Source organism: Nicotiana tabacum, chromosome 18 (genome assembly GCF_000715075.1).
Source record: "Nicotiana tabacum cultivar K326 chromosome 18, ASM71507v2, whole genome shotgun sequence".
Lineage (NCBI taxonomy): Eukaryota > Viridiplantae > Streptophyta > Magnoliopsida > Solanales > Solanaceae > Nicotiana > Nicotiana tabacum.
Genome location: NC_134097.1, coordinates 7918342 through 7990430, shown reverse-complemented (window position 1 = coordinate 7990430; position 72089 = coordinate 7918342). Strand labels below are relative to the sequence as shown.

The 72089-nt window shown below is 40.9% G+C and overlaps 1 protein-coding gene across 1 annotated transcript; it reads right to left on the bottom strand.

The window, feature by feature from the left end:
• Positions 1 to 39452: 39452 nt before the first annotated feature.
• Positions 39453 to 45170, bottom strand: LOC107788477 (uncharacterized). Its single transcript, XM_016610159.2, has 7 exons — positions 44805 to 45170; positions 44524 to 44565; positions 41725 to 41807; positions 41522 to 41623; positions 41207 to 41421; positions 40376 to 40470; positions 39453 to 40298 (listed from the first exon to the last, which is right to left on the bottom strand). The coding sequence occupies exons 1-7, from the start codon at positions 44944 to 44946 to the stop codon at positions 40045 to 40047; spliced, it is 933 nt and encodes a 310-aa protein (XP_016465645.1). The 5' UTR covers positions 44947 to 45170; the 3' UTR covers positions 39453 to 40044.
• Positions 45171 to 72089: the final 26919 nt, after the last annotated feature.

Below are 72089 nucleotides of genomic sequence, written 5' to 3'. Positions count from 1 at the left end.
AAATTCTATATCTCGGGCTAGGGACCTCAGAATTTGATTCCGGGCATACGCTCAAGTCCCAAATCACGATACGGACCTACCGGAACTATCAAAACACTAATCCGAGTTCGTTTGCTCAAAATATTGACCAAAGTCATCTCAATTGAGTTTTAAAGCTCTAATTCACATTTTAATCCATTTTTCACATAAAAACTTTCCAGAAAATTTTACGGATTGCGCACGCATGTCGAGGAATTATAAATAGTACTTTTCAAGGTCTTAGAACATAGAATTTAATTATTAAATTTAAAGATGACATTTTGGGTCATCACATTCTCCACCTCTAAAACAAACGTTCGTCCTCAAACGAGTTTAGAATTATACTTGAAGTGCTGATTAAGTGTGGATATCTGCTCCATATGTTTTTCTCGGCCTCCCAAGTTGCTTCCTCAGCTGGTTGGCCCCTCCACTGGACTTTTATTGCATAAATCCTCTTGGACCTCAACTGTCGAACCTATTTTTCAACAATGGCAACTGGCTCCTCTTCATACCCCAAGCTATTGTCTAGCTGAACTGTACTGAAGTCTAACACATGTGATAGGTCGGCATGATACTTCTGGAACATAGATACATGGAAAACCGGATGAACTCCCGATAGGCTGGGAGGTAATGCAAGCTCATAAGCAACCTCCCCAACTCGTCTCAACACCTCAAATGGGCCTATAAACCTTGGGCTCAACTTGCCCTTCTTCCCGAATCTCATAATTCCCTTCATCGGTGAAACTTTCAAAAGAATTTTTTCACCCACCATAAATGATAAATCACGCGCTTTCTGATCCGCATAACTCTTATGTCTGCACTGTGCTGTACGAAGTCGCTCCTGAATCAACTTTACTTTTTCCAAGGCATCTTTCACTAAATCAGTACCATATAACTTAATTTCACCGGGCTCAAACCACTCGATGGGGAACGACATCGCCAACCATATAAAGCCTCAAATGGAGCCATCTCGATGCTGGATTGGTAACTGTTATTATAAGCGAACTCGGCCAAAGGAAAGAAACGATCCCACTAACCTCTAAAGTCAATCACACATGCCCTGAGCATATCCTCCAAAATCTGAATTGTCTGCTCTGACTTCTCATCGGTCTGTGGATGAAAGGCTGTGCTGAGCTCTACACGGGTCCCCAACTCATTCTGTACTGCTCTCCAGAAATATGAAGTAAACTGAGGGCCTTTATCTGATATGATAGAAATTGGCACACCGTGCAACCGAACTATCTCCTGGATATATATCCGGGCCAACCTATCTGAAGTATACTTAGTCACAAAAGGAATAAAATGTGCCAACTTGGTCAGCTTGTCAACAATGACCCAAACTGCATCAAACTCTTGCAAGGTCCGCGGCAACCCAACTACAAAGTCCATAGTGATGCGTTCCCATTTCCAGTAGGCCACCTGGCCTCTGGTGCTTATATTTAACTTGCTGGCAATTTAGACACCTAGCTACATACTCAACTATGTCCTTTTTCATTCGCCTCAACCAATAATGTTGCCTCAAATTATGATACATCTTTGTAGCACCTGGATGAATAGAATATCGAGAACTGTGTGCCTCATCTAGGATCTTTTTCCTCAGTCCATCCACATTAGGAACACATAGAAGATCCTGGAGTCGCAGAACACCATCCGCTCCAATAGTAACTTCCTTGGCACCACCCCGTAGTACCGTTTCTCGAAGAACCATTAAGTGAGGATCATCATACTGACGAGCCTTGATATGCTCAAATAGATAAGACTGAGCTACAACACATGCTAGAACTCAGCTGGGCTCTGAAATGTCCAGCCGCACAAGTCTGTTAGCCAAGGACTGAATATCCAAAGCTAATGGCCTCTCCTCTGCTGAAATGAAAGCCAAACTACCCATACTCTCCGCCTTTCTACTCAAGGCATCTGCAACCACATTTTCTTTACCCGGTTGGTATAGGATAGTAATATCATAATCTTTCAGTAATTCCAGCCATCTGTGCTGCCTCAAATTTAGGTCCCTCTGCTTGAACAAATGCTGCAAACTGCGATGATCAGTGTAAACTTCACAAGACACCCCATAAAGATAATTCCTCCAAATCTTAAGACCGTGAACAATCGCAGCTAACTCCAAATCATGTACCGGATAATTCTGCTCGTGGGGCTTCAGCTGACGTGAAGCATATGCAATAACTCGCCCTTCCTGCATTAATACACAACCCAAACCAATGTGTGAAGCGTCGCAATACACTGCATACATTCCCGAACCGGAAGGCAATACTAACACTGGTGCTGTAGTCAATCCTGTCTTGAGCTTCTGAAAGCTTACTTCACAATCATCGGACCATCGGAACGGAGCACCCTTCTGGGTTAATTTGGTCAAAGGTACTGCAATAGATGAAAAACCTTCCACGAACCGATGATAATAACCTGCTAAACCCAGAAAATTCTTGATCTCAGTCGCCGAAGTGGGACGATGCCAATTTTGAACTGCCTCAATATTTTTGGGATCAACCTTAATACCATCACCCGATACAATATGCCCCAAAAATGCTATAAACTCTAGCCAAAACTCACATTTAGATAACTTAGCATATAGCTTTTGTTCCCGCAATGTCTGAAGCACTACTCTCATATGCTGCTCATGCTCCTCCTTACTGCGTGAGTAGATCAAAATGTCATCAATAAAGACAATGACAAACGAATTAATATATGGCATGAATACCATGTTCATAAGATCCGTAAACGCTTTCGGGGAGTTAGTTAAACCGAAGGACATCACCAGAAATTCATAATGACCATATCCAGTCCGAAAAGCAGTTTTCAGAATATCCGAATCCCGAATCTTCAATTGATGGTACCATGACCTCAAGTCGATCTTAGAGAATACCCTAGCACCCTGCAACTGGTCAAATATATCATCAATACGCGGCAACGGGTACTCGTTCTTAATAGTGACTTTGTTCAGTTGATGATAATCAATACACATCCACATTGTTCCATCCTTCGTCTTCACAAATAATACCGGTGCACCCCAAGGCGATACACTCGGTCTGACGAACCCTTTGGCTAGTAACTCCTCAAGTTATTCTTTCAATTCTTTCGGAGCCATGCGATATGGTGGGATAGATATAGGCTGGGCATCTGAAGCCAAGTCAATACAGAAATTAATATCATGATCAGGTGGCATACCTGGAAGATCTGACGGAAATACATCGGAGAACTCCCGAACTACAGGCACTGAATCAATAGCCGGAGTCTCTACAGTAGTATCCCGAACATAGGCTAGATAAGCCAAACAACCTTTCTCAGCCATGTGTTGAGCCTTTGTAAAAGAAATAGATCGATTAAATGAACTAACATGCGAACCCTTCCACTCCAGCTTAGGCAATGCTGGAATAGCCAAGGTAACAATCTTGGCATGCGATCTAGAATAGCATGATATGGAGATAACCAGTCCATGCCCAGAATAATTTCAAAATCAGTCATCTCAAGCAATAGGAGATCTACTTTAGTTTCATAACCACAAAATATAATAATACAGGACCGGTAGATCCGGTTCACAACAACAGAATCACCCACAGGAGTGGACACATAAACAGGAGTATTCAAGGACTCACGAGAAATACCCAGGAATGGAGCAAATAGAGATGACACATATGAATACGTAGATCCTGGATCAAATAATACTGAGGCATCTTTGCCACAAACAAAAATAATACCTGTAATCACGGAATCTGAGGCCTCTGCATCTGGTCTAGCCGAAAAAGCATAGAACCGAGCTGGAGCGCCAACTGGTTGGTCTCCGCCTGGCTGACCTCCACCTCAAGGATGACCCCTACCCACCTGTCCTCCACCTCTTGGTGTTCGGGCTACTGGTGGATCAACTGATGCGGTAATCATAGGCTGCTGACCCTGCTGCACTGGTCTACCCCCCAGTCTGGGGCAGAATCTATTCATGTGACTGGGATCCCCGCACTCGTAACAACTCTTTGGTGCGATAAACTGCTGACTAGAAGTCTGGCCCTGGTGACCTGAATACCCACTAGAAGAACCCTGAATAGCTGGTGGGCGATAAGAACTCTCTGGTATAGCACTGAGATAGGGTTGCACTGGAGCACCTCGAGGAGGCGGTGGTGCTGGATATGGGGGCCTGCTGGACTGCCTTCTCACGAACTGACCTCTACCCCCAGAAGGAGCACCTCCGAACTCTCTAGAATACCTAAACCGCTTATCTCTAGTAACCTGCTCTTGGCTACGCTGACGTACACCCTCAATCCTCCGGGCTATCTCCACGACTAGCTCATAAGAAGTACCCATCTCAACCTCTCGGGCCATAGTGGCCTGAATGCCAGTATGTAAACCCGCAACAAAGCTCTCTACTCTCTCCGCCTCACTAGGGAGTATCATAAGTGCATGGCGAGATAACTCAGAAAACCTCGCCTCATAATCGGTCACTGACATCTGACCCTGCTGGAGCTGCTCAAACTGAAACCTCAACTCTTCCCTCTGGGAGGGTGGAATATACCTGTCCAGGAAGATACGGGTGAATATGTCCCAAGTCATGGGAGGTGAATCTGCTGGTCTGCTAAGAATATAAGACTGCCACCATCTACGAGCTCTGCCCTCTAGCTGAAAAGTAGCAAAGTCTACCCCATGAGACTCTAATATCCTCATGTTGTACAGTCTATCCTTGCACCGATCAATGAAATCCTGGGGATCCTCATGTTTCTCACCCCCAAAGATAGGAGGACGTAGTCTAGTCCATCTGTCCAATAGTTTCTGAGGATCGTCGACTACAGCTGGCCTGGGCTCAGGTGTAGCTGCTGCCACTGGCTGGGCTCCACCCACGGGTAGTGAACCCTGGGTATGATATACAATACCTGCGTGTCCATGAGCTTGCGCGGTAGGGGTCTGTGCTCCCCCGCCTGCCTGAGATATGGCTGGGTCTGCCGGAAATAAACCGGCCTGAGTCATATTATCCATGAACCGCAACATACGACCCATGACATCCTGAAATCTCGGTGCAGATGTGAAATCCACCGGAGCTGGCTCTGCCACAGGCACCTCACCCTGCTCCTCAATAATGGGATTCTCTGCTGGACCCACTGGTGGCATAACTGGAACAGTCCTGGGACGTCCTCGCCCTCTTCCAGAGGCTGGAGCCCTCCCTCGATCTCTGTCTTGACCTCTAGCAACTAGGGGAGTAGCTCTTCCTTGGTCCGGAACCTCATTAGAGCACGTTCTCACCATTTGTGAGAGAATAATAGAATGATATTTAATACTACATTAATTTCACGATGGAATATGAATAAAGGTAGCTTCCTAACACCCCATAGCCTCTCAAAGATAAGTACAGACGTCTCTGTACCGATCCGCAAGACACTATTAGGTCTGCTCATAACCTGTGAGACCTACGTGAACCTAGTGCTCTGATACCATGTTGTCACGACCCAATTTCACCTATATGTCATGATGGCGCCCAACACTATAGCTAGGCAAGCCAACTAATAAATTAAACATATATCGATAAAATTTAAATCCAAGAAAAATAATAAGACACCAAATTCTATCAATATGTGTGCCAAGATCTAGTGTCACAAGTGTATGAACATCTAGTAGATTATACAAAAATCCAAATACTGTCTGAAATAAAAATAGACAGAATTAAAAATACAAGAAGAGGCACTGGTAGCTGCAGGATGGCTCAGAAAGGCAGCTCACCAATACGCCCATGGATAACAAAGATGTGCTATGATAGGTCCTCCACTAGTATCTGTCTCAGATCTTGCACAAAAAGTGCAGCAAGTGTAGCATGAGTACGTAAACAACGTGTACCCAGTAAGTATCAAGCCTAATCTCGAAGTGGTAGAGACGAGATGACCTACTTTGACACTCACTAAGGGTCAATAATAATAAATGGAATAAATTATAATTATTCAACTTAGCATGATTCACAGAGTTAACAATAATTTTATTCATTTAGCAGAAAAAATAAAAATCCTTCAAATGCAACAATTTCCAATCTATTAATTAAATCCTTCAATTTCAATAAAAAATTCAATTTATCAAATAGCTATACAAGTTGCAATTCAATTTCAATAAATTTTTAATTTATCAAATAGCTCTACAAGCTGCGATAAACTGTCCAAGTATCGTGAAATTTTCTTTTTTATTATCAAGCACGATTTCTGCCGAGGTCGTACGACCCAATCCAGAGTTTCGTGTACACTTCCTAGGGACGTGCAGCATGATCCATAGATGCATCTATCCTACCGAGGCGTTCGTCCCGCTCCACAAGAAATGAAGACATTTTCTTATGTACCTCCGGAATGAGAGTATATTTGTTATAAGATAAATTCAGGAGGAAGAATAATTTCTCTTAACAATTAATTAATTTAAACAGAAAAATCAAGTATATGAGATTTCCATCCTTTAATATTTTTATCTAACAATTCACAATATATATATATATATATATATATATATATATTAATTAAACAAAAAATATAATTTATACAAGTAATTCATGCTTTGAGTCCTAAACTACCCGGACTTTAGCATTAATAGTAGCCACGCACGGACTCTCGTCACCTCGTGTGTACGTAGCCTCCACAATAAGCAACAATTATTTAATTTTAATCACATATGAGGTAATTTCCCCCTCACAAGATTAGACAAGAGATTTACCTCGTCTTGCTCCAATTTAATCCACTAGAAGGCCTTTTCCATGATTATCCAACTCTGTTTGGCTCGAATCTAGCCAAAATAATTCGATACAATCACTAAAAATTATAGGAATCAATTCTATAAGAAAATACTACATTTTTAATAAAAATTCCGAAATTAATTAAAAATTTGTCCGTGGGACCCACATCTCAGAATCTGGCAAAAGTTACGAAATATGACAACCCATTCAATTACGAGTCCAACCATACCAGTTTCACTCAAATCCGACTCCGAATCGATACCGAAATCTCAAAAATTTGTTTCTTTGAGATTACTAAAAATTTCCCGAATTTTAATTTCAAAACACTAATTAAATGATGAGAACAATAATATATTTGTGTTTATAGACCAAATCCAAGTTAGAATCACTTATCCCAATGTCTTTTCCTTGAAAATCTATCAAAAATCGCCTTTGCTCAAGCTTCAATTTGTTAAAAATGGCGAATGGGACGAATGCCCTCTTTTATAATTCTGCCCAGGCAGTCCTCGATCATGGCCTCGATCCTTGGCCTCGATCGTGGCTTCGATCATGGGTCTCGATCTTGGGCCTCGTTCTTGGGCTCAATCTCGGGCACGATCTTGGCCCAGAATTTCCAGCATAAAGAAAAATTTGCAGAAGCTATTTTAAGTCCTCGGGACCTCAACCAAATATACCAACAAGTCCTAAAACATCGTACGAACTTATTTGAAACCTCAAATAACATAAAGCGACACTAAAACCACGAACTATGCTCTCATTCAAGCTTAATGAAACTTAAAATTTCCAACTTCTACATTCGATGTCGAAACCTATCAAATCAACTCCGATTGACCTCAAATTTTGCACACAAGTCATAAATGACATAACAGAGCTATGAAAATTTTCGAAACTGGATTCCGACTCCAGTATTATAATGACCCAATCGGTTATTTTAACTTTTAGAAACTTGTTCCCTAAAATAAAACTTCCCGAACATGCTTTTATTAATTTATGACTCGCAGGGATGGTTGGTTTGGGATTTGGAAGTGTGTGGATTGAAATCGGAACACTTGGTTCCTTAAGTTAGCCTTAAAAGGCCAAGTTTGATTTTGGTCAACATTTTGAGAAAATGACCCCAGAATCGGTATTTGACGGTTCCAATAGGTTCGTATGATGATTTTGTACTTGGGCATATGTCCGAATCGGGTTTTGGATAACCCAGGAGAGTTTTGACGCTTAATAGTAAAAATCAACTATTCGAAGGTTTAAAATTCTTTAAATTTGGTTTGGGGGTAGGTTTTGAGTAATTGAAGTCCGTTTGGAATTTCGAGTTTTGGAATAGTTCTGTATAGTGATTTAAGGCTTACACGCAAACTTTCGTGTCATTCCGAGTAGTTTAAGTATATTTTGGCGCATTGGAAGTAAATTGGAGAACTTAAAATTCTTAAGTTTGAATCAATTTGGTTTAGGGTATGATTCTTAGATTTGATGTTGTTTTACACGTTCCGAGAGTTCGAGCAAGTCCGTTTTATGATTTCAAACCTGTTGGTATGTTCGGGCTGGATCCCGGGGGTCCCGAGTGTCAATCGGACGAGGCTCGGACCAAGTTGGAAGTTGGGAGCCAAAACTGAAGCTCCCAGCTACTGTCAGAATCGCAGGTGCGACATTCGCAGATGCGACAGAAGCTTGCAGGCGCGGAACTCGCAGATGCGAGATTTCTTCGCAGAAGCAGAAAAGGGAAGGGGAGGCCATTGCCGCAGATACGAAATTTTGTCACACCTGCGATCGCGCATGTGCGTAGCAGTGTGCACAGATGCGGGTTTGGCCAAGCCTAGTGAGACTCGCACCTGCGAGGATTTTCCGCAGGTGCGGAAGCCGCTAGTACAGTACACTGTCCGCAGGTGTGCAAATCACTGTTGGGCAGAATGTGTTAAAAATCGGGGCTCAGTCATTTTGAGCCCATTTTCTTCCATTCTTGGGCGAATTTGGAGCTTTTTTAGAGGAGATTTCAACTAGCAATTGAAAGGTAAGTGAATTTCACACTCCTTGAGTTAAATACATAGATTATAGGTAGATTATAACTAGTAAATCTTAGAAATCAAGAGTTTAGGTGAAAAACCTATATTTTTATAAAAATAAGATTTTAACCACGATAATAGATATGGAATGGGGTAGAAATTATATATTTGAATTCTTGAGATTATGGGTAACGTTTTCATCCGAAAATTTCCAGAATCCGAGCACATGGGCCCGGGGTAAATTTTAGGAATTTTACCATTTTGGATAGGGTAATTTATTTAATAGATGAATTTCGAATTATTGAACATATATTAATTATTTTATATAACTTTTGGATAGTTTCGGATTTTTCGGCATTGAATCGAGAATTTTATGCGACGCGATAATCGGAAAGTGGACTTTGAGACGAGGTAAGTCTCTTGTCTAATCTTGTGAGGGGGAAATCACCCCATAGGGATTAAATTGAATATTATTGCTAATTTGCGGGGGCTACGTACGCACGAGGTGACGAGAGTCCATGCGTAGCTACTATAAATGTTAAAGTTCGGGTAGTTTAGGACTCAAAGCATGAATTACTTGTATAAATTATATTTCCTTGTTTAATTAATATTATTTAATATATTTATATATATGTTGTGAATTGTTAGATAAAAATAATAATGGATGGAAAATTCATATGTTTGATTTTCTGTTTAAATTAATTAATTGTTAAAAGAAATTGTTCTTCCTCCCGAATTTATCTTATAATAAATATACTCTCCTTCGAGAGGTACATAAGAAAATGTCCTCCTTTCTTGTGGAGCGGGCCAAACGTCTCGGCAGGATAGATGCATCTATGGATCGCGCCGCACGTCCCTCGGCAGTGTACACGACACTCTGGATCGGGTCATACGTCCTCGGCAGAAATCGTGCTTAATAATAATAATAATAATAATTACACGATACTTTAATAGTTTATTTCAGCTTGCGAAGCTAATTGATAAATTGGAAAATCCTTGGAATTTAATGAATTATTATTCTTGCTTGTTAAAGAATTAATTGTTATTCCTGTAAATGATATTTAATTGATAAATTGGAAATTATTTGAATTAAAGGAATTTAATTAATATATTGAGAATTGTTGCATTTGAAAGAATTTGATTATTTCCGCTGATTGAATAAATTATTTTAAATTCTGTAAATCATGCTGATTTAAATATCCTAGTTGTATTTCAATTATTATATTATTGACCCATAGTGAGTGTCAAAGTCGGCCATCTCGTCTCTACCACTTCGAGATTAGGCTTGATACTTACTGGGTATACGTTGTTTACGTACTCATACTGCACTTGCTGCACTTTTTGTGCAGGACCTGAGGCAAGTACTAGTGGGGGACCTATTGTCTTACACCCACGTTATCCAGGGGCATAGTGGTGAGTTGCACTTTCTGAGCCGTTCTGCAGCTACTAGTGTCTCTTCTTGTATTTTTTATTTTGTCTATTTTATTTTAGACAGTATTTGAGGTTTTGTATAATCTACTAGATGCTCATACACTTGTGACATCAGGTCTTGGCACACACATTAGTAGAATTTGGGTTTCATTATTTTTTTTGGTTTTAAATTTTGTCAATGTATGCTTAATTTATTAAGTTGGCTTGTCTACCCGTAGTGTTGGGCGCCATCACGACCTATAGGTGAAATTGGGTCGTGACAAGTATCAAAAAGTCAACTCCCCGGTCAAACTTCCAAACTTAATTCTTGTTTTTAGCCATTTCAATCCTAATTTAACTACGGACTTCCAAATAAAATTCCGAATACGCTCCTAAGTCCAAAATTACCATACAGAGTTGTTGGAATCATCAAAATTCTATTCCGGGGTCGTTTGCACATAATTCGACATCCGGTCACTATTTGAACTTAAACTTTTAATTTTTCATCAAAATTCCATATCTCGGGCTAGACACATCGGAATTTGATTTCGGGCATACGCCCAAATCCCAAATCACGATACGGACCTGCCGGAACCGTCAAAACACTGATCCGAGTTCGTTTGCTCAAAATGTTGACCAAAGTCAACTCAATTGAGTTTTAAAGCTCTAATTCACATTTTAATCCATTTTTCACATAAAAACTTTTCAGAAAATTTTACGAATTGCGCACGCAAGTCGAAGAATGATAAATAGTACTTTTTGAGGTCTTAGAACATAGAATTTAATTATTAAATTTAAAGATGACATTTTGGGTTATCAAAGCTGTCGAGCCATGCTTACCCATATTTCTTTTTTGGGTTTTCTTATTGTTTATCATGTTATCAAGGCTGATAATAAGCAGCTAAGAAGTACTTAATCTTATTTACTTTACCCATTCTTTTATCATTTGCTATCTTATGTGTTCCAAGAACTAGATCACAGAAAATTCTTTTCATATGGGTCATGGAATATTCAAGAAAAAATACGAAACGGAAGGTCTGATATGGAGCCTCCAAATCTCCAATATATAATCCAAGGAAACTAGCAGTTACGATACATGTGGTAGAATGAAAAGCATAGCCAAATCATGTAGTCCGAGCTGAGCTGGCCAAGGCTTATCGAGATCATGAGTAATGTCATGGGCGGCTTTCCAGCCATGCCCCATGATCCCTTGGACGCGCCCCGTGGCGTCCTGGCCAGCCTCCCAACGCCCGTCGCCACGGTCGGCCCCGTGGTCTCGGCAGCTCCAAGTGACAAGCGCGCATGTGCCTCTGTCGCCCCACCGATAGCCATCGCCAGCGCCCAGCCACAGGCAAAAGCCAACAGCGCCGCGCGCGCAGACCCTGATGCTAAAGACAAAGTTGCTGCCAACGGACTTGCTGCTGCTTTGTAGAAGACTAAGTCCTTTTCATTGTAAATATAGAGTAGTTTTGCTGCATTTTCTTTAAGTGTGATTTTCCAGCTTTCATAGGTCTAGTCATGTAACTTTGGTTTATTTTTTTTAAGCATTATTAAGGGGGACCAAGCAATCAAAACTTTCAAGCAAGCAAACAATTCTCTGTACTGGTGTCTCTCCCTCCCCCCCGACACCGTTTTGTTTTTCTGTAATAGCTTTCATTCAATGCAATCAAGCTTTCTTTCATTCTCAATTCTCTTTTTTGCTCTCTTTCAATTGCTCATGACATTGGTTTTCCCGTACGGCACTGACAATCTAGTCTAGCGTACGGAGGGGACCTCAGTCGGCGGACAGCAACCGTACTGACATCGGTTGCCTAGCATTACGTCGCCCTTCCAAGGAACTTCAGGAAGGCGCCGCGTAACAGTTGGTATCAGAGCCTAGGCTCGACATCGGACGAGGGATCACATTGCAATTACCACCATTTCTGACCATGGTGAATTATGGGGATCGCATCGCGATCCTTGAGGGAACGGTTGATGCATTACGGCCCATCGTGAAAATGGTGCCCGATCTAAAAACCAGCCTAGTGCAAAGGTTGGACGACCTGGACCGCAGACTCATCCAGGCCGAAGTTGACATAGAAAACATCAGCCGCGACTCTGAAGGAGACCGGCAAACAGCAGCCACAGAGGCAGTTGAAATTTTTGGTAAATTTGAGATCCTCCAGCAGGAGCGTGCCGAGGATTTAGCCAACAGGGAACAAGAGGCAGACAGGGTGACTTCCATGCAACAAACCATTGACAACTTGACAGGCCAGCTCAATGTTGTCAATGCTGCTTTTCAAGGCCTACTTCGAGGAGGCGGAAACCAATTTGGGGGTGGTGTGAACCTCGCCCCCATGGCCCAAAAGCTGAAAATTCCTGAGCCAAAGCCATACAGTGGAGCTCGGAATGCCAAAGAAGTGGAAAATTTCATTTTCGACATCGAGCAATACTTCGATGCCGTGGGAAGCCTGGAAGAAGCTAAGAAGGTAGCAACTGCTGCCATGTATCTTCAGGGTGATGCCAAACTCTGGTGGCGGGTGAAGTACAAAGCCATCAAGGCAGGTGAAGATGCCCTCGACACATGGGCGGAACTGAAGGCAGCCATACGCCTACAGTTCTTCCCCGAAAATGTTGAGTACAATGCCAGGAGAAAGTTGCGGGAGCTCCGCCAGACCAAATCAGTGCGAGATTACGTGCGGGAATTCTCCGCGCTCATGCTGAACATCCGTGACATGGGGGACAAAGACAAACTCTTCACCTTCCTGGAAGGGTTGAAACCTTATGCCCGGATGGAGTTGCAGAGACAAAGGGTAGACACGTTGCCTAAGGCAATCCAAGCAGCAGAGTGCCTTGGGGATTACCAAGTAGAAGCCCGGAAGGATAGGCCTCAACAGCCTGTCCGAGGAGGATACAAAGGGGGCCAACCAAACACTAGCGGCCCTAGCAGAAGTGGAGGAGACCGGAGTGCACCCAAATCCAAGACTCCCTCTTCCGGCAGTACTAGTGCTGCATCTAACAACAATGATCGGGAGAGGAAGCCCCCCTCAGGATGTCGCCATTGCGGCGGACCACATTGGAATAATGAATGTCCACATGCACAGATGAATGCCCATCAAGATTTTGAGGATGGGACGGATGACGACGCCGATGATGCGGACCAGACCGAGCCAGTAGGTGCATTCAATGCAATTGTTGGCTCCATTTCTGAGCCCTTAGCGGGTACCAGTGCCGGTATCCGCAAGAAGAAGGACCCCTGTCCAAGTGCCAGGAAAGGAAATAAGAAAGCGAATTTGAGGACTCCTCCTCATCAAGAGAGGACCCTAATGTTCGTTGACATGAAGGTAAATGGCAAGCCCATTCGGGCAATGATAGACACGGGTGCCACCCACAACTACTTAGCCTCGACTCAGGTGGAGCATCTTGGACTAGTTGTAGGAAAGGGCAAAGGTCGTGTGAAGGCTATCAACTCACCACCTCAACCAGTGGGTGGAATAGCCAAAGAAGTACCAGTGAAGCTTGGCCCTTATGAAGGAAAGTTCAACCTGCGCGTAGTGATCATAGATGACTTTGAGTTAATCGTGGGGTTGGAATTCCTGAGACAGACCAATACCATGCCCGCACCATATGCAGACATGCTACTGATGATGGGGGCAAATGGGGCCAAGCCCTGCATTATTCCGTGCATTCCCATGAAGATGGCAGCCGAGAACATCTCGGCCTTGCAGTTGAAGAAGGGGGTAAAAAGACATGAACCCACGTTCCTGGCTACCCTCTGCATGGAAGATATAGAACGCTCCTCGGGTCCCATTCCTGCACCCGTGAAGGAGTTACTTCTGGAATTTGAAGACATCATGCCACAAGACATGCCAAAGCGTCTTCCGCCTAGGTGAACTGTGGACCATGAGATTGAGTTGGTGCCGGGTGCGAAGCCACCTGCCCGGGCGCCATACAGAATGTCACAACCCGAACTCGCCGAGCTTCGGAGACAATTGACGGAAATGCTAGACACAGGATCATTGTGCCCTCTAAGTCCCCATACGGGTCCCCTGTGCTATTCCAAAAGAAACATGATGGTAGTTTGCGACTCTGCGTGGATTACCGGGCTCTAAACAAAATCACCGTGAAAAACAAGTACCCTATTCCTCTAATGGCAGACTTGTTTGATAGACTGGGTGGTGCGACGGTATTCACCAAAATAGACCTGAGGACAGGTTATTGGCAAGTTCGGATTGCCGATGGTGATGAGCACAAGACGACCTGTGTGACAAGATATGGGTCGTATGACTTCCTGGTTATGCCCTTTGGCTTGACTAACGCGCCCGCCACATTTTGCACCTTGATGAACCAAGTCTTCCGAGAATACATTGATGAATTCGTCGTGGTTTATTTGGATGATATTGTGGTATATAGCCAGACACTAGAAGAACACCTGGAGCATTTGCGGAAGGTCCTAGCCCGATTGCGGGAGCACGAACTATATGTGAAGCTATCCAAGTGCTCCTTTGCTCAGAAACAAATTGACTTCCTCGGACATGTCATCGAGGAAGGGAGGATCAAGATGGACCAGCAGAAGATTCAGGCCATTACAGAATGGCCGCCTCCTAAGGATATACATGCCTTGAGGTCGTTCCTTGGCCTATGCAACTTCTATCGGCGGTTTGTGAAAAGTTACTCCCTCATTGCAGTGCCGCTGACAGAACTTCTCAAGAAGGCCACCCCGTGGGATTGGGGCCCCAAGCGGGCAAAGGCCTTCGACGCATTGAAGATGGCTATATCCAGTAGCCCAGTCTTGGCCCTCCCTGACTTGGCCAAGCCATTCAAAGTGCAAACGGATGCCTCCGACTATGCACTTGGTGGAGTATTGCTACAAGAAGGGCATCCCGTAGCGTACGAGAGCCGAAAACTGAAGGATGCAGAGCGACGCTATGCCGCCCATGAGAAAGAATTATTGGCTGTCGTTCATTGCTTACGCCTTTGGAGGCATTATCTACTGGGAGCCCCATTCGTGGTCAAGACAGACAACACAGCCGTTAGCCATTTCATGACCCAGCCAAAGCTGAATGGACGACAGGCTAGGTGGCAGGAACTCCTAGCGGAATTTCACTTCAAACTGGAGTACCGAAGTGGAAAGACCAATCATGTTGCTGATGCACTCAGTCGGAGAGCTGATCTAGCATCGATGTGTGTACTCGCCGCCCTAAAGGGAAGCGAAGTAACCACCACCATAAAAGACCAGATACAGGATCTACTCATCAAGGATCCTGCTGCACAGTATTTGGTTGATTTGGTAGGACAGGGCAAGACTCGCCAGTTCTACACCGAAGATGGGTTCCTGAAGGTGAAAGGGAACCGACCTTATGTTCCTAAAGGAGGAGATCTGCGACGGACTCTTCTTGCAGAATGCCACGATACTTTGTGGGCCGGTCATCCCGGCGAGGAACGCACCATGGCATTGCTTCGCCGTGCATATTATTGGCCTCAAATGGTCGATGACGTCGCTCAGTATGTGAAGACTTGTCTAGTATGCCAGAAAGATAAGTCAGACCGCTTGACGCAGGCAGGGCTCTTGGAACCACTAGCTGTACCAAAAAGACCTTGGGAAAGCGTTTCCCTGGACTTCATCACCGGATTGCCCAAGGTCGGAGATCTCACAACTATCTTGGTTGTGGTGGATCAGTTTTCCAAGTATGCTACCTTTATAGCAGCCCCACAATATATATCAGCAGAAGATACAACTCGACTATTCTTCTCTCATGTCGTCAAGTATTGGGGCTTACCTAAAGACATTGTTAGTGATCGCGACTCACGCTTCACTAGCAATTTTTGGACCCAACTCTTTAAGTGCCTCGGGTCAAAATTGAGTCATAGCTCAAGTTTTCATCCGCAATCTGATGGCCAGACGGAGCGATTCAATGGCATGCTAGAGGAATATCTCCGGCACTTTGTGACCGGATCGCAGAAGAATTGGGTGAAGCTTCTGGATGCTGCTCAACTGTGTTTTAATTCACAAAAGAGCTCAAGTACCAACAAAAGCGCTTTTGAAATTGTTACCGGACAGCAACCGCTACTCCCACACACAGTGAACGCACCAAACATGTCAAAATCTCCTCGGGCTGCCAGCTTCTCAAAAGAATGGAAGCAAAATTTGGAGATAGTGCGGAGCTATCTTGTCAAAGCCCAAAAGCGGATGAAGAGGCATGCTGATCAGAATCGCCGCTTTGTGGAATACCAGGTGGGAGACAAAGTGATGGTCAAAATCCCAAAACGGTACTTGTTTGCAGGGGTCCATGACCCTCGCCTATTGCAAAAATATATTGGACCCTTGTCCATTGAAAGGCGCATTGGGAAAGTTGCATACCGGGTGGATACCCCAGCTTGGTGGAAAATCCATCCTGTTTTCCATGTCAGTCTTCTGAAACCTTTTCGGGAAGATATGGAGGATCCTTCACGAAGCCAACTCACAATACCAAGTATTCGAGGCCCCAATTCAACCGGGAAAAGGCGTGCTGAAGCTATTCTTGATGATCGAGTGATTCACGCCTCAAGAAAAGATCACCAGGAGTTCTTGGTGAAATGGCAGGGATGTGATGCAGAGGAGAATACTTGGGAGAGGGGAACAAACCTCAGAGCCTACAAGAGCCTGATTGATGATTACCTTGCAAGGAAGGCGCCGAGGACGTCGCCAACTCAGGTGGGGGAGAATGTCATGGGCGGCTTTCTAGCCATGCCCCATGATCCCCTGGACGCGCCCCGTGGCATCCTGGCTAGCCTCCCAATGCCCGTCGCCATGGTCGGCCCCGTGGTCTCGGCAGCTCCAAGTGACAAGCGCGCATGTGCCTCTGTCGCCCCACCGATAGCCATCGCCAGCGCCCAGCCACAGGCAAAAGCCAACAGCGCCGCGCGCGCAGACAATGCCGCGCGCGCAGACCCTGATGCTAAAGACAAAGTTGCTGCCAACGGACTTGCTGCTGCTTTGTAGAAGACTAAGTCCTTTTCATTGTAAATATAGAGTAGTTTTGCTGCATTTTCTTTAAGTGTGATTTTCCAGCTTTCATAGGTCTAGTCATGTAACTTTGGTTTATTTTTTTTAAGCATTATTAAGGGGGACCAAGCAATCAAAACTTTCAACCAAGCAAACAATTCTCTGTACTGGTGTCTCCCCCCCCGACACCGTCTTATTTTCTGTAATAGCTTTCATTCAATGCAATCAAGCTTTCTTTCATTCTCAATTCTCTTTTCTGCTCTCTTTCAATTGCTCATGACATTGGTTTTCCCGTACGGCACTGACAATCTAGTCTAGCGTACGGAGGGGACCTCAGTCGGCGGACAGCAACCGTACTGACATCGGTTGCCTAGCCTTACGTCGCCCTTCCAAGGAACTTCAGGAAGGCGCCGCGTAACAGTTCTTTTGAAACTTATGTTTCTACGACCGGTAATGTTGGTCTTCGAATTTCTAGCTTTCGTGTGTAACTTCTTTTTCTTTTTTTTTTCAATCACACGTGTAGATAAAACACAGGATGAAGGAGAAAATAATAGGCTGCATTTAGATCGTATTTTCAAATAACTTATTATTTTTAGAAAAGGCAACATAATTCACTAATAGAACATTCTTTTGTAATCTTTTCCTTCTCACTTTCTTAGATAGTAGCCGAAGCGACAGAACAAAACATACACGAAAAGAAAGATCAGAAAGAACAAAAATAGCCATCATAAAGTTGATTAATTATCTTTTGCAAGTCGATAGATATAAAACTTTATATTGAAAGAAAATAAAATAGTGAACCTATTTTTACTAAGTATAAAATTTCATCGTGAAAAAACTACCATGAGAACAGAAAAAACTAGATAGAGATGGGAGTACTTGATATTTAAAAAATATTATATCTTGATTTTTGTAATCAACTTAATTTTGTAAAAAATAAATTATTAAATATTTATACTCACTCGATCTATAATGTCGGATAGAATCTTATATTATAGTAACATATTTTTACCTTATAAAATAAATGTAATGTAATTACAAATAATGTTACCTTAAATTTCTTTGTGATGATTGAGATTGACAGGGAATAACGTGTAAGGTACATTTATAGGGACTAATATCAACTACTAATATCAGGAAGAATACTTTAATACTTTAACGTCAAATAGCCTTTCACCACACATGTACTTTGTCAAGTTCGTCATTTCTTATGTTTGTTAGTATCTTGTATGTGTCTAGACAAAGTCAAAATTCAACTTCCATTGCATACACGCTGGTCTTGAATAAAAATTTACATTTATCATGCTACTGAAAAACTTAGATATGTCAAATAGCTTATGTAATGGTACAAGGATGATATTTAGAGGCTTTGACAATAACATCAGACATGTAGAAATCTTGATGGGTTAATGTGCTTCCAAGCATGTGTTTATCCTAGAATTCAACTTTCGCCTCTAGAAAATGAAGGATATCCTTTTAAATATGTTCAGTCATTTTGAATTTATGTGTATGCTAATGTATTACTATATTTTTCGGTATTTAAATTTGTTGTTATTTTGATATAAATAATTGACTAATTAAATTATTACGAACCTTTATTAACGTGCAACACACGTTTGTAGAAACTAGTAATAACTAAATATTGCAATTTAGAAATCATGGTGTTTAATTAAAGTCTTAAAACAGTCAATTAAAAAATAGGTAAAAAATAAAACTAAAAAAGTAAGTTATTGTCTTAGGATTTTCTTGTGCAGAACTTAAAACTAGAGTTCATTTTTCATCAAGTGGTTAAACAAATCCAAAAAGATTATAAAAGAGGATTCAAGGTCAAATATCGTGTCTCTTATCTAGTTAAGTACTTGAATAATTTGTAAGAAGATTGTTTTTTCCTTTTTTTTTTTTTTTGTAATAACCAAGAAATCATGAAAAGTCAAGATGGTGCACGATTTAAAATTGTTTGGTAAAATAGCTATTTTCTACTTTGTTCACTTAAATATCTAAGCTCTTTTTTGCGCCAAAAATCGAACTCGTCACTTGTGCCTACACCACGATTGTGCCCTAGCTAATCAAAGCCCACGTATAATTTAGTGCAAGTCACATGTTTAGCTGGTCGGCCAAAAACAAATTATATTCGCTAGGTAAATATACAAAATATATATGTTGATTATGTATATTATAGATCCTGAATCAACTTTACCTTTTCCAAGGCATCCTTCACCAAACAACAACAATAATAACCTAGTAAAATCCCACTAATTGAGTCTGGGGAGGGTAGTGTGTACGCATACCTTACCTCTACCTCGAAGGAGTAGAGAGGCTGTTTTCGAAAGATCCTCGGCTCAAAAAAATAATAAAACAATAAAACAAAAATAACTGGGGAGCGGCTAGAGAATGTAATTTTCCCTATAGTTTGTCTGACGTAATTTGTAACAGCAAAGTTTGGCCAAACTACAATCTACTTTATACATAAGATAAATAACTTGCAGTAGAACTATTTGATTCAAGTATAACTTGCAGCAGATATAGGTAAAAATGTAGGTCGCTGATATTTATGCGACATACTTGAACTTCCGAAACAACCGAGTTATGACAGCCTAGAGTTGGGATTAACCGGTAAGACACATTACTGAATAGCTTAATAGGTAGTTATATAAAAAGGAAACAACAAAGTAATCTTGCTTTAACCTTTAACCAAAGTCATGGGGGCTAGATTAGCAATCTTGTAAATTAATTTTTCTTCTACTAATGTTTCATAGGCTATAAACTTACATGTGTTGAAAATCATGTCCAAAAATAAAGGACAGGGGAATTTAAGTTCAATATACTAACCGTGTAAAAATATTTAAACAATCAACTTTGTTTACCCAAAAAATGAGTAACAATTAAATTTGTATGCGGTTTAAAGGATATGTGATTTAATTCAATACGAATGATTAAGATTAATAGGTAAATAGATTAAAGATAAAATAAATGATCAAACCAATCGCGATGTGATGATCAAGCTTGATATTATGCTGAACAGTAAAATTCGTCCTCGATCGGACCTTCAGTACAAGCTCGGTCGCGAGTAAAGAATAGGACAAATGAAGAACACTTTGAACAATAGCTAGAAGACAAAAATAAACTTTTATTGCTTTGATTTGCATGCCACAATGTGTTCAAATGAAAGAAACATTACCCTTTATATAGTAGGGAAATTTCAGTCCTAGTACAAATCTAAATAAGTTAAAAATCTTTTTTTCCCGGTAAATGTCGATCCGCAGTTGATATTGGATGGGATTCGTACTGTAATATCCGATTGAGGCCGAACATTACAGCCCCCTACTCGTCATGTATACATGTTCTCCGCGTTTCCCGAGGTCCAGAAGCTATACTTGGTCTGGGTCCGTTATTTCACCGTGACCGATCTCAGATACATCGTTCATCCCTCACGGGTTACGATACGAGGGGTTCTTAGGCCTCGATTATAATCACATCGAATCGTGCTTCCCTTTGTTTCTTCATCGGGGAATCAGGAAAAACTCTGTCCCCGATTCTGCCCGTATACAGATAGTCCCCTCGTTCCCCGGAGAGAAGGTTTATCGAAGCGACGGAATACGATAAATTTACCCCGGTTTCTTCTTCCGTACGCTACAACCGAGTTGACGAGTTAGTGAAACATCCCATCAGTCGCGTCGTTCTGACTTCGGACACGTGTCAGCTGCCATTTGACCTTCCCAAAATGCGAAACGCCATGCATTGATTACCCTTTCTCTATAAAAAGCTTCGATGCCCTTTTCATGTTTTTACTTTCCGATTCAAGAGCTCCTTGATTTATCCTCGAATTCTCCAACTATTTCTAACCCTTTCAAACCTTCATACATTATTTTCCAGATCTTCATATTTTTATCTTTAAATCTTCATACTCCTTCAAATCTTCAAATATGACCTTCATATCTTCATCCTTATCTTCATATCTTCATCCTCACCTTCAAACCTTCATCCTCACCTTCAAATCTTCATATTTTCAAGAATCCGATGGTGAAAACTTCCAAATCTGTGCCTTAATAGACTGTCCCTTCAACTTTTAATCCGGTCACGGATGCCGAGGTAGCCCAGAATCTCCTTTGAAGAGCTTATCCTCGAGGGTTGCTCCATTGAAAATGACTTCAAAGTCAAAAAATCCTCCAGTCAACAGGACCGAGGCGAGGGGGTATGGAGGTACATATGCTCCGTTACCGAGGACACGCTCCCTACAGTTCGGGAGGACTGCAACTGATAGGGCAAGGAAATGGTTGTCCCCGGGCCCAATGAGGACATTACGACTCACGTGGAGGGGTATTTAAGTGTATACACTTACCCCTTCACGCTTGCCCCGGTGGACCCTATAATCCTCGACTTTTGCAAAAGGTACAAGGTCTGCTTTGGACAGATTCACTCGTCTTTTTGGAGGATCGTAATCCTCCTTCACCATTTCATCAACAACACCGAAGCACCTTAATTTACCCTCGACCACCTGCTTTGTCTTTACAGTCATCGAGTTTTTTGAGGAGGGTTGATCAAGATCGTTTGTCGAGTAAGCAAAGCTCTGTTCTCGAGCATCGATGAAGATCGGGATCAAGGCTGGCAGGGGGAGATTTTGTCCTTTTTTCTAGTTGCATGTTCCTATCATTGTGCAGCAGTCACCCAAGTTCCCAATGCAGTCCCCCGCTTCAAAGAGTGGATCGAGGGGATCTGCAAAACAATGTTGTATTTTGAGCGCGAATGGCGCAAGCTTTCAAAGGGCGAGTGGGAGGCTTGTTCCCATGGTGAGTGCTCTTCCTGAACAAGTTTACTTTCATACTCAACTTTTATTTCTACTAAGTCTTTTCTCTTTTACAGGTTTCCCCAAGACCACTAAGCTTTGGCCATTTGATGAGGACGAGGCTCCGTCCTCATTTGCTGAACCCTCCACTTCGTGATAGCCCAGAGCTGCTGCATGGGAGGAGAAAAAGAGGAAATCCTCTGGCTTTTCGGATGCCGAGGTCAAGAAGAAGAGGGTAATTGTCCGGGTCCAGGAAAGCAACAAGAAGAGTACCCAAGCCAGGTTACCAGACCCCGACTCCCTCTTTTGGCTCAGGGATTACCCTCAAGACGATAAACTAGAGTTCGTTGCTCATGGGTCGACCATTGACAGAGAGGAACATGTAGAAACTGAGGAAGGTGGCCGAGAGGCCGATCCTTCTTTAGCTCGGGAGCCAGAAGGAAAATCAGAGGCTACTGCCTCTTAAGAAACTATCCCCGCTACGAAGGAAATAACTGGTGTGATTGACATCGCGGAGTCGCCGTCTCACACAGAGTCTATGTTCGACGAGACTCAGGCCGACAAAGAGAAATCAAATGAGATGGCACGGGGAGTAGACGAGGCCCTCAACATGTTTTTCGACGGCGTTGACATGGGCGCGTTGGAGGATTATTCTGAGCTTGGTCACCAGAAATCCCAAAAAAGGTTGTGTCGTCGGGAGCATGAGAGCCGAGCTCGAGCCTGAAGCTGGTGAGGTAGTTCCCTGCTCTGAGTGTGGACCTCGACCATAAAAGAACGATCGTGCTTACTATCCCGGCGGACACCCGGGTGCTGTCCGCTCCTGTCACGACCCGAAATTTCCCACCGTCGGGACCGTGATGGCGCCTAACATTTTACTTGCTAGGCAAGCCAACGTTAGAGAATCATTAAACCAAATCCTTATTTTCATTCAGTAAATAACAATAATTAGCTAAGATGAAATATAATAAGTGCGAAATATCATAAAACTGTATTAATTACTACCACCCGGATCTGGAGTCACAATTCACGAGCATTCTAGAATTTAGTACAAGTAATAGTCTGAAAGAAATACAACTGTCTGAATGAAAGAAATAATAGAACATAAAAGATAGACAAGGACTTTAAGGTCTGTGAACGCCGACAGATCTACCTTGAGTCTCCGGACAACGGACCAATAGCAAAATCTTGATCAACCCGAGCCGGTATCAAAATCTGCACAGAAAGTGCAGAGTGCAGTATTAGTAAAACTGACTCCATGTACTGATAAGTGTCGAGCCTAACCTCGATGAAGTAGTGACGAGGCTAAGGCAAGGCACCTACAAATCAACCTGTATAATTTAACATTGTATATGCAAATAACATAAATGAAGAACTAAATAGGAAATGTCGGGAGGGGAACATACTGAGGGGAATACAAGATAAAGAACTACAATAGAATGATCACCGGAGTAGTCAATATACCATGAATCAACATGAATAGTGAATACAGCAAGGAAAAATAATGCACGGCATCACCCTTCGTGCTTTTACTCTCAATCTCACCATAAAATTTATAGAAACAGCATGACATCACCCTTCATGCATTAACTCTCATATCATGGCACGTCATCACCCTTAGTGCTTTTACACTCACAATATGGCACGGAATCACTCTTCGTACTTTTACACTCACAATATGGCACGACATCACCCTTCGTGCATTAACTCTCATATCATGGCACGACATCACCCTTCGTGCATTAACACTCTCCCTTACCATAACGCAATGCATAAATAATAACATGGAAATAGAATAACAAGTACAAACCTTACTTCAACATTTAGTTCCACAATATAAATCTCAACTTTTAAATAAATACTCGATTACCAACAAAAAATCCGTAAACATGATAATGACGAACAATTTAACAACACTAGTATAAACATATAGTAATTAGGCATAGGATGAGACAATATAAGAAAACGGAAGAAACATGGAAAAATAGGTAGATTGGCGGCGCATAAGTACTCGTCACCTCACATATACGCCGCTCACATGAATTTCACTTAGCAAATAATCTAAGGTTTTTAATTCTCTCAAGTCAGGGTTAGACACAGCACTTACCTCGCTCCGAAGGCCACTTAATTCTCAATCACAGCTTTTTCTTTGGAATTCACCTCCAAACCACTCGTATCTATTCAAAAATGACTCAATAATATCACATATTTCTAAAGAAATAAATTATATTGCATAAAATTAAATTTCCCAAATTTTCTTCCAAAAAGTCGAAAAAATCGACCCCGGGCCCTCTTGGTCAAAACTCGAGGTTCAGACCAAAATCTATTTACCCATTCACCCCCGAGCCCGAGTATGTAATTAGTTCCGGAATTCGACCTCAAATCGAGGTCTAAATCACCAAATTTATAAAATTCCCAATTCCACCAAAATCCCTAATTTCTACCCTAAAAGAACAAGATTAAAAATTAGGAATTCAATAAATGATGATGGAAATTGAAGAAAACAAGTTAGAAAGTGCAAACTTATGATTGGGTGTCGAAATCCTTCTTCAAAAATCGCCCTAGGTCGAGTTCTATGGAAGAAAATATGAAATTTTGACAAATCTCGTTTTGAGGTCTGTTTTAAAACACTGGACATGCCTTCATCGCGTTTGCGAGAGGCCTGTCGTGATCGCGATGCACAGCGACTTAAGGCCTTCGCGTTCGCGTAAGGCAGCTCCCCCCAAGCCTTCGCGTTTGCGACCCAGTAGACGTGTTCGCGTAGAAGAACATGACCCCCTCCCCCAGATCCCTTATCCTATCGTGTTCGCGAAGGGTACCACCCCCAGTCCTTCGCGTTCGCGACCAGTCCTTCGCGTTCGCGTAGAAGAAATTACCTCCCAGCCTAGTTTACACTTCACGATCGCGAGAGTTGCTTCGCGATCGCGAAGCACAAAATACCTGTGCACCAGCAACAACAAAACATCAGAAATTCTAAGTCCGAAACATCCCGTAGCCTATCCGAAACTCACCCGAGCCCTCGAGACTCCAACCCAAACATGCATACAAGTCTAAAAACATCATACGGACCTGATCGCGCGATTTAATCGCCAAAATAACACCTAGAACTACGAATTTAGCACCAAATCAAATGAAACTCTCAAGAACACTTTAAAATTTCTATCTTTTCAACTGGACGTACGAATTTTGTAAATCGCCAAAATAACACCTAGAACAGACAAGTCTTACATATCATAATGAACCTGTACCGGGCTCCGGAACCAAAATACGAACCCGGTACTCACAATGCCAAACATCAATCAATTCTTAAAAATAATTAATTTTCAGACTTTTAATTTTCATCAAAAATTCATAACTCAAGCTAGGGACCTTCGAATTCGATTCCGGGCATATGCCCAGGTCCCATAATTCGATACGGACCAGTTTACCAAACATATTGACCGAAGTCAACTAAAATTAACTTTTCAGGTAAAAATTCTTATTTTCATTAATTTTCAACATAAAAAGTTTCCGAAACACATGCCCGAACTGCGCACGCAAATCGAGAAGGATAAAAATGAGATTTGTAAGGCTTAAGAGCGCAGATTCGAGTTCTAAAACATAAGATGACCTTTTGGGTCATCACAGCTCCGGTGGGTGTGGCCAGCTATCTTCGCTGCCTGGTGACCAAAGAAGACCAGATGAAGATGAACGAAGTAGGTACATCGAGCCTCTTCAACGAGGCACAATAGGCACCGAATCGTGTAAGTTTCCTATTCCTTGAGCCCTTTTGCTAATTTTGCTTAGCTTCAGCACACTCTTACGATCTTATCATTTTGTTTTTCAGGCTTCGGTGCTCCACCATGAAAGCTTTCTTTGGTCTCGAATGGAAGTCAGCCAGCTTGAGTTCGAGTTCGAGTTTAAGCAGCAATTCTGGCAGAATGACATGTATAGGGTTCTCAGTGAACAAAAAGATGAGGCTCTCAAGGATCTCCCAATTCTCTGAGCCGAGCTGGAAAAAGCACAGAAGGAGGCCTTGTCCGTGAAATGGGAGCATGCCGAGCTGGTCGAGAAGGTAAGGATTTTTTAGGTTAAAAGCGAGAGATTATGCGTAGTGACTAATGACGCAACCTCGCAGGTCCAAGAGAAGATAGACTTTATTGACCAGTTCCGGGCCAAGATGAACGAGGTCAAAACTACGGCCGAGGCGCTGAGGAGTAGAATGGACCTACTGGCATCGGAAAATTTGGCTACAAAAGAGGAGTTAGCATCAGTCAAGGACCAGCTCCGGGTGGCAAAGGACAAGGCCGACAAGTGGTCACGACTAAATGACGAACTCCGGGCACAACTAGATTCAACTGTCTCGGAACGGGACGGCCTTGGCCGGGAATATACTGCGCTAAAGTCCAAATTGGAGGAAACCTCGATTAATTCCTCCGAGGTTGAAAAAATGTTGGCACAGTATAAAACTTATGTGGAAATAGCCGAGGCCCGTTTAATAATAAAGGTCGATTATGTAAAGTGGTTGTCTCGGAGGGAGACCCTCGAGGAAATTCACGCTCTAGGATTTGATCTGTCGGCCGAGATTGAAGAGTCCAAGAGGCTTGAGGCCGAGGCAAAAGAACTTTATGAGCCCGAAGTTCCCGAAGGTTCTAGTACCGAGTTGAGATCCGGTGAAGATTAGGCGGAGATGCCTTAGCTCTTTTTTTTTGTTTCCTTTTTGTACATTTTCTTTTTTGTTTATTTTGAGGCCCTTTTATCGTGCCTTTGTATGTACTTTTTGAAATTTATGTATAAAAAATTTCCTTTGGCAACACCGTGTCTTTTACTTTTCAACATCTATTTGTAATTTTTTATTTGTGGAACGTCCTTAATGCCTTAGCATAGAATTAGACGTAATCTGGACAATCCGTTCTCTGGAAGCCCGAATAAGGCCCAGTTTAGATAGTAACTTCGGATTGTTCGTGGCTTCAAAATTTCGATAAAAATCGAAGGCCTTTAAAACACTTGAGTGTTTTAGTCATATGCGACAGTGTTTTGGCGAGGGTAGCCCTTTAATAGGTTTTACAGCGAAGGTCCAAATATACCCTTGTACTTTCAAAAATGGTCTAAGAATACCCTTCGTTATACTATTGGGTTATCTATACCTCTACAGTCAAACTTTAGGTTCGAATATACCCCTCATTTAAACGGAGGGACACATGTCATCGTCATGTTGGCTAATTCTAAATATCTCCTAATTAATTAAAAAGACACATTACCCATACCCGAAAAATAATTTTCTAAAGCAATTTTTTATGTAAAAACTGGAAAAAACTAAAATATTTTATACTAAAAACTGAAAAAAACGAAAATATTTTTTTTCTAGTTTTTACAAAATAAATGCTTTAAAAAAAACTGAAGAATATTTTCTAAAATAATATTTTTGTAAGAAATGGAAAAGAAAAACTGAAAAGCAATTTTCTAAAGCAATTAAAAATTGGAAAAAACTGAATTTTTTAAACTAAAAACTGAAAAAAAAATAATATTATTTTTTCAGTTTTTACAAAAAACATTGCTTTAGAAAATTGCTTTTCAGTTTTTTGTTTTTAGTTTTTACAACAACAATTGCTTTAGAAATTATTTTTCAGCTTTTTTTAAAGTAATATTTTTCTAAAAACTGGAAAAAAATATTTTCGATTTTTCAGTTTTTAGTGAAAAAAAACATTCAGTTTTTTCTAGTTTTTACAAAAACATTGATTTAGAAAATTGTTTTTCAGTTTTTACAAAAACATTGTTTTAGAAAATAGTTTTCAGTTTTTTTTAAAGCATATTTTCATTTTTTCAGTTTTTAGTAAAAAATATTCAGTTTTTACAAAAAAACAATTGCTTTTCGGGTATGGGTAATGGGTCTTTTTAATTAATTAGAAGATATTTAGAATTGGCCAACATGACGATGACACGTGTCCCTCCGTTTAAATGAGGGGTATATTTAAACCCAAAGTATGACTGTAGGGGTATAGATAACCCAATATTATAACGAGGGATATTCTTAGACCATTTTCGAAAGTAAGGGTATATTTGGCCCTTTGCCGTAGGTTTTAATCACACGTAAGGGCCTTACTTTATGAGTACGGGCTTCGGACGTCTCCGAGCGTTTTAGGTTGGCCGTAGCCTTTCATGTTCGGACCCTGCCTAATAGGCTCGGTGTCTCCGGGATTCGATAGCCCGGGCCATCCATTTTGTTTATCAGACGACAATACCCGAGTCGGGGTAGCCTGTGGGCTTTAGGATTTAGGATCCGTTATGATGCATCGATGGAGAGAAATGCGTAGTGATAAAGTATAAAGAAATCAAAGATTCTTTCATTGTTTTGTATGTAGATTACATAATCTGAGGGGCTTAAGCCTTGTGCCGTGGCTAGAATAGGCTACATGGGTATAGTTCATTTGATCGTTTGACCCTTACAACGAATCCTAACTACCAAGCCTTAGCTTTTAATATTAAGCGATTGCACCATCTAAAGATCCTAGCCTAGGGGTAATGGCACTCAGTATTTGAGGCCGAACTTGTGAGGGCTCGAATATTGTTGGTTCGGTGCAGATGATCAGCAACTCCGATTTTAGGCCGGCCTTCGAAACTAAGGTAGCACGTTTTATTGTTGCCTCATTAAAAACCTTGCCGTAAAACCCACTTCAGAAAAAAACCGGTTCAAGGGAAAAAGAGTACAACGCATGCTTTCAGACCTAATAATCACATTTGCCCTCGGTCGAGTACGTGCATAAGTTAGTCCATAATATAACAAAATTAAAAAAGGAATTGATCTCGCACCTTAGCAGTAGTACTGATTTAAGTGAGTCATGTTCCAGTTGTTCGATAGTTGTACATCGTTTCCCGACTCGAGTTTATATGAGCCTTTCTTGGTTATTCCGGCAACTTTATACGGTCCTTCCCAATTCGGGCCCAGTTTTCCGTCATTTGGGTTCCTGATGTGCAGCGTTACATTTCTCAACACCAAGTCCCCAACTTGAAAATGTCTAAGGTTAGCTCTTTGGTTGTATTACCTCCCTACTCGCTGCTTCTGGGCGGCCAACCGGACCAGGACGGCTTCATGCCTTTCGTCTAATAATTCCAGGCTCGTGGTCATGGCCTCGCCGTTTGATATTTTGGTAGCATACTGTAACATGGGGCTCGGTTCCCCTACCTTGACCGGTATAAAGGCTTCCTCTTCGTATACTAGAGAGAACGGGATTGCTCCAGTACTCGACTTCGAAGTCGTTCGGTATGCCCACAAGACCTCGGGCAAGATTTCCTTCCACTTTCCTTTCGAATCGGTCAATTTATTTTTTAAGTTTTGGAGTATAATTTTGTTCGTCGATTCCGCTTGCCGTTCCCACTAGCGTGGTAAGGTGTTGATAATATCATTTTGATTTTGTGGTCTTCGAAAACTTACTTACCTTGTTGCCGACAAATTGTTTTCTATTGTCGCAAACGATCTTGGACGGTATCCCAAATCGACATATTATGTGATCCTATATGAAGTCGATGACCTCTTTCACCCGGACCTTCTCAAATGCCTGAGCCTCGACCCATTTGGAAAAATAATCGGGCATGCGTAGTATGTATTGGTCTTTACCGGGCACCCATGGCAGGGAACCAATGATGTTCATCTCGGACCAGGTGAAGCATCTCTCTAGGTTGATGAATCATTGGGGCGTGTCCTTGACACTCGTTGCATTTCCGTACGAAGTCTTTCGCATCTTTCTCCATTTCATTCTAGTAATAACCAGCTCTGATTAACTGCCGAACCAAGGATTCTGCCCCCGATTGGTTCCCACAAGTGCCCTCATGGAACTCTCCCATGGCTTATTCAGTCTCTCCCAGACCCAAGCACCTATCTAGTGGGCCGAAGAAGGATCTTCTAAACAATTTCCCCTCGACCAAGATGAACCTGACAGCTTTGGTGCGCAGGGCTTTCGATTCCTTGGGATCCGATGACAATTTTCCTGTCTTCAGGTAGTCTATGTATTTGTTCCTCCAATGCCAAGTCAAACTTATCGAGTTTACCTCGGTGTGTCCTTCTTCTACAACCGAGTTCATCAACTGTACCACTACCCCGAATCAAATTCATCGGAGTCGACAAACGACCCCAAGTTGGCCAGTGCATCGGCCTCACTATTTTGATCGCGAGGTACGTGTTGCAGAGTCCATTCCTTGAATTGGTGTAGGGTCACCTACAATTTGTCTAAGTACCTCCGCATCGGTTACTTTTTTACTTCGAACGTTTCGTTGACTTGATTTACAACAAGGAGAGAGTCACATATGGCTTCGATCACTTCGGCCTCGAGGCTCTTAGTGATGAGCGCAAAATCGGTGTATAAAACTTAGGCTCACTAGTCAAAGATAGTATAGTTATTAAATCTTCTCTACAAGGATTGGTTTAAATAATGGTCAAATAAATCTTCAGGTTACCACTATTCAGGAAAATAAACCTTTGATTTTGAGTTATTAACTAACTAAGAGGAAAAACTAAGATTATCAATTGTGAATGAATAATGCAAATTGGGTGACTAAGTAGCAACGATTGAATATTAATGTGAGAAATAAGGGCTTTGACAAAATATATGATCAACTATTATTCTGGATAACTATGTGCTAAGTTCACTCTTAACTTCTATTGACTCTTTCGACTTCAACAGATGATTAGGCTATCTTAAGGATACAAATTCTTCTTCCGAATTAATTTGAGTTCGCTAAACATCCTAATGATACGTGTTGTGAACATATGCAAGAATACGTTGAATGAATGATCTTACGAAGAACGTCTCTCGACTATTCTTCTAAATTGGGTCAATTGATAACTCTACAAGCTCTTTCGATTACCTATGAGAGTCGTGAAATCAACCCAAACAAGATAACACAATGCGAATTGCAGCAACACTTCTCGTTCGATTAAAGTAAAACCAAAATTAACAATGCAATTCAAATAGAAAATCATTCAACGAATTCAAGCAACTAACAGAAAGCAAACCCAAAACAATAGTCAAGTCACAATATCCGGCAATAACCCTAAGAAAGATTACTCCATAGTGGAGAAGTTGTTCATCACAAGAGTATTAAGAGAACAAGAAAACATTACAACCCACAAATTCAAACAAACTTTCGTATTGAATGATTCGGATGAAGCATTTAGAGTCTATGTTGTTTCCTTGACTTCTTCTCTCCAAACGTTGCTTCAAAATCCCAGATACCTAGTTTTGGGATGAGCTAGGCTTCATATAGGTCAAAAGGATGCCTCCAAATTTACAAAAATAGGCCTGCCTAGAATTCCCAGAAACGGATGTGCGCGACCGCGCACTTGGGAATGTGACCACGCTCATGGACACTCACCTCTAGCGGACTTCTGTGGCACTTGCACGCTCAGGTGTGCGTTTGGGATTGCTCATACGTGGCCGCGCACGCAAATTTCTTCTTGCTCAACTTGTTTTCTTCCCACTTAGTGCACTATTCGTCCATTGATCCCCTCTGCACCACATGGACTGAAAGGAAACATAGTAGACCCAAATCTCTATCGAATCAACCAAATCAAAGACACAAGGCGGGCATAAATATTTAATTTTAAGCTCATCACTTATCTAGTTCTAGACCTCCAATCATAGTTTCATACTCGGCTTCATTGTTAGTCAATTTTACAGTTCTAATGGACTGTCTAATTATGTTACCCGCAGGTGGTTTTAATACGATATCGAGCCCAGACCCTTTTGCATTGGAGGCACCATTCGTGAATAGGGTCCAGATCCCCAAGCTAGTCCCCGAAGCGAGCAACAATTCCCTTTCGACCTCGGACATCAAGGCCGACATAAAATCGGCCACAAAGTTTGCCAAAATCTGCGATTTTATGGCATTCCGGGGTTTGTACTCAATATCGTACCTACTAATCTCTATGACCCATTTGGCCAGCCGTCCCGAGAGCTCGGGATTATGCATGACATTCCTCAGCGGGTAAGAGGTAACGACACATATAGGGTGGCATTGAAAGTACGGTTTTAATTTCTTAGAAACACTTAGTAAGGCGAGCGCTAATTTTTCTAAGTGAGGATACCTTATTTCGGCATAGCCTAGGGTTCTACTAACATAATAAATAGGAAATTATGTACCTTCTTCCTCCCGGACTAGGACACCACTCACCGCCACCTTGAAAACTGCCAAGTAGAGGTACAACTGTTCGTCTGCCTTCAGAGTGTGTAGCAAGGGGGGCTCGATAGGTATCACTTGAGTTCTTCCAAATCTACCGTGCATCCCGAAGTCCAAGAGAAGTTTTTCTTTGAGAAGAACTGATGACTCGTATCACTCTTATCCGATGATCTCGAGATAAACCGGCCCAACGCTGCTATCCGCTCGGTCAGTCTTTGTACTACCTTGATTGTTGTCGACTACGGTGATATCCTCTATGGCCTTTATTTTGTCGGGGTTGATCTATATTCGCCAATTGGATACCATGAATCCGAGAAACTTGCCTGAGCTGACCCCAAATGCACACTTCTCCGAGTTTAGTTTCATGTTGTACTTTCTCAATATGTTGAAGGTTTCCTGCAAATTTTTCAAATGGTCCTCTGCTCCTAGGGACTTAACCAACAAATCATCAATATAAACTTCCATTGATTTTCCTATTTATTCTTCGAACATCCAATTGACTAGGCGTTGGTATGTGGCACCGACATTCTTTAATCCGAACAACATTATGTTATAGCAGTAGGTACCGAATTTGGTTATGAAAGAAGTCTTTTCTTGATCGTCCGGGTCCATCCAAATTTAGTTGTACCCGGAGTAGGCATTGAGAAAACTGAGTATCTCATGTCCGGCCATCGCGTCGATCATTCGATCGATGTTAGGCAAAGGGAAAGAATCCTTGGACTCGCCTTGTTTAGATCGTTATAATATACACATATCCTCAGTTTATTTTCTATTTTCAGAAATTTGGATACCTCGTCCTTGATAAATGTGTGTTTGATCTCGGACTGTGGCCTTCTCTTCTTCTTAACCGGATGAAACTTTGGATCCAAGATTAACTTGTGAATGGTTACCTCCGGTGGGATCCCTGTCATGTCTAGATGGGACCAGGAAAAACAATCGGCATTAGCTTTAAGAAAATCAATAAAATTTTCCTGAGCTCCATGGTTAACCCCGTGCCCAGGTATACCTTTCGATCTGGTAGGTGCTCGATCAATATAACTTTCTCCAACTCTTCGATCATCGATTTGGTGGAATCGGTGTCATCGGGTGCTATGAATGATCTCGGGACACTGTAATCGTCCCCATCGTCCGCTCCGTGCTCTTTTTGTTTTTCCGGATTGGCTGAGGCCAACATCATTGATTGATATTTAGTTTCTTCTTTTTTTGTCGGCTCCGCGATTTTTGATGTTGAGACCGCGGGCACTGGGATCACTTTATCGGCTGCGAACGTTTCCCTTGAGACCGGTTGTTCTCTATAGACCGTTTTGACTCCTCCTGGAGTGGGAAATTTTAGCTTTTGGTGTAAGGTTGAAGGTACCGCCCTCATGTTGTAGACGCATGGCCTTCCAAACAAAGCGTTGTACCTCATATACCCTTCAATCACGTAGAGCTTTGTTTCTTGGGTGGTCCCGACAGTGTTTACCCGTAAAGTTATCTCACCTTTCGTGGTCTCGCATGCCATGTTAAATCCATTCAATACCCGGACCACCGGTACGATTTGATCCTATAACCTCAGTTGCTCTACGACCCTCGATGATGCCCTCGGCATATTCGTCGTTGAACGAGATAGCACCCTCTTGGACGTAATCCCGGCTGCATTTTTATCTCGCGATAGACACTTTAGTGCGTTTGATCATCAGCCCTTGGTGTACATCGACTCCCCCAATGATCATGTTGATTACGTGCTGAGGCTCCTCTTGTTCGACCTGTTTGTTGGTGTCCCTGTTTCTGAAGTAGTTTTTGGCTCGCTTACTTAGGAATTCTCGAAGGTGCCCATTGTTGGACAACCGATCAACTTCTTCCCTTAACTGTCGGCAATCTTCGGTCCTGTGACCGTGAGTGTCGTGGTACTTACACATCAAATTAGGATCTCTCTGGGTAGGGTCAGACTACAACGGTCAGGGCCACTTGGTCTCTTTGATATGCCCTATGGCTGACACTATGCTTGCAACGTCCACGTTGAAATTATACTCTGATAATCTTGGTGCCTCCCTATTCCCAAGCGGCATGTCAAACCTGCTTTTGCTCATCATGCCCCGGCCGCTCGGTGCTCGATCATTCCTCTTCTCGTTCCTTTTCGGGTGGCGCCCGGATCTACTTCGCCTCCGATCCGTACTGTACGGTTGATATCGATCTCGGACCGGCCTCAGCTCATGATCAATGGTTCTCTTAGATTTGTCATCAATTCTTCTCATGACCCAAAATCCTAACCTGTCGTGATGGCGCCTAACATGGTACTAGGCAAGACGATTTCTCCCAAATATTTCTAACACTTTTAACAAAAATGAATTTAAAGTAGTTTTAATAGTAAAAGTTCTTATAACCAGGATAGAAAATCCAAAACATAATGCGGAATTCCCAACTATCGGGGTGTCATAGAGGACATGAGCATCTATACATCACAAGTCTGGAAAATATGGTCTATAATAGTCTGAGACCAAATATAGTAATTAAGAAGATAAGGAAGGAGAGACAAGGTATGCGAAACACTGGCAGCTACCTCAGAATCTCTGGATAATCAACTGTGCGAAGAAATCAACACTCACTGTGTCCGGGAACACCTGGATCTGCACCCGAAGTGCAGGGTGTAGTATGAGTACAACCAACTCATCAAGTAACAATAATAAATAAAGAACTGAAAGTAGTAACGAGCTTCACAGCTGAGTCCAATTACAGTAATTTCCAACATAACAAGGTAGGCATGCTTTCAAGTTCAACATTTAATACCAAAACAGTAATTTCATGTCAAGTTCAACTGAAACGTAAGATAATATCTCTCAGAAATTTTCAAAATAGTGGTATAAGAGAGTTGAAGTGCAACAATAATGAAATAAAATGCATCATCTCAGGACCACAGTCACTCAGCCATTCCATTCACTCAGCACTCAGCACTCAGCACTCGCACTCAGTAGGTACTTGCGCTCACTGGGGGTGTGTACAGACTCCGGAGGGGATCCTTCAGCCCAAGCGCTATAATCTGCACGGACAACTCGCATGGTGCACGAACAACTCACGTGCTATAGTATCAATATCTGGATCCGCACGGACAAGTCACGTGCTGCACGGACAACTCACGTGCTGCATGGACAACTCACGTGCTATAGTATAATATATGGATTCGCACGGACAACTCACGTGTTATAGTATAATATATGGATCCGCATGGACAACTCACGTGCTATAGTATAATATCTCACAATCAGACCCTCGGCCTCACTCAGTCATAAATCTCTCCAGTCTCTCGGGCTCTCAATAATCATGAAAATCAGCCCAAACAATGATGATATGATGCATCAATAATGAACAATAGAGACGGAGATAAAATAAACAAGTAAACTGTGACTGAGTACAAAACAACAATTTAGCAGATAGTTCAACATGTACACGACCTATGTGGGTCCCTACAATGCCAACACATAATCTAAACATGATTTGTGGTTCAATTTCTCTACTACATAGAGAATGTAAAGATAACAACATAATACTCAACTACACAGTTCCATGAAATTTGACCACGTCATAATTCCTACGGTGCTCGCCCACACGCCCGTCACCTAGCATGTGTGTCACCTCAAAACCGATGACATAACACATAATCCGGGGTTTCATACCCTCAAGACCAAATTTAGAACTGTTACTTACCTCACACCAAGAAATTCTTTATTCTGCTATGCCTTTGCCTCGCGAATCGGTCTCCAAACGCCTCAAATCTAGTCACAAATAATTCAATTTTGTCAATACAAATTATAGGAATTGATTCCATTTGAAAATACGCCTGTGGGGCCCACATCTCGAAATCCAGCAAAAGTTACAATATATGAATACCCGTTCAACCATGAGTCTAACCATGCAAATTTTACCAAATTTCGACATCAACCAAACCTCAAAATCATTAAATCTTATTTCCAAATCCCTAGGTCCAAATTTCTGATTTACACCTCTAAAACACGTATTCTAGTCGGAATATTCGATGATAATTCAATATTATGGAGTAGAAATGATCACAAGTGACTTACCTCAAGTTTTTCCGTGAATTCTCGCTCAAAAATCGCCTCAATCCGTGTTGGAAATGTCAAAAATGACAAAAATCCCGAACTCCTCTGTTATTAGCATTCTGTCCAGGCTTCTCGCACATGCGACCCTCTATCCGCACCTGCGGAACTTCTTCTGCGGTGCATTTTTCCGCTTTTGCGGAAGCCACTTATTTCCCCCAACTCTGCACCTGCGTTCAAAATCCCGCACCTGCGGGTGCGCTTCTGCGAACCCCTCACCGCACTTGCGACCACGCAGGTGCGGAAAACTCTTCGCACCTGCGACCTTCGTCCTCCCCAGCCTTGGTCGCTTCTGCGATGCTCCTTGCGCACCTATGGTGTCGCACGTGCGAGCCAATTTCCGCAGGTGCGATTACATCAGATGGCAACAGGTTTCCAATTTTGTTCTAAGTCCGAATTTGATCTGTTAACCATCCGAAACTCACCCGAGGCCCCCGGGACCTCAATCAAATATACCATCAAGTTCTAAAACATCATACGAACTTAGTCGAAGACTCAAGTCACATCAAACAACGCTAAAATCACAAATCACACCCCAATTCAAACTTAACAAAACTAACGAATTCCAGCTTCTACATTCGATGCCGAAACCTATTAATTCAATTCCGATTGACCTAAAATTTTGCACACAAGTCATAAATGGCATAACGGATCTATGAAAATTTTCAAAATTGGATTCCGACTCCGATAACAAAAAGTCAACTCCCCGGTCAAATTTCCAAATTTAAATTTCTATTTTTCGCCATTCCAAGCCTAATTTAGCTACGGGCTTTCAAATAATTTTCGGACACGCTCCTAAGTCCAAAATCATTATACGGAGCTATTGGAATCATCAAAACTCTATTCCGGGGTCGTTTACACTTAAGTCGGCATCCGGTCGCTATTTTAACTTAAGCTTTAAACATTTAAACTAAGTATTCCAATTCATTCCAAAACCTCACAGGACCCGAACCAATCACCCCGGCAAGTCACATAACAACTGTAAAGCATAAATTGAGCAGTAAATGGGGGAAACATGGTTGTAATACTCAAAACGACCGGTCGGGTCGTTACAGTTCTGATTGGGTAAACAAATCCAGAAGAGGCCCCAAGTTTGTCGTCTTCGACCCTTATCTTCGACTGATATCTGTTGTGGACGTTGGCCCAGGTGACTGCTGGGTACTCCACCAAGTTTTGCTTTAGATGTTGAGAGGCCACGAAACTTCGGGGGTTGAGCCCTTGAGTAAATGTCTGAACGTCCCAATCATCCACAACTAGTGGCAGATCCATCCGTTCCATCTGGAACCTCGACACGAACTCCCTGAGCATCTCGTTATCCCTCTGTTTGACCTTGAAAAGGTCTGACTTCCTGGTCTCGACCTTGATGGCCCCGGCATGGGCCTTTACGAACGCATCTGCAAGCATAGAAAACGAGTCGATAGAATTCGGAGGCAAGTTGTGATACCATATCATCGCCCCTTGGACAAGGTTTCCCCAAATATTTTCAGCAACACCGACTCGATTTCATCGTTTTCCAAGTCATTCCCTTTGATCGCGCATGTGTAGGATGCTACATGCTCATTTGGATTTGTGGTCCCATTATACTTGGGAATGTCGGGCATACGAAACCTCTTCGGGATCGGCTTTGGTGCCGCGCTCAGGGGGAAAGACTTCTGAATAAACTTTTTGAAGTCCGGTCCCTTCAACATCGGAGGTGCTCCCGGGATTTGATTGACCCTGGAGTTATACGTTTCCACCTTCTTGTCGTTGGCCTTGATCTTTTTCTCGCCTGACTCCACCCGTAATGCTTCGAGCATCTTCATCACCTCGGAAGTTTCCCCGGGCCTGACTTCACCCGGTTCCATGGCAACATGTTCATCCCTTCGAGTATTTTCCCGGGACTGTTCGGGCTCGACCCTGTTAGGGGCGTGGCTTTGCTTTTGCAGTTGTGCTATCGCTGTTTGTTGAGCCTGTAACATTTCAAAAATCAATCGCAGGCTCACCCCATCACCTTCACCTTCGGGCGCTTCTCGAGCCGCTGGCCGGAGTCTCCCGCAAACGCTGTTTTCGAGATTAGTTGGTAAATTGATGTTGATGGCCACTTTCGAGCATCGACTGGATCGGTGGCTAGGAAACCTTTGGGATCGACATGAGGCACATCATTGCTAGGCATCACGTTATTATTCTCATCATGATGGCCTGACTCAGCGTCAACGTTCAAGTGAGCAGACTGAGAGTTTGACATCCTTAGGCTACCCTAGAATCAAAATTTCAAAGAACAAGCGTAAAATATGGTGTATTATGCAGATTTGTATCAAATCACCACTATTATCCTTAGCCCAACGGTGGGCGCCAAACTGTTTACCTCCAAAAATGAGTAATAATTAAATTCGTGTGTGGTTTAAAGGATATGTGATTTAATTCGATACGAATAATTAAGAACACAAGTAAATAGATTAAAGATAAAATAAATTATCAAATCAATCGCGATGTGATGATCAAGCCTGATATTAAGTTGAATAGTGAGATTCATCCTCGATCCGACCTTCAGTACAAGCTCGGTCACGAGTAAAGAAGAGGACAAATAAAGAATACTTTGAACAATAGCTAGAAGACAAAAATAAACTTTTATTGCTTTGATTTGCGTGCCACAATGTGTTCAAATGAAAGAAATATTCCCCTTTATATAGTAGGGAAATTTTAGTCCTAGTACAAGTCTAAATAAGGTAAAAATCTTCTTTCCCCGGTACATGTCGATCCGCAATTGATATTGGACGGGATTCGCGCCGTAATATCCGGTTGAGGCCGAACATTGCGACCCCCTACTCGTCATGCATAAATGCTCTCCGTGTTTCCCGAGGTCCAAAAGCTATACTTGGTCTGGGTCCGTTATTTCATCATGCTCGATCTCAGATACATCATTCATCTTTCACGGAGTTCTTGGGCCTCGATTATAATCACGTCGAATCGTGCTTCCCTTTGTTCCTTCATCGGGGAAAACTCTAACCCCGTTTCTACCCGTATACAAACTTACTTATAAGATAACCACATATAGATTTCTACGATATACATTAATTGGTATCATATGTTAGAAAACATTATTACTACATGTATTTTCATTTGCTTTGGTTCTATTATTTTTCTAACTGTTCTTACTGCTTCTTTTTCCGTAGTTCTTTGTCATTACTACTAAGATTATGCTTTTCTTGAGTTAAGGGTCTACCGGAAATAACTTTTCGACATTCACAAGGTAGGAGTAAGATCCACCTACATACTACCTTCTCCATACCCCACTTATGTGAATACTCTTGGGTATGCTATTTTTGTTATGTTAAACAACACTGATACGGTAAAAACATCTGTCTTAATTAAGTCATAGAATCTATATTTTACTGCATGAAACAAGTTACATCAGTTCACTGAACAACTAGAAATTCAGTTAACATGTTCCAAAAGGAATTCAAAAACCAAGAAAACCACCCATGTTACATCCATCAACTTAAAAGAAAGATTACAAATATATTATTCAACTTTGGGGCTTCAAGTTTGGACAGATTGATGCACAATGCATCCAGCGTTCACGTGGGGCATGAGGAAGGGCTACTCCCAAGGGGTGTGATGTAGACAGCCTACCCTAATGCAAGCATTAGCGACTGCTTCCATGGCTTGAACCCGTAACCTATAAGTCACACCGAGACAACTTTATCGTTGCTCCAAGGCTCCCCTTCAAATAAACCATTCAATTTATCTCAGAGAATTGAACGGTCAGAGCTTTAAACAACTTTGATACAGTAAGGGAATGAAAGACTGGTGAATACTTTCGTAGCCATATCTTCCAATTTGGCATCCCTTAGATCCTTATATAAACAAAGATAAACCAGCAACTAAACGAAAAAATCAATCAATAAATAACAATGCACAAAAGTGAAATGGAGAAAACTTCCGTAAGGAATAGTTTAGCTTCCGTTTTCAGGGGATGCTTCGATCAGCCTCACTGACCGAGGAAGCATGAACTCAGTGAATACAGGATAATGGGACGAAGGATAAAAGCCATCGATGTTGTCGTTCACCACCACAAACGAGACCGGAATTAGAGATCTGCCTCGGAAAAGGATCCAGTCCACATGTAGATCCTGAGTTTGACGATCCCAGCACAGACAAAGTGCTCGGAATACTAACTTGAGGAACTCAAGAGGTCCCTGCTTCGTACCTGATAGAATCAAATGGTGATTTTCATAGGTCTCTCATGTATCGGAAATTAATATAGCAGTGGGAGGATAACAAAACCTTTGAATCCATGATACGTCCGTATAAGGGATACATTTTTCCTCACACGAGCATTGGGCCAAGCGTCTCTCATATCACCAACAACTCCATGCTCTCTGACAAATAGAACATATCAATCCATATATTTCTCCTTAATTTTCTATATTGTGTTTTAGTCCAAGCATTTTAGCTCATATATAGAACCAAGCAAGTAAAATCGTGATGTCATTTCACACTATAGCTTGCCCTGCTAGTTTATTTACTTCGTTCTTCTGATAAAGTAATAATCCATGGTCATAAAAATGAAAAAGTGAAGCTTCACACGACACAATATGATACCTTAAAACTACATAGGTTCCAGAACAATAACTGAATATTGACAAATTTCTGGACCAATGTGTCCACTGGGGTTATTGTTCTAACTTCTAATATTACACATACAGTAATTAATAATGTCCTAGACTCTTTCCTAAATTTAACTATTTTCTGAAGAGCAATCAATTTCACACTACATTTCACATTTGATACTTCAATTAATATAATCCCAATTACTTAATTGGAAGAGACAACATTAAGCATTTGCATATTATGTTCAATAGATTAACGTGGCCTTGCAAAAAATCCTACCAGTTCGTTAGTTAGTCGTTGTCAAATTAAAACTTTTCCAATATATCCCATGTTAGGGTATTTAAAATTTTAGGCAGAAACACACCGTCTAATTGGAAAAGCAACCAGTTTAGTAGTCATTGCAAGCTCAAGGTCATGAATAACAGAATATCAGCAACCAAGGTACTGTAACAATGATATAACAGAAGTGATACAGTAGATATTAAACGGCAACAGCATTATTACCTAGATCTCCCAAGAAGAAAACGGCCCGTAGTGGATTCCTTTTGGGTGTTAAATCCTCCACAGTACACGACGGGTAAGCTAGGCGGTAAGGATGCAATATGCTGCCAGGTGAGCAAAGCACCTCGCCTTCGAGCACGGGGACTGAATTCATCCATTGTTGTATTAACAATCTGAAATGAAAAACCTGGTGGCTCAACTCCTTTAAGCTGGAATGTGTACACTATTTGTCAAGGGAACAAAGCACTCAATATCCCATGCAGTCAAAGAACAAGTAAAGGTGAAAAGACAGCTAAATTAAAAAGATTAAAAGGATATTGCCCACGTTGCAGTGCACGGTACTGTAGAACCCCAAGACATGCTTCCGGGCACCGAAGGTGATTCAGACAACCAAAACGTTCCCCCTTCTAAAAGCTCGACCTTCAATCAAAACCAGATGAACTAAGATAAAATGTATGAAACGGTTCGCTTGACCCTTACAAAGATTACAGAAGGAAGAATGATTCTTTAGAGGGGAAAACCTTGTCCTTGTCATAAAAAATGGTACAGTGTTGATCAGAAGTGTCTTCAGCTCCTTTCCGTGAAATTCCAAACTGTTCGTAACCTAGTCACAAAATAAGACAGATTCGAAAATAAGAGACCAAACATTGACTCCTTCTAGGCTTCTACAGCACGAACATTAGCACTCCAAAGGGAAAACGAAAAATACAAATGCAGCTCTTTAATACTTAATCAATAAAATAAAAACAAGTATTAAATACACCTTTCTAATACGTAAGACACATGAATAACTCCCTTATATTGAATGTGAACAATGTATTGTAAAATGCAGCATCCTATTTTTTATGAATAAAGTAAGCTAGGTAAGATTACACATGATATTCAGTAATCATAAAAGAAGGACGAACATACTCAAGAGTCGTTTTTCGATGACCAAGAAATCTGTTGTTTCAACTTCAAAACTCGGGATAATTGGCCCCCACCCGTCTACTTTTCTCCACCTAACTACTAGACTTGCAACAGCCAAATTTCAAACTCGTGATGTTCGTCTATCACACATCCCCTGCTATACTACCCTTTGCCGTTGAACAAAAGCCTTGGGGGCAGAAGGTACTTGAAAGATTCATAAAGCTACTCTAGTCACTATAGCTCATATCTATCAATTATCATACAGGAACATCACTTTAGGAGGCAATGATGATAGTGCTTGAAGAAAATCCTTCATCTATTCCACATAAACAACATGAACACAAACATCATTTAGGAACAAATTTTGTAGCTTTAACTCTTTCTTTCCTATTATCTTTCTTGTTTTTATCTCAGTTTGCACAATAGCATGTAGGACCACCCTGTTTCAATTCCTTTTCTCTCCCTACATTCCTCCTCATTCTTTTAAGTCAAGGACATGTAGTGCCTACAGCTCGAGAAATAGGATATGTACGATCCTAATGCCTATTATTCAATACACCATCGTGTCTTTGCCTCCTACTCTCTCCTGTCCAGAATTTGCAAATGCAGTGCTGCCTAAAACCAACATATAACTAAGTTGAAAGCCTTAGATTTTTCAAGTCTCAAAAACTGGAGTTTTTTGGATAAATATCAACTAACACACCTCGACTGCAGCTCAGAGGCTGAACTCATTTCTTTGGAACCTTCAGATAAAAAACCATACTGCCAGCTCAACATCTTCCAAGTGATATATACATTTAATGGCCTCGCATCCAGATTCCAGAAATAAATATTCCTATCCTTCATTAACCTCATAACTATCTCTGCTTATATTTGTTTCAAATTTTATTTTTATTTTTTTGGAGAAGACTCCCCTTTCCTTTCCACTGACGTACAACCAGAAGCAGTATTCAAAATTGTGAAAGAAGTTTGAGAAAACAAAAAGGCAGTTCAAAGAGTTGGTATAGCAATGAGAAAATATTACAAGGAGGATCTAAAGGAGGTTTGAGCTGTATTTACTCAGAGAAGAAAGGGGCACTTTTCTATAAATAAAATATTCATTTTTATGGATATGTGATAGTATTAGTTCCATTAATGTCAAAGTGGAGATGCCAAACAAAATCAGGAGATAAACGAAAAGGGCAGTGACCGTGCTATCTTCATAAGAAGTCAGCACGACAGAAAATAGTCTTAGCTCATCCGCGCAGGTTCACAGATCAAAATGTGAGGAGATATACTTATCCTAGCTCCATCAACATAATGCTAGAATAAACAGCGGCCTGAATCTATTCAACATCACGTCTTCCCCAAAAAAATCCATCTATTTCTCTCCAACCAACCATTCCATAATAAACATTAAGCGTAGTACCCCAAGTTTTCTTTTTAAACAATCATTCTCAAAGTTGTCAATAGGCGAAGATGCAAGACAGTAAAATTTTGCGAACCGAAGTTGAGGTGATATATTGCTGTAAGGCCTAAGTTTAATGGAAGCGGAATGATGATCTGAAAAACTAGTTTACCAAGATATAGGATGCGTGTATACCACTCTGCAGTTCATCAGATGTTACTTTTACCTAACCACCATTTTTAAAAAATGAGACGAACAATCATCAGAAGAAGATCAAAGAAAAGTGAAGCAATATCCTATCCTGAAACAGTATGAGCAGCTTTCTAAACACACCACCTCATTGAATACTACATCCTCATTTAACGTATGTACTTGTAGTGAAGAAAACGAGAATAGGATGATATTTATGACTTGCCAACTGTGCTTGCTTATCCGAGCTACTTATTGTTTAAGGCCAAAACTTCTAATTATCCACAAGCTCTTCCTTGATTAAGAAATGCTCAATCTCTTAGTCTTCGTATCATCTTTGAACAATAACAACTAAAGTCTGGTCCATATACGGATGCACATTCTTTACATGACATAAGCTCGAAGCAACGACCAAAGGAAGAGTCAGGATTTGAAGCTTACGGGTTCGAGACTCTAGTCTTTCTTAAATTATTGGGTTATATTTCTTAAGACAAATACAGGGTTTGGACCAAAGCTACTGGCTTCAGCCGAACCCGTAACCCAAAGGCTAGCTCCGTCCTGGCAACGACACCTCGTCAAACTGACATCCGTTTCAGGCAACCATTTTGTGAATATTTCACAAACAAAGAAAAACCAGAAAAGTTGATTACAAACATCTTCAAATTTGAGCTAGCTACATTAGCTGCAACATTACCCCAGACTCATAGTTATTTGATTCTAAGGAGCACAATCATGTAGACAATTTGAAACAATTCCTCATAAAAGCAAAATAACCAATTCTTTCCCTAAAAAGTGAACAGATAATGAAAATGAAAAAAATTATCAGAAAAGTTACCTTGCAAGCACTGCTGAAGATAGTCCAACTGTGACTTCACACCTAAATACAAACACAAGCAAAATATTAATAAATCAAACATTGATTAAACAAAAGACCATCCATTTTTCATAATATTTCCTTATATCTACACCAAAAGGCGAAAAATTGCAAAAAAAAACACAAACCCCATAAATCAAATCACAAAATCAAAACAACCCCAAATCACACATTTGAGCAAAAAGCACAAAACCAATCAAGATCCACTTCAAAATAGAGACAAAAAAACACAGTATTCAAACCTTGTTGGGTACAGAGAATCATAGGAGAATAACTAGTAATAACACTTATGCACAAATCTTTCCTCTTTTCCCATGAATTTGGACTGTCTTCTGGCTGATCTTCAAGAAGATTAAAGGTCATTACACTTATAGAAACACTCATTTTTCTTATAAAAATCAAAACTTTATTGTATATTCAAACACCCTTTATCTACATGGTCATGAATTAAATCATCAAATACAAATTCAAGAACAGAATAAGAAAGTGAAAGATTGCTCTTTTTCTTTTGTTTTTCTTCTCAAAGTTGTAAACTTTGAAGTGTGTGAGAAATGTAGTGTTTTTTTCCCTGAACAATGTACAGTCTGGAGTCAGCAGCAGAATCAATCAAAGACGTGTCTGAAACCCAGAAGAAAACAGTGACCATTTTCAACTCTCGCACGTGCGACGTCAAAAGTGTGAAAACAGTGGCGGTTTTTTCTTTTAATTTAAAAAGTACATTCTTTTCCTTTTTTTGTTTATTTATTTTTCTCCCGGAGTACAACACTCCAAGATGACTTCCAAGTCGCAATCCCGGGCTTACTTTTTATGATCGCTTTTAAAATAATAATTGAAAATATATATATTATATATATTTATTTATTTAGTTATTTATACGTTATATACAAGAAATATATAGATTAAGATTGATTTATAATAGAATTTACAATTACTTGTAAAACTAATTACTCTAACTACCTTTTCTAACCTCAATTCCTATTTCATTCCAGGATTTTAGCAGGTGTTTGGAATATTTTGTTGAAATTGAATGTGAAAGAAAAGTCGAAATTGAAAAAAAAAAAATTGGAAGTTGAGTGGGGAACTAATAGCCTGTTTGGCCAAATTTTTCCAATAAAAAAAGTATTTTTTTTTTCAAAGTTGAAGTGTTTGGCCAAACTTTTGAAAGACAAAAAAAATATTTTTGAGGACAAGCAAAAAAAATTAGTTTTTCTCCAAAAGCACTTTTTTGAAAAATAATTTTGGCAAAAATACATTTAGAAGTAGTTTTTAAAAGTTTGGTCATATACTAATTGTTGTTCATAAGTGTTTTTCAAATTAATTAGCCAAACACAAACTGTTTCTCACTAAAAATACTTTTGAAAAAAAACACTTATCAAAATAAGCTAATTTTTGTAGCTTGGCCATGTGGGCTATTAGAACTAAGTTAGACTTTTATTTAGTTATGGAAATCTAAGATTTGTGAGGAAAATTTAATATTTCCGTTGAAAGACTCTTCAAATCAATATTTTAACACTCCGTTAGTGTCTTAATTCTTTTTTTGATTTTCACTTCGGTATTCGGTGTCTGAAATAGAGTCTAATTAAATTTGGACTCACACAGAAATATCTTTGAAGGATAAAACATTCCCTAATAAAGTCGGCTTCTACCGCTATGAATTTGTTTTCGAGGTTAATAGCATGTTTGGTCAAGTTTCTCAAGAGGCCAAAAGTATTTTTTTCTCAAAAATATTTTTTTTCCTAACTTGAGGTGGTTGGCCAAGCTTTTTGGGGGGAAAAGTGCTTTAGGGAAGAAGCAGAAGTAGTTTTTGCGCAGCAGAAAAAAGTAGCTTCTTCCAAAGAGCAGAAGCAAAAGCAGTTTTGACTTTTCTTCTTACCAAAAATACCCTTAACAAAATATAGTATATACCAAAATAACCGTTAAACCTAATACTTAGGATATTAATGTATAATATTTCTTATTATTTATAGGATAACTTTCTAATATATAGTGACTTTAGGGGTAAATGCCTTTATATTTGTTGAATGATTTTTAATATATTTAACTTATATTAAAAGAATTAAGTATTTTTAGATTTTATTTTCATATTTTACTTAAATAAAATGAAAAGATTTAATTATTGTCTGTAATAATAATTTTTTAAGATTATTAATTTAATTATAATATTAACTATTAAGTAAATCTGTTCATGTCCTTATTCGTAATTTGATACTTAAAAGCATTTTCTGAAAAGCTTGGTCAAACACAAATTATTGCTCAAAAATACTTTTCAGAGTAATTAGTCAAACACAAACTGTTTTTCTCAAAAAGTACTTTTTTCAAAAACACTTTTGAAAAAGACACTTCTCAAAATAAGTTAATTTCTGTAACTTGGCCAAACAAGCTATTAGTATGCTTGTCCAAACTTACTATATATGGTGATCACGATTTAGCTTTACAATGTTAACATCCTTTCATGTGGACTACTTTCCCTCTTAAAAAAATAAGATCACCAGCCTCGTAACGATTATTTTCATTAGAATGTTTTAAAATTTTACAATTTTTTTTTTAATGTGATAGTAAATTTTTTGATAAAGTGGTAAAGTACCACTCTATCATTAATCAGAAATCTCGAGTTTGATTCATGAAATGAAATCACCTTTAGGAGGAACGTTTTATCCTAAAGTGAGATTGCCTCGACGAGTCCTGATTAGTCGAGCACCAAATGGATATAGAACACCTTGTGAGAATGCAAAGAGAAAAATTCCCAAATAGTTATATAGTTTTCTTTGGTGTCATATTGAGTTCTTTTTTTCCATTTAGGATTTCTCGTTAAGCATGTCGTGTTCTTTGCTAGACCAATTTCTAACTTTTTACTTTTTTTGAAATATTTTTTAGGAAATTCACAGTCGCTATCTTTTAGGTGTGTATTGGGTAACCTGCACATCGTGCAATAGCTCGCAAACCACACATGAGATACAAACTGCACTAGGTAAGCCCGGTGTGACGAGCTCTGACTGAGTTGGTTGTTGGTGAGGGGAATCGATTCCAAGTCTTCCATGTAGGAAACCACTCACTCGACCAACTCAGCTAACTCTTGCGGAATTTTTTACTTGATATTATGACAAAATAGTATGAGCTAACTATTTTTCGGACTGGTAATTAAAAAATAGCCATGATTTGCAAAGTTCATTAAAAATAGCGATTATATATGCGAAGATAAAATCTGGACAGCATTACCCTAGCTGGAACATGGAAAGTTCCAGCATAATATGTTGGATAATGGAGCTCCTGCATTACTTCTAGCATATTATGTTGGAACTCCATCACATTATGTTAGAATCTCATATGTAAAAAATTCGAACTCCAGCATATTATGCTAGAAGTTTTTCGTATTTTTAAGAGTATTTTTGTTAAATTTTATTTTTACAAGAAAACTGGCTAAATATTGATTACTTTTGAAATTGTGGCTAATTTTTAATTAGCAGTTATAAATCGGACTAATTCTAATTTTTTTCACTAATATTATTTTATTTGTTTAACCCATTTTTGATGTCAAAAAGAAAATTTGATTCGATTATCAGATTTGAGGAAGTTAGGACGTTTTATAGGAGAAAAAACATTGAAACATATCATATCAATGTGAAGAAAAAAGAAATATTAGTGACGCTAAATTGAATGATCAAGTTATTGGGTGTGTGAACAAAGTCTGACATTGGTAGTTGAAAACATTAGGACTTACATATAAGGTGTAGGGATCTCTTAATCGTGTGAGGCCTTTTTGGAAAAAATCATGCGGGCTTGGTCCAAAGCGGATAATATCACACCATGTTAAAAATGTATTTGGACTAGTTTTAGCCCAACAACTGGTATCAGAGCCAATGAGTTGGCGAGACGAGTATGGAGATGGCAGAGTGTGGCGTGGGGCCCGACTTAGTGCATTTTCCCGTCTATGGGGTCTACGACCTTTACCCGTAGCTTTGAAGACGCATACACAACTTTTGGGCTTCGGTGACCGTAAATACTCGGATCATATGGGTGGCACATAGTTAATCTCTAACTTGCCCCATAAACGATGATCAGTTATGTGAAACTTATTTCAAGGGAGAGATTTTTGGGTGTGCGAACAAAGTCCGACATTGATAGCTGAAAAGATTGGGAGCCTACATATAAGGTGTAGAGATTTCTAAATAGAGTGAGGCCTTTTGGAAAAAATCATGCGGGTTTGACCTAAAGCGGATAATATCACACGATGTTAAGAGTATATTTGGGCTAGTTTAGCTTTAACCCAGCACAAGTTATCAATAGAAAACTAGAATAAATGGTAAAACAGATAAAACTACAATTATGGCAAGAGATAAAAATGTTGAAACATATCCCATCAATGAGAAAATGGGGGAAAATTAACAAATTTATTTTTTCTCTCTATATGCTTGGTTAAACACAAACATTATGCATCATACCCAATTATTAGGATAGAAACATGTCACGACCTGGAATTATGATGACCCAAAAGATCATCTTATGTTTTAGAACTCGAATCTACACTCTTAAGCCTTAAAATCTCATATTTACCCTCCTCGATTTGCGTGCGTAATCCGGACAGATTTTCGAAAAGTTTTTATGTTGAAAACTAATGAAAATAAGAATTTTTGCCTTAAAAGTTGATTTTAGTAGATATCGGTCAACATTATTGGTAAACGGGTCCGGATTCATATTTTGACGGTCCCGGTGGGTCCGTATCGAATTATGGGACCTAGGCGTATGTCCGGAATCGAATTCGGAGGTCCCTAGCTCAAGTTATGAATTTTTGATGAAATTAAAAGTCTGAAAATTAATTATTTTTAAGAATTGATTGGTGTTTGGCATTGCTAGTACTGGGTCCGTATTTTGGTTCCGGAGCCTGGTACAGGTTCATTATGATATTTAAGACCTATCTGAGAAATTTGGCGAGAAACGGAGTTGATTTGACATGATTCGGACCTTCGGTTGAGAAAATAGAAATTTTAAAGTATTCTTGAGAATTTCATTTGATTTGATACTAAATCCGTAGTTCTAGGTGTTATTTTGGCGATTTGATCACGCGAACAAGTTCGTATGATATTTTTAGATTTGTGTGCATGTTTGGTTTAGAGCCCCGAGGGCTCGGGTGAGTTTCGGATAGGTCACATGATGTTTTGGACTTTGGAAATCTGGTATTTTGCTGCAGCAGGTGTTCTGGCATGTCCTTCTTCGCGTTCGCGAAGGTACTCTCGCGAACGCGAAGAGTAAACTGGGCAGCTGAGGATTCCTTCTTCGCGAACGCGAAGTCTAGGTCGCAAACACGAAGCGATGGGGGCGTTACCCTTCGCGAACGCGACAAGCCCATCGCGAACGCGTAGTGTTAGGCACTCGGGAGGGGCACACAAATTTTTCTTTATCGCGAACGCGAACAATGACTCACGAATGCGAAGACCAGGGAAGGGTAGCCTACATGAACGCGAATGCAAGCACTGCCTCGCGAACGCGAAGGCTTGGCAGCCCATACACTTCGCGAATCCGACAGTGCTCTTGCGAACGTGATGAACGTTGTCACCCAGCATTTAACAGAACCCAAAAACGGGATTTTAGCCAAAAACTCATTTTTCTCAAAAACCAAACGGTGAGAGGTGATTTTTCAAAAGTCATTTCTTCCCCAAATTATTGGTAAGTGATTCTAAACCATTTTCTTTCAATTACCAATTATATTTCTTGAATTTTCAACCTAAAATCTAGAGTTTTCATGGTAGAATTAGGGGTTAGGGTAGAAACTAGGAACTTCGGGAATTTGGGAATTTAGACCTCAATTTGAGGTCGGATTTCAAAAACCAATTATATATTCGGGCTCGGGGATGAATGGGTAAATGAATTTTGGTCTGAACCTCAGGTTTTGACCAAGCGGGCCAGGGGTTAATTTTTTCGACTTTTTGGAAGAAAATTTGAGAAATTTAATTTATGCAATATAGTTGATTCCTTTAGCAATATTTGATATTATTGAGTCATTTTTGAATAGATACGAGTGTTTTGGAGGTGAATTCCAAAGGAAAAGTTGTGATTGAGAATTAAGTGGCCTTCGGAGCGAGGTAAGTGTTGTGTCTAACCCTGACTTGAGGGAATTAGGAATCTTAGATTACTTGCTCAGTGAAATTCATGTTAGCGGCGTATATGTGAGGTGACGAGTACTTATGCGCCACCAATTTACCTGTTTCCCATGTTTCTCTATTTTTCTTATATTGTCTCATTCCTATGCCAAATTGCTACATGTTATACTAGTGTTGTTCAATTTATCATTCTTATCATGTTTACGGATTTTCTGGTGATAATTGAGTTTTTATTTCAAAGTTGAGATCGATATTATGGAACCAAATGTTGAAGTAAGGTTTGTACTTATTATTCTATCTCTCTGTTGTTATTTATGCATTGCATTATGGGAAGGAGAGTGTTAATGCACGAAGGGTGATGTCATGCCATATTGTGAGTGTTAATGCATGAAGGGTGATGCCGTGCCATATTGTGAGTGTTAATGCACGAAGGATGATGTCATGTCATATTGTGAGTGTTAATGCACGAAGGGTGCTGCCGTGCCATGATATGAGAGTTAATGCACGGAGGGTGATGTCGTGTCGTTTCTATTAATTTTATGGTGAGATTGAGAGTAAAAGCACGAAGGGTGATGCCGTGCATTTTTCCTTACTGTATTCACTATTCCTGTTGATTCATGGTATATTGACTGCTTCAGTGATTATTTTGTTGTAGTTCTTTATCTTGCATTCCCCTCAGTATGTTCCCCTCCCGACATTTCCTGTTTAGTTCTTCATTTCTGTTATTTGCATATACACTGTTAAATTGTACATGTTGATTTGTAGCTTCCTTGCCTTAGCCTCGTCACTACTTCGTTGAGGTTGGACTCGACACTTACTATCACATAGGGTTAGTTGTACTGATATTGCACTCTACACGTTCTGTACAGATTTTGATACCGGCTCGGGTTGGTCGAGATTTTGCTATTGGTCCGCTGTCCGGAGACTCAAGGTAGATCTGTCGGCGTTCACAGACCTTGAAGTCCCCGTCTATATTTTCTATTCTACTGTTTCTTTCACTCAGACAATTGTATTTCTTTCTGACTATTACTTTTAGCAAATTCTAGAATGCTCGTGAATTGTGACTCCAGATCCGGGTGATAGTAATTGATACAATTTTATGATATTCCTCACTTATTATATTTCATCTTAGATAATTATTGTTATTTACTGAATGAAAATAAGGATTTGGTTTAATGATTCTATAACGTTGGCTTGCATGGCAAGTGAAATGTTAGGCGCCATCACGGTCCCGTCGGTGAGAAATTTTGGGTCGTGACAATTGGTATCAGAGCACTAGGTTACATAGGTCTCACGAGTCACGAGCAAACTTAGTAGAGTCTGAAGGATCGGTACGGAGACGTCTGTACTTATCTCTCAGAGGTTATGAAGTTTAGGAACAATATCACTCATTTCATTCCTTATCGTGCGACATTGATTTTTGCATGAAACCTATATCTCGTATTCCTTTGTATCCACTCGTGTATGACATTGCGCACTTGGTATCAGTTGTGCGTCGACGGTTCGTGATGCCACAGATGAACTACGAGGGAGCCAGAGATGCTCAAGCAATGCGTCAACGTGTGATTCCGACTGAAGATGACGTATAAAGAGATCACCCAGTGAATAATGTGGGGGGTGCAATGTACTTTGGCATCTGGTTGATTTATATAAGTTGTGAAGGTTAATATTGTGGACCATCGGACGTGGTGAACTGTTACTTCTCCCCGAGTGGGGGAGTCCACTATCAATGAATGGATTGCGAGTCATGTGTCATATCAGTTTTGGCCTGAAATGTATATATGTGGTACTAAAAGGTTCTCCCAAAAAACAAATTACATGTGTTTAAGGCCTGAGATTTTGTAGAGGATAAGGTTGAGACTTACGGTATGTCCGCCTACTTAATAATCCTATACTTCAGTACCAAAGGAGTTAGAGAAACTTTAAATCTATAGAATGTCTACTCAGCATGGACGTCATGGTTGCGGATTTCGGAGTGCTTCGGAGGAAGTACAGTGGTTGACGAGATTTTGAACTATGTGGTTCGTGCCAAGATTTGCTTGTATGGAGCTTTACTTGTGTGATAATTGTGTATAAATGGGGGTGAGGGTTACCCCAAAGAAGAATCGAAGAGTATGTTAAGAAATTGGTCAGCTCGATAGTGTTGAGTCAGCATAACAAAAGAATAAATTGGCCTTGGGAGAGATATTTCTCCATAGGTGTCTGTGGCAAGTCTATGAAGAGGACAAACCAGTCAATACAACACCGCCCACTTGGCTCGATTCTCAGAAATGCTTTTGAAAGAGTTTGTTTCCCGGACTCTCCATAATGCATGGCGCATAGGGTTTGAACGATTGCGTTAGGTCACCATGACTGTGTCATAATATGCAATCAGGTTCTATAAGTTAGCCCGTCATATTCCTACTTTGCTTCCTACAACCAGAGAGCGAGTCCACAGACTCATTAAAGGACTTAATTATGATCATAAAATTTTATATGACTCGAGAGCTACAGGTTGATACTTCATTTCCACTAGTGGTAGAAATTGCCAAGATATTAAATACTTGTTCGGGGTGAGGAAAAAAGGAAACTAAGGAGACCAAGATGTCTCGAGGTTCTGGGAGATTCAGTGGATTCTACTCTACGAGTATAAATCATTAGGGCGGGGGCTCGGGTAGTCGGCCAGTCCAGTTCGCACATTGGATTAATCAAGGTGCTCCAGTAAGTTCTTTTAATGCACCACTAACGTAAGTGTCCTACATTAGTTATTCTAATCATCTGGCACAGACTCAGTATGAGCAGCCAAACCCGCAAATGGGATGTTATGAATGCGGTGATACTAGGCACATCATGAGAAAATTGTCCCAAACTTGGGAGAGGTATATTTCATCAAATCACTCAGGCTACGTGCCCCATTGCAGTTACTATATCACCCACACGACCAGTTAAGGGTGGAGGACAGGCGGTTAGAAGGCATCCTAGAGGTGGAGACCCAACTGTTGTTATATTTGTTTTATGGTACGGTGGAGGTCGTTACATCATATGGTGTCGTTATAGGTATGACCTCGATTTAAAAAAAAAAGAATAATTTCCTTAACTTGATTCGGTTCTGAGTATCAAGACGAGTCCTCCTATTGTGCTCCACTTATGAGAAAGCTTCGTAATTCTATAATCTACTTATGTGTTTACTCCTGTTGGGAGATTCTATGGAGATACCTACGCCTATCATTCCATGTTGGTCACTAATAAGAGCTGTGAGGTTAAATGTGGCTTTCTGTTACTCATTTCGGTAAGTTTTGATGTAATTTACGGATAATTAATTATAAATTATGAATTATATGCCCTACCGATGTAGGGTTCATTATGTGTTGTGATTTTGTTTAACGAAAGTTATTTAAAAGGAGAAAATGGAAAGTTTCGATTGGCAAGATGTGCATATTACTTGTGATTCATAACTGAGGCCGAGGTCCTTGTATTTTAAAATAAATTGATATGTTTAAACCGGGCTATGAGCTGCGGTGGAAGTTATATAAGGACGAGATCCTTGGGATAAAAATTCTTGTGTTTAAATTCTCCCTTGTGAAATTAAATTTGTACGATAGTACTAATAGGGAGTCATGCCAGCTAGGCTTATTTAAAAATATTTTTATGAAATTCTCTATGCATACTTGCCAAATTCGTGTTGTAATATTGAGTTGTAACCTACGAGGTAGGTGCCCGCCCAGGTGGCATTAAATGTGACTCGTTAATTCGGGAAAATAATTATGAGGTCTTCATGCCTCGCATCTCGTTATTAGTATTGTGAAGGCTTGAAAAGAGATTTTTGTTAACATGAAGTTAATTGACGAGTCTGTAATTGATTATGAACAACTATTAAGACCAGATTGACCCAGAAGGGTGTGCCATTTAGATGGTCAGGCGAGTGTCAGTTGAGCTTTCAGAAGCTCAAGACTGCTTTGACTACAACGTTAGTGTTGATATTACCCACAGGTTCAGGATCGTATACGGTATATTGTGACGCCTCTCACATTGGGCTTGGTGCAGTATTAATGCAAGATGGCAAGGTAATTGCATATGCGTCACGGCAATTAAAAGTTCACGAGAAGAATTATCATGTTCATGACTTAGAACTGGCAGCCATTGTTCATGCGCTGAAGATTTGGAGGCATTACCTCTACGGTATCTCGTGTGAGGTATTTACTGATCATCGTGCCTTCAGTACCTGTTCAAACAAAAAGATCTTAATTTGAGGCAGAGAAGATGGTTGGAGTTGTTGAAAGACTATGATATCACCATTTTGTATCACCCCGGAAAGGCCAATGTGGTGGCCGATGCTTTGAGTAGAAAGGCTGTGAGTATGTGGTGTCTTGCGTATATTCCGGTTGGTGAGAGGCCATTAGCTGCATATGTTCAGACTTTAGCTAACAAATTTGTGAGGTTAGATGTTTCAAAACCCAGTCGAGTTCTAGCTTGCACAATCGCTCGGTCTTTTTTATATGAGCGCATCAGAGAGAGGCAGCATGATGATACTCGTTTACTTGTCCTTAAGGATATGGTGCGGCACGGTGATGCCAAACAGGTTATTGTGGGGGAAGATAGACATCAGCGAATGCAGGGTCGTATTTGTGTGCCTAATGTGGATGGGCTTCGTGAATTAATTCTTGAAGAGGCACAAAATTCTAGGTATTCTATTCATACAGGTATCGCCAAAGTGTATTAAGATTTGCGGCAACATTATTGGTGGAGGAGAATGAAAAAGGATATAGTTGCATATGTAGCTCGGTGTCTGAATTGTCAGCAAGTTAAGTACGAGCATCAAAGACCTGGTAGGTTGCTTCAGAAGTTAGAAATTCCTGAATGGAAATGGGAGCGTATCACTATGGATTTTGTTGTTGGACTCCCACGGACTCAGAGAAAATTTGATGCAGCTTGGGGTCATTGTGGACAGGTTGACCAAGTCAGCACATTTCATTCCAGTGGCGCTACCTATTCTTCAGAAAGGTTAGCTGAAATTTACATTCGTGAGATTTTCCACCTTCACGGGGTGCCCGTGTCTATTATTTCAGATCGAGGTACGCAGTTTACCTCACACTTTTAGAGGATAGCACAACGTGAGTTGGGTACGCGGGTTGAGTTCAGCACAACATTCCATCCTCAGACAGACGGGCAGTCCGAGCGTACTATTCAAATCTTGGAGTATATGCTCCGCGCATGTGTTATTGACTTTGGAGGTTCTTGGGATCAGTTCTTGCCGTTAGTGGAGTTTGCCTTTAATAACAGCTACCAGTCGAGCATTCGAATGGCTCCATATGAGGCATTATACGGAAGGCGATATCGTTTGCCAGTTTGCTGGTTTGAACTGGGAGAGGCTCGATTATTGGGTACCGATTTGGTACAAGATGCCTAGGATAAGGTCAAGATTGTTCAGGATCGACTTTGCACAGCTCAGTCTAGGCAAAAATCTATGCCGATCGTAAAGTTTGTGATATTGCATTCATGGTTGGAGAAAGAATATTGCTTCGGGTATCGCCCATGAAGGGTGTTATGAGAATTGGGAAGAAGGGCAAGTTGAGACCTAGGTATATCAGGCCATTTGAGATCCTCGAGAGAGTGGGGGAGGTAGCTTATAGACTTGCGTTACCTCTAGGGTTATCCTCAGTTCATCCGGTATTCCATGTGTCTATGCTCCGAAAATATCATGGTGACCCGTCCCACGTGTTAGATTTCAGCTCTATCCAGTTGGACAAGGATTTGACTTACGAGGAGGAACCGGTGGCAATTCTAGCCCGGCAAGTTTGCCAGTTAAGATCAAAGAGTTATCCTTCAGTTCGAGTGCAGTGGAGAGGTCAGCCTATCAAGGAAGCTGCTTGGGAGTCCGAGTCCGATATGCGGAGTAGATATCCCCACCTTTTCACCAGCCCAAGTACTTTTCTATGTTCGTTCGAGGACGAACGGTTGTTTTAGAGGTGGAGATTGTGATGACCCAAAAGGTCATCTTATGTTTTAGAACTCGAATCTGCGATCTTAAGCCTTAAAAATCTCATATTTACCCTCCTCGATTTGCGTGCGCAGTCCGGACAGGTTTCCGAAAAGCTTTTAGGTTGAAAACTAATGAAAATAAGAATTTTTGCCTTAAAAGTTGATTTTAGTTGATTTCGGTCAACATTTTTGGTAAACAGGCCCGGATCCGTATTTTGACGGTCCCGGTGGATCCATATCGAATTATGGGACCTAGGCGTATGCCCGGAATCGAATTCGGAGGTCCCTAGCTCAAGTTATGAATTTTTGATGAAAATTAAAAGTTTGAAAATAATTGTTTTTAAGAATTGATTGATGTTTGGCATTGCTAGTACCGGGTCCGTATTTTGGTTCCGGAGCCCGGTACAAGTTCATTATGATATTTAAGACGTGTCTGAGAAATTTGGAGAGAAACGGAGTTGATTTGACGTGATTCGAACCTTCGGTTGAGAAAATAGAAATTTTAAAGTATTCTTGAGAATTTCATTTGATTTGGTGCTAAATCCGTAGTTCTAGGTGTTATTTTGGCGATTTGATCGCGCGAGCAAGTTCGTATGATATTTTTAGATTTGTGTGCATGTTTGGTTTGGAGCCCCGAGGGCTCGGGTGAGTTGCGGATAGGTCACACGATGTTTTGGACTTTGGAAATCTGGTATTTTGCTGCAGCAGGTATTCTGGCATGTCCTTCTTCGTGTTCGCAAAGGTACTCTCGCGAACGCGAAGAGTAAACTGGGCAGATGAGGATTCCTTCTTCGCGAAAGCGAAGCGATGGGGGCGTTACCCTTCGCGAACGCGACAAGTCCATCGCGAACGCGTTGTGTTAGGCACTGGGGAGGGGCAGACAACGTTTTCTTCATCGCGAACGCGAACAATGACTCGCAAACGCAAAGACCAGGGAAGGGTAGCCTATGCGAATGCAAGCACTCCCTCACGAACGCGAAGGCTTGGCAGCCCATACACTTCGCGAACCCGACAGTGCTCTTGCGAACACGATGAACACTGTCGCCCGGCATTTAACAGAACCCAAAAACGGAATTTTAGCCAAAAACTCATTTTTCTCAAAAACCAAACGGTGAGAGGCGATTTTTCAAAAGTCATTTCTTCCCCAAATTGTTGGTAAGTGATTCTAAACTATTTTCTTTCAATTACCAATTACATTTCTTGAATTTTCAACCTAAAATCTAGAGTTTTCATGGTAGAATTAGGGGTTAGGGTAGAAACTAGGGACTTCGGGAATTTGAGAATTTAGACCTCAATTTGAGGTCGGATTTCAAAAACCAATTATATATTCGGGCTCGGGGATGAATGGGTAAATGAATTTTGGTCCGAACCTCAGGTTTTGACCAAGCGAGCCCGGGGTCGATTTTTTTGACTTTTTGGAGGAAATTTTGGAAAATTTAATTTATGCAATATAGTTGATTCCTTTAGAAATATTTGATATTATTGAGTCATTTTTGAATAGATACGAGTGGTTTGGAAGTGAATTCCAAAGAAAAAGTTGTGATTAAGAATTAAGTGGCCTTCAGAGCAAGGTAAGTGTTGTGTCTAACCCTGGCTTGAAGGAATTAGGAACCTTAGATTACTTGCTCAGTGAAATTCATGTGAGCGGCGTATATGTGAGGTGACGAGTACTTATGCGCTACCAATTTACCTGTTTTCCATGCTTCTCTGTTTTTCTTATATTGTCTCATTCCTATGCCAAATTTCTACGTGTTATACTAGTGTTGTTCAATTTATTATTCTTATCATGTTTACAGATTTTCTGGTGATAATTGAGTTTTTATTTCAAAGTTGAGATCGATATTATGGAACCAAATGTTGAAGTAAGGTTTGTACTTATTATTCTATCTCCCTGTTGTTATTTATACATTGCATTATGGGAAGGGAGAGTGTTAATGCACGAAGGGTGATGACGTGCTATATTGTGAGCGTTAATGCACGAAGGGTGATGCCGTGCCATATTGTGAGTGTTAATGCACGAAGGGTGATGTCGTTCCATGATATGAGAGTTAATGCACGAAGGGTGATGCCGTGCCGTTTCTATTAATTTTATGGTGAGATTGAGAGTAAAATCACGAAGGGTGATGCCGTGCATTTTTCCTTATTGTATTCACTATTCCTGTTGATTCATGGTATATTGACTTCTTCGATAATCATTCTATTGTAGTTCTTTATCTTTCATTCCCCTCAGTATGTTCCTCTCCTGACATTTCCTATTTAGTTCTCCATTTCTGTTATTTCCATATACACTGTTAAATTGTACAGGTTGATTTGTAGGTGCCTTGCCTTAGCCTCATCACTACTTCATCGAGGTTAGACTCGACACTTACCATTACATGGGGTCGGTTGTACTGATACTGTACTATGCATGTTCTATGCAGATTTTGATACCGACTCGGGTTGATCGAGATTTTGCTATTGGTCCGCTGTCCGGAGACTCAAGGTAGATCTGTCGGCGTTCATAGACCTTGAAGTCCCCGTCTATCTTTTCTGTTCTACTGTTTCTTTCATTCAGACAGTTGTATTTCTTTCTGACTATTACTTGTAGCAAATTCTAGAATGCTAGTGAATTGTGACTCCAGATCCGGGTGGTAGTAATCGATATAGTTTTGTGATTTTTCGCACTTATTATATTTTATCTTAGTTAATTATTGTTATTTACTGAATGGAAATAAGGAATTGGTTTAATGATTCTCTAACATTGGCTGTCCTAGCAAGTGAAATGTTAGGCGCCATCACGGTCCCGTCAGTGGGAAATTTTGGGTCGTGATAGGAATTCCCACCCTCGGGACCGTGATGGCGCCTAACAGTTCACTTGATTGGCAAACCTACGTTAGAATAGTTTTAAGCCATTTGTAACAAAACAAATTAACCGGTGCCAATTAAACTGAAATAACCGTAATAGAACTGAAATAAAGTGCGAAAAGTCATAACAACCGAAATATCTAAATACAACCCAGAACTGGCATCACAAGTACACGAGCGACTAGAACAATGCAGATAATTGTCATGACCCGCCACATCTTCATGCCACGTTGGTTCCCTTGGCATATATTTTTGCCGTATGGAAGGGTTACATTAGGGACTAGATCTTGGTGGAATATTCTAAAACTATGGAGAATTTCCGTAGGAAAGTTCTAGATATTTATGAATTTGGTAGGAAGACTCTTTTGGAAAGCCTTGGAATGTTCAAGTCATGTAGAAAATTCTAAAGGGTATACTTATTTGTAAATATGGAAGAACTTGTGGAATAATTATTATTTACATACTAGCCCCTAGGTGATTAGTATAAATAGGGGGATTCATTTGTAATTCACCAAGAAAAATAATCAAATTTTCTCTAATACAAAAAGCTTCCTTTGGCAATTCTCCTATGTTATAACATTCCCTTAGCGATCTTTAGTGTAGTAAGGCTCACTTAGCATAGCAAGAACGTGAGCAAGTTGTGCAAAATCATGATCGAGTTATAAAGTACCGCACGTGTACTTAGTCAAACACTAAGGACGTGACAATGTGGTATCAGAGAAAAGGTTACAACTAAGGGAATGGCGAATGACGGAGAAATTAACGTTGCCAACACCCAAGCCAACGACATCCAGGATGCTGCTGGCAAGAAATGTTGTAACAAAAAGAGGAATGCCACCAACAAAAGCCAGGAAGTGTCACCCGAGATTGTGACAAATGGGGGGCTTGCATACCAAGAACCATCTGCCACTAAGGCGAGCGAGGGTGAAGTGGAGGTCCTGCCGGAGGACGTCTCGCTCGGTAAAGAGTGGATGATAAAGGTGAATGCGGGGATGGATGCCATCAAGCTCTTTGGCTAATGGTTAGGAAAGGTGGAAGGCACCCTTAGAGTTCTTGAGGGACACACTCTTGAGGAGATTGAGAGTATCCAAAATGACTTGAAGGGACGTACACATACTGAGATGGAGCTAAGGCAAACCATCTCCGCCTTTGGAATGTAGACTCATGGAGGCCTTGAGTACTATCGATGCTATGAAGGCAAGGATATAATTACTCAAGGAACATGTCAATGTTGGCGTAACCGAGGCTGACCGTAATGTTATTATGACGAGGGAGGCCAAGATCGAAGCTCCCAAACCGCCGATGTTCAAAGGTGTTCGTGATGCACAAGAAGTGGAAAATTTCCTTTGGCACTTGGAGAACTACTTCAGGCACGGCAAAGTGAAAGACGACGAGTCCAAGATCAACACTATTGTGTTGTACCTCTCATAGATTGTTGTGTTGTGGTGTATTCAAAATTGTGTTGACATGGAGAATGGGCTATGCAAGATTGAGACGTGGGAGCAGTTTAAGAAAGAGTTGAAGAAGAAATTCTACCGGGTGAATATGGTGAAGACGGAAGCTAAGGGAACTCTGACAGACGGCCACAATTTGGGAGTATGTGCCGAGTTCACTACCATAATAATGCAAATCATGTCATTATCCGAGGAAGATTCACTCTTCTACTTCATGGATGGGTTGCAAAATCGGACAAAGCAGGAGTTAAGAAGACATCAAGTAGCCAACGTGGATGAGACCATAGCGGTAGTTGAGTCGCTCTTTGACTTCAAGATGGAACCTGCCAAGTTCAAAGAAGGCAACGCCGAGAGGGGTGGGGGAGATCATGACAAGGACAACGGGAAAGGCATAGCCGAGGTATACACGGGTAATGTCAAGGGGCCATCCCATAACGGACTAGGGTCTAAGAGAAACGGCAAGGGGATGGAAAACGGTAGCGAGTACGTGCCTAAGAGAGGGTGCTACTTATGTGAAGGATCACATCGGGCAAGTGAATGCCCAGATTTGAGGAGCCTTGCATCAATGATCGGAATCTTTGCTCAAGCACACAAGGGTCACACATGAGGGACCGCATGTATTGGGGAGATGCACTTGCAATATAAGCCGAAAGTAGGGGATTCCAAAGCCTATCTTGGCACCATACAAAATAGAGCATGGTGGCAGCAAGAAAAGTTGGGCGGACATAGTTGAAGAGGATGGCGAGTTACAAAGTGATGACACACTATCACACTTGGACGATATACCAAGCAGATGGGTTAAGTTTTCTAGCAAGGCTATGACCACGGAGGGCATCCAAATAGGGAGTGGAAGCATGGACCCGATGCTTCAGAAGTTGCTAGACTTGGTTGACTCATGGGGAGATTCAGGCCAAGAGCAAGGAGAGGCATCCGATGGGCAGAGGATCGAGGTCATCATTGCTAGCCGTTAAAGTTCAAACGGGGCAAGAAGAAAGGTGACCAGTACCTTGTGACATGGGAAGGTGAACCACTCCATAAAGCATCATGGCTAATTGACAAAGATCTCCGGCGACGACAAGGCGAGGTGCGTGCGTACGTGTCGATGCTTTGTGCCAAGGGCGGCACAAAATTGGGTGGGGGAGAGTGTCATGACCCGCCACATCATCATGCCACATAGGTGCCACTTGGCATATACTTTTTCCATATGGAAGAGTTACATTAGGGACTAGCTCTTGGTGGAATATTCTAGAACTATGGAGCATTTCCGTAGGAAAGCTCAAGATATTTATGGACTTAGTATGAAGACTCTTTTGAAAAGCCTTGGAATGTTCTAGTCATATAAAAAATTCTAGAGGGTGTACTTATTTGTAAATATGGAAGGACATGTGAAATAATTATTATTTACATACTAGCCCCTAGGTGATTAATATAAATAGGGGGCATTCATTTGTAATTCACCAAGAAAAACAATCAAGTTCTCTTTAATACAACAGCTTACTTTGGAAATTCTCATGTGTTCTAACATTCCCTTAGCGATCTTTAGTTTAGTAAGGCTGACTTGGCATAGCAAGAACGTGAGCAAGTTGTGCAAAATCATGAGTGATTTGTCAAGTGTCGCACGTGTACTTAGTCAAATACTAAGGACGTGACATAATGGTCTAAAAGAAAGTAAAACTGCCCGAAAAGAAATAAACAGCTAGGATAAAGCTGAAGGGGACTTCAGGGCTGCGAACGCCAAGCAAATGTACCTCAAGTCTCCGTCAGATGTCTGATTCGAGAAATCTACTGACCGCCGCTGGGACTGACTCCAAAGTCTGCACAAGAAGTGTAGAGTGTAGTATGAGTATAACCGACCCCATGTACTCTGTAAGTATCGAGCCTAACCTCGACGAAGTAGTGGCGAGGCTAAGGCAGGTCACTTACAATAACCTGCATGCAGTATAATAATAATGACAGGAAAGGAAATACAAGAAAATAAAGCAGTTAACTCATGACAATAAATTCAATCCTCGAAAACCAGTAAAACCAGAAATACCAATCCTCAGAATCTCGCATGGAAATACTGAAGCCAACACAACACAACAAAGAATACCCAACATATAAACAGTTACGGCGCGCAACCCGATCCCACCATACAAACACGATCCTCCCTTATTCCTCCATGTAAATATCAATAATAACAAGTAAAAATATATTGCGACGCGCAATCCTATCCCACAATGTAATCAGAATCAATATCATAATCCTCCCTTATTCCACCATATCAATCCTTCCTTATTCCACTTGTTGCAGCGTGCAACCCGATCCCACCATATCAATATCAATCCTCCCTTATTCTACATATTTCGGCGTGCAACCCGATCCATAAACACAAATCAATAAATGAAATCAATTCAACAACTCGAATCACAAGAATCTCTATGAATAACGAATATGAAAGCAGAACCATAAGGGAAATCTCGTACCAAATCAAGAATTGCTAAAATTAATACTAAGCAGCAAGGCGAGTCAAATAAATGACAACTAAAGGGTACAAGTATGTCAATTAAGGAAAGTAACAATCAAATCATGGAAGCATGGGAGAAACTAAAATTTTAATACGAGAATAATAATTGACAAGTAGCAAATTAAGGCATAGGAAGCAATTAAATCATGTAACAGTTAAGACATTGAATAAAATAATTAATAAAATATGGAAAATCATGAAAACAAGTATTTTGACGGCGTATATACACTCGTCACCTCGCATATACGCCGCTACACATGAATTTCACATAGCACATAGCTCAAGGGTTCCTAATTCCCGCAAATCAAGGTTAGATCCAACACTTACCTCCAAGCAAATCAAAGCTCTACCGAGGCCTTTCCTCTAAAATCCGCCTCCAAACCGATCGAATCTAACCAAAATCGACTTAATAACATAATGCCAGGGAAATCAATTACAATACATAAAGTTAAGATCTTCACACTTTTCCCAAAGAGTCAACAAAAGTCAACCCCGGGCTCGCTTGGTCAAAACCCAAGATTCGAACCAAAACCTATTTACCCATTCACCCCCGTGCCCGATTATATAATTAGTTTTAAAATCCGCCCCCAATTTGAGGTCTAAATCCCAAATTTGCAAAAACCCTCCAATTCTTCCCAAATCCCTAATTTTCTACCATGAAAGAACAAAGATTAAGGCTAGAAATTAATGGGTGATGATGGAAATGGAAGACAATAAGTTAGAGTACACTAACTTATGAAAGGGTGATGAAATTTCTCCTCCATATCGTAACTAGGACGAGCTCTAATGGAAAGATGGTGAAAAATGGGTGAAATCCCGTGTTTGAAATGTTTTAAGGTCTGGGCGCGAGGCCTTCTTCGCATTCTCAAAGGGCCTGTCGTGTTCGCGCTGCATAGAATCCCCAATGGCCTACGCGTTCGCGAGATGTGCTCCACGTTCGCGATGGCTCTTCGCATAGCACACAAGCCCAACTCCCCCAAAGCCCACAATGCTTCGCGTTCGCGGAGGAATAGACGCATTCGCGAAGGGCAAGCCCCCCCTCCACTTCACATTCACGTCCAGTACTTTGTGTTCGTGATGAGCAAAATCCACTCCAGTCCCAAACTACTCTTCGCGATCGCGAAGAAGCATGCACTAGAAACCAGCAGAAGCTAAACCAACATTTTTTTCCTAAGTTTGAAAACATCCGCAACCTTTTCGAAACTCACCCGAGTCCTCGAGGATCCAAACCAAATATGTACACAAGTATAAAAACATCATACGAACTCGCTCACTCGATCAAAATACTAAAATAACACCTAGAACTACGAACCAGACACCAAAACGAATGCAATTTTCAATGGAACTTCAGAACATGCAATTTCTCAACCGGACGTCCGAATCACGTCAAATCAACTCTGTTTTGTACCAAAATTTACAGACAAGTCATAAATACTGTAATGAACTTATACCAAGCTCTAGAACCAAAATCCGAACCCGGTAGCAATAAAGTCAAACTACAGTCAAACTTATGAATTCTTTAAACCTTTAAACTTCTAGTTTTCAACAAATTATGATAAATCAAGTTAGAGAATTCTGAATTCGATTTCGAGCATATGTCCGAGTCCCAAATCAAGATACGGACTCACCGGGATAGTCAAAATATTGATCTGGGTCCGTTTACACAAAATATTGACCATAGTCAACTCAAATGAGTTTTAAGGCACGATTTTATATTTTTATCAATTTTCTCATAAAAACCTTCCGAAAAAATGACACGGACTGTGCACGTAAATCGAGAAAGACTAAACGGAGCTATTTGAGGTCTTGGAACACAAAAATAAATGGCAAAACTATAAATAACCTATCAGGTCATCACAAACATAGCAAAAGCCTATTTTGTTATATAATAATAATAATAATTATGCAAAGGACTATACAATCAACAGTATAGTGTAGAAAATTATACACTCGTAATTTAACAAATTATGGCGATTTGTATATATTTCAGATGACTAGTTCTATTTATTATGAACAATTTACCTTTACTTCTCTTTTACTCTACATAATTTTATTGTATACAATTGTTTTCACTATGCTTTTGTAGAAGTTAAATTTATATAGGGATCAAAATCTAAAAGACTAAGACTCATTCACCCTAGTGATAAAAGAACCCTTGAATTTGTTACTTTAGGGATCGTTTGGTTGGGAAATAAGTTATCCCATAATTAATTATCCAGGGATTAGTTATCCCATCCCCCATAGGGAGCTACTATCTCGGAATAACTAATCCTGAAATTAGTAATACCACGATTTTATCAAAAACTAAATATGAGATAAACTCATCAAAAATTTAATCCCGAGATTAATTTTCCCTTATTCCTCGTACCAAACGAGCCATTGTTGTTCTTTTAGAATTTATTTGCTTGGTTACGTATCTTGGAATATTTGCTATGCCTCTAATATGAGAATTTTGGATGGAAATCCGTTATTAAATTCTGGAAAAATCAGTTACAAATTATTAGAATCCGTTGCTAATATGCTAATGGATTTGAGTCGTCGATAAAATTCGTTGGCAATTTTTTTTTCGTAGTGGAGTGCATGGATCAAAATCTATAATTAGAATACTTAAGTCAAAATAGAATTGGTGGAATGTTCCCAGCTGTCGCTTGTCGAAGTAATCTAGGAAGCGGTGAAGTCCGCGGTCGAAGAGTCAGCAAAAACTGAAGCCGAGGAGTCATCAAGGATCAAGGTTGAGGTCGAGCACCTTTGACAGAGTTATAACGACTAGTTTCAAGATAGGACATAAAAGAGAATATTCTAGTGGGTATTCTCTATACTTTTACCGTTAGGAATTTTAGGAACATGCTCCCTATAAATAGAAAGAGACACAATGAAAGGGGACATGGGATATTCATTTGTAAAATATATTTTTGACTTTAAAGTATAGGTGACAAAGGGGTGGGCCGGGTTGAGTAAAAAAGGGACCGGCCGGTCACCAATCCAGGTCGGTTACCGGTTTTTCCAAATTGGGCTTAATGAGTCCGGTCCCATCCGGTCAAATATTGAACCGGAACGGTTCCGGGCAAAAGTGTCCGGGTCGGGTTTATTTAAATTTTTCTTTTTGTATAACAATCGTCAACTTTATAAAATTAAACAAAAAAATAGTCATTTTACCGGTATGGGTCGGTCCTGTTAACCTGGTTCCCATGTGACTTGACCATAACGGGTTGTTCTAGTCCGGTTAACCGGTACCAAAAAACTACCCGGCACATTTTGGTCTCCGTCCTAACCTAGCCCCTTACTACCGGGCCGGGCCGGGCTAAAACCAGTCTAGGCCGGTCCGAAACCGGGCCAGCCCGACCCGTTTGACAGCTGTACTTTAAAGGAAAGAATCGGATCTTATTGCAAGCACACAACATTTTCACTAAGATTCTTGTTTACACTTTTCCACAAGATCCAAAAATAACTCAGAGATTAGAGGATTGTTGATCACTCATCATTGTCACAAAGAACATTCACTAATTCCATCCTTTCTTGGGTGACTCATTCATTCTATTTACTTTAGTGTCATTTATTGCTATTCATCAATATTTAATGCTACATTATTTTCTTTGACCTCTTAAATATTGGTTGTGTGTTGCCACTGCTATTAAAATATATCTACGTAGTATTTATTGCACTTATGAGAACTTCATTTTTGAGATATTATTTTTAACTAAGATTAACCCTCATTTATATAAATTTAACTAGTTGAACCAAGATCTATATTTTTTTATCAAACAATTTGGCGCCCTCTATGGGGATTTCTTAGTTAAATTTTTAGTTTCCTCTAGATCTACAGCTAACGCAAGTCACTGACATCACAAAACCCGAGATCTCCTTTCTTTCTATGCAAAAAAACCTACATAGCAGGTAACCAAAGAGAAAGGACAAAAATAACAAGTGATTTCTCTAGCAACATGTCATGACCCAAACTCCCTCTATATAACGTCGTGACTGCACCTAGTCTCTACGACTAGGTAAGCCTAACAAATTGCGAAAAATAACAAAACGAAAACAAAACTTATCAACTAACTACAATAGATACTGAATAACCAATAACAATGTCGTTCGGCATGTACAATAACCAAAACACTAGACGTACACAGCTTTTCCCAAAACTCGGAACATCATAAGTCACAAGCTACAAAAGAAAACTAGTATCTCTATACACCAGAGTCTAACAAAAAAAGTACGGAAGGTAAATGACATAAGAGAGAATAGATGGCGACTCCGAGATCTGCGGACGCGGCAGATGTACCTTGAAGTCTCCGTACAACAGCAAGCACTCTTATCTAGTAGAGGGGATGATAAGAAGCACCAAGATCTTCACATAAAAACATGTGCAAAAGAGTAGCATGAGTACACCACAACGGTACCCAATAAGTGCCAAGCCTAACCTCGGTAGAGTAGTGACGAGATCAGGTCAGACCCACTGGTATATAATAAATAAAGCAGGAGAATATAACAGTATAATAAGAGACTAGATTTTAACAAAAAGAAAACACAGCGATATAACAATGCAATATACAGAGATAAACAACAAGGGATCTCCCTAGATACCGTCTCGTAGTCCCAAAATAAATATGCAGGGAGAACTCCCGAGGTACTGCCTCGTAATATCAAAAGTAAATATGTAGGGAGAACTCCCGAGGTAATGCCTCGTAGTCTCAAAAGTAAATTTGCAAGGAGAACTCCCAATGTACTGCCTTGTAGTCTCAAAAGTACATATACAGGGAGAACTCCCGAGGAACCGCCTAGTAGTCTCAAAAGTAAATGTGCAGGGAGAACTCCCGAGGAACCGCCTCGTAGTCTCAAAAGTAAATATGCAGGGAGAACTCCGGAGGAACCGCCTTGTAGTCTCAAAAGTAAACACACAGCTCAACCGATAAATACCATAGTTAACAACAAGAATTCTGCAGTTTAGACTGATAAAGAACAAGGAAAAGCAGAAAATCAACTAGGCATGCTTCACAGAGTTCAATAAAGCAGTTAAAGCACGTAGACATGCGATATTAGACTAAACAGGATAACTACGCATGTTGGAATAGCTCAATTAAGAATGAAAACAGACTAATACTCATTTAAACGGTATAACTCAAATTAAAGGAAAAACAGGTTGCTACTCAGTAAAATAAATCGAGTTTTTCAACAAATAGCTGGTGTACGTACTCGTCACCTCACGTACACGATGCTCACATATCACGGCAGTACCAAATCCTAAGGGAATTTTCCCTCTCCCCCCCCCCACAAGGTTAGGCAAACCACTTACCTCGAACCAAGCTCAATCAATGGGTAACAATGCCTTTTCCACAAATATCCGACTCTGAATGGCCCAAATTTAGCCAAAAACAATTACATATCATAAATACAACTATAATAGACTAATCTAATTAATGAAATCAAGACTTTAACAAATATTTTGAAATCTGTCCTAAAACGTAGACCCAGGCCCATATCTCGAAATCCGAAAAAAATCACAAAATCTGAAAGCACATTCACTCACGAGTACGACCATACCAAATTTATCAAAATCCGACCTCGAATGACCACTCAAAACCCAAAATCAAACTCTTCAAATCCCTAGCCTCAAACTCCCAAATTCCACCTTAAATACACACTAACTAGATGGAAACATAAATGGGGAGGCAAGATTATTGATCAAAAATAAGCACAAGGGACTTAACTCAAGAAATACCTCAAAAATGCTCTCAAGAAATCGCCAAACCCGAGCTCAAAATGTCAAAAATGAGCAAAAATCGCTAACCCTTGCATTTAAGTGTTCTGTCCAAAACTTTCGCACCTGTGGACCTCTAGTCACACCTGCGACGCCACACTTGCGGAAAAACTATTGCAGGTGCGGAATCCACTCATGGCCAGGGTTTTCGCTTTTGCAGACCAGGGATTGCACATGCGATCTCGCTTCTGCGGAGACCGTTCCGCTCCTGCGATCCCAAACCTCCCAGGCCTCTCTGCTTCTGCGTTCAAGCTTCCGCAGAAGCGACTCTGCTCCTGGGGCCTTCATGTCGCACTTGCGACCCAGGCCAAACTCCTCCAGCCCGCATCTGCGATCCTCCTCTCGCACGTGCAAGTCCGTACCTGCGGTCACCCCACCGCAGGTGCAAAAACACTAGAAACGAGCAACTTCAACAATTTGCATAAGTCCAAAAATGATCCGTTAACAACCCGAAATTAACCCGAGGCCCTCTGAGACCTCAACCAAATATACCTACCAGTCCTAAAACACCATACAAACTTAGTTGAGCCCTCAAAACACATCAAACAACAAAAAAAACATGAATCACCTTCCAATCCAAACTTAATGAACTTGAAACTTCAAATTTCTACAATCGATACCGAAACCTATCTAACCACGTCTGATTGACCTCAAATTTTGCACACAAGCCATATTTAACATTGCAAACCAAGTCCAACTTCCGAAAACAGAATTCGACGCCGATATTAAAAAGTCCACTACCGGTCAAAATCTCCAAAAATGCGACTTTTGCCATTTCAAGCCTAAATCAGCTACAGACCTCAAATTCATAGTCCGGACACGTTCCTAAGTCCAAAATCACCCAACGGATCTAACGGAACCGACAAAACTCTATCCCGGAGTCGTCTTCATATTGTTCTGACTGCGATCAAAATTCTAAGGCTTAAGCTTCCGTTTAGGGACTAAGTGTCCCAAAACACTCCGAAACCAAAAAATAAAACCTCCCGACAAGTCACATAAGCATAAAAAGATATGGAGGAAGCAGTTAATATGGGATCAGGGGTATTACTCACAAAACGATCGGCCGGGTCGTTACATCCTCCCCCTCTTAAAATAATCGTTCATCCTCGAACGAGCATAAAGACATACCTGAAGTGGTGAAAAGATGAGGATAACGGTTGCGCATATACTACTCGGTCTCCCAAGTCGCCTCCTCGACCGGCTAACCCCTCCACTGAACCATTACGGAAGCAATGTTCTTTGACCGTAGCTTTCGAACCTGCCTGTCCAAAATAGCCACTGGCTCCTTAACATAAGATAGATCCTTGTCCAACTGGACTGAGCTGAAATCCAACACATGAGACAGATCACCGTGATACTTACGGAGCATATAAAAATGGAATACCGGATGAACTCCTGCTAGACTAGGAGGTAAGGCAAGCTTTTAAGCAACCTCTCCAACTCGCCGCAACACCTCAAATGGACCAATGAACCTTAGGCTTAGCTTGCCCTTCTTCCCGAACCTCATAACGCCCTTCATAGGCGAAACCCGAAGCAAGACACGCTCTCCAACCATGAATGCAATATCATGAACCTACCGATCCTCATAACTCTTCAGTCTGGACTGGGTTGTGCGAAGTCGATCCTGAATCACCTTCACCTTATCCAGGGCATCCTGAACCAAGTTTGTACCCAATAATCTAGCCTCACCCGGCTCGAACCAACCCACTGGAGGCCGATACCGCCTACCATACAGAGCCTCATACGATGCCATCTGGATGCTCGACTGATAACTATTGTTGTAGGCAAACTCCACAAGTGGAAAGAACTAATCCCAAGAACCTCCAAATTCTGTCACACACGCATGGAGCATATCCTCCAGTATCTGAATAGTGAGCTCGGACTGTCCGTCCGTATGAGGGTGAAATGATATGCTCAGCTCAACCCAAGTACCCAACTCCTTCTTTACAACCCTCCAGAATCGTGATGTAAACTGCGTACCCCGGTCAGAGATGATAGATTCCGGTACACCATGAAGCCTGACAATCTGGCGGATATAAATTCGAGCCAACTGCTCGGAAGAATAGGTAGTCATCACAGGAATGAAATGAGCTATCTTGGTCAGCCTATCCATAATCACCCAAACTGCACCAAACTTCCACTGAGTCCGTGGGAGTCCAACAACGAAATCCATAGTGATCCGCTCCCATTTCCACTCCGGAATCTCTATCTTTTAAAGCAATCCATGTGGCCATTGATGCTCATACTTAACCTGCTGTCAATTTAGACACCAAACCACAAACTCCACTATGTCCTTCTTCATCCTGCTCCACCAGTAATGCTGCCTCAAGTTCTGATACATCTTCACGACACCCGAGTGAATAGAGAACCGCGGACTGTGAGCCTCCTGGAGAATCAACTCACGCAAACCATCCACATAAGGCACACATAGTCTTCCCTGCATCCTCAATGGACCATCATGCCCAATAGTGACCTCCTTATCATCACCGTACTAAATCGTGTCCTTAAGGACAAGCAGATAAGGGTCATTATACTGACACTCCCTGATACGATCATAAAGAGAAGACCGAGAGACCACACAAGCCAATACTCGACTCGGCTTAGAAAATATCCAATCTCACAAACTGACTGACTAAGGCCTGAACATCCAACTCCATGGGCCTCTCTACTGCTGGTAGATATTCTATGTTCCCCAAACTCCATACTCGGCGACTCAAAGCATCGGCAACCATATTGGTCTTCTCAGGGTGGTACAAAATGGTGATATCATAATCCTTAAGCAACTCTAACCACCTCCTCTGAGGCAAATTAAGATCATTCTGCTTGAACAGATGCTACAAACTCCGGTGATCGGTGTAGATCTCATAAGGAATACCGTACAAATAGTGCCGCCATATCTTCAAGGCATGAAC

Excerpts from the sequence above, each read along its gene's own strand:
- LOC107788477 (XM_016610159.2), bottom strand. The coding sequence starts at position 44,946 with ATGAGTGTTTCTATAAGTGTAATGACCTTTAATCTTCTTGAAGATCAG. Across the intron at positions 41,624-41,724 it reads TTTTTTATGACAAGGACAAG|GTCGAGCTTTTAGAAGGGGG; the intron begins GTTTTCCCCTCT and ends TTTTGATTGAAG. Across the intron at positions 41,422-41,521 it reads CGTGCACTGCAACGTGGGCA|ACATTCCAGCTTAAAGGAGT; the intron begins ATATCCTTTTAA and ends CAAATAGTGTAC.